The sequence below is a fragment of the Equus przewalskii genome, chromosome 6, assembly GCF_037783145.1.
Source record: "Equus przewalskii isolate Varuska chromosome 6, EquPr2, whole genome shotgun sequence".
NCBI lineage: Eukaryota > Metazoa > Chordata > Mammalia > Perissodactyla > Equidae > Equus > Equus przewalskii.
This window is the reverse complement of record NC_091836.1, coordinates 74,244,569-74,305,516: the sequence shown is the minus strand read 5'-3', so window position 1 is coordinate 74,305,516 and position 60,948 is coordinate 74,244,569. Positions and strand designations below refer to the sequence as shown.

Here is a 60,948-nt window from a genome sequence, read left to right as displayed (position 1 = left end):
GCAAACAGAATCCCACTGGCAAAGAAATCATTCCCAGTTTCTTTTAGAATTAGCCTTGGCCTTCTCTAACTCTCCTCCTCCTCTTGCCCTTGCCCCGGGGAACCACCAGTGACATTTTGTTTTGGAGCAGGCACTGACTCTGCTGGTGGCCCCCTCAGCCATCCATCTGAGATCTAGTTCTAACGATGGCCTTCACAAATGGTCATCTCGCCCAGCCTCCCCTGAGGTAGAATCCTCCATCTCCAGATCAGGCAGGTCTTTGCAGCCAGAATTGCCAGGATGATTTCCTCATTTTCAGCTGCTCAGTTGCTCCTGTGTTCTGAATTATCACCAAATCCTCGAAAGGCTAGCTGCATAAGACTCTCATCTTATGGCAGTGTCCTTGTTCATGTTCTATTCTAAAAGCTCATGAGGAGGATCTGTTACCTAGTCTGGTTGCAAGAGGAAATGCTCATGAATTTCCCCCAAATCAGCAATCTAGATTCATTTAGGTGTGGAAACATCATCCTTGTCATTGCTTTTGTACACTTTGTGTCATTTAAGATCTCTCGTTCCCAAAACATAGAGTTGATGGTTAAGCAACTACACTGGGATGAGGAAGTCTTTTGGTGAAGTTGAATAAAGACTGATTACATGCTTGGCACTCAGGTTTTCCAACAAACCGTTTAGAGGTAAGATTTCCTGTTCCTCCTCCATAGCTACCTCAGCTTGCACTCTGAGAAGAGCTCCATTCTACTTTCCCTGAAATTAACCAGAGATTAAGTGATCTCTGTTCACTAACAGCTTATTTGTGGGGATCACTTTTTCTGTTCCAGCTACAGCTTAGAGTCAGTCCTATCAGGAGTCTATCCTCCTACTTTATGTAAACATAACAATCTGTCAAACAAGAATTAGAACATCTGTTTTACAAATGGGAATCAAGAGAGGATAAATGTGTCATGGATGAAAGACTGGATTAGGAGATGCAGCAAAGATATTTCATAAAAACAATTTATTTTAACTTATTTCATTTCTCTGGCTGCTTTCCCATCATCATACTTCAGGGGCCTGGATGGAGGGGGCCATTGTTATTTCTATGTTTTTAACAATTCTTATTTAACTGGCAGCTCTTAGAAATCAAGTTGTTCTGTGCTTTATGGGCACTTTCTCCTTGAATTCTCACTATATCTTTATAAAGGATATACCATTTATTCCTGCTTTTGTGGATGAGGAACTTGGCTCTTAGGATAAATTAATTTAAAACCATGCTAACTCATTCTTACAATGGTAATCAGAATCACAAGTAAACTATTAATTTATTGTTATTGCATTAATTACACTTTGATATAAAAACCTGTGGCAATTCACAGTATTGAATTATGTTATTCTGGTCTCACTCTGAATCAATTTCTATCAACTTTTTTTCTTAAGTATAGGTAACGTGTACGTACTTCTTTGCATGTCTTCTAATTTTTTTCGTTGAGACTGAACATTTTAGATAAGAAATTGCAGCATTCTGGATTTTAATTTTTTTCTTGAATGCTGTTATTGTTAGTTTTTGTTTCTTTTTATAATAACTTGCCTGGACTAAAACTAAGGGATTTTCCTCCCTTATGGTATGTGGCTGGTGATGCCTCTGCTCACATTTTATATTCTTATTTTGATTTTTTCAGCCTATCTGTCTAGGGTGTCACCCCTGTGTCTGCATAGTTTATATGTTGTTTTCAAACACCTTTTCTCAGTAAGGTTTCCATCCTTGTCAATGGATTTGTGTATGAGCTGGGGAATGCATCCAAAGATCAAGCAGTTCTCAAAGCTGACTTTTACTTTCTGCTAGGCCTCCTGGGTCTCTCCTGCACGTGCTCATAGTTCCCCAGTCAGCCATGAAGGTGTGGAGAGTAGGCTCCTGGCTCTCTCAATTCCAGAATCTCTATGTAAAATTTCTCCGTGGTTCACTGCTTGCCCCATCCTGGACCACAGTTTGGGGCTAGTAGATCTCTGGGATTTCCCTGTTAATTTATCACCAGTTTTGCCACTTTTACGGATAATGCTGCTGCATTTTCACCCTCTACCCCAAATCATCTTCGCTCTTCAACAGCAAGATGTCAAAGCCCCATTCTGGAGAAATTACAGTTCTCACCAACCACAGGGAGTGGTTGGAAAGTAGAAGCAGACCCAGACAAGAATGTCATAGGCTTGCACTAATCCTACTAAATGTTCTAGCAGTTTTCTGTGACTAAATAGTCCTCAACTTGTTATTTGTGTTTGGTCAATTTTCAGAGTCCTGAAATGGTTGCTTTTGACAATTTTTTTTTCAGTTTTATTCCTGTGTTTGGGGAAAAGATTTGCTGAATTCTTTACATTGCTATAATTGGAAGTCTCCCATCTGTGGCTAGAATTTAAATGTAGTTATAGTAATAATGAAAACAGTTTGAAATGCATACTACTTATTACACATTTAACTTTTTTTTTCATTTATAGCATGAATGAATTCATATTTTGACCATTTACAAAATATTCATGACATCAGCACAGTCATAGATTATTTTTCCTTCTCATTTTGGACAAATTTCTTAACGTTGTTTGAACTCTAATAGTGAGAAATCCCATTCATTCAAATGTCATTTATCATATATTTAAGGCATTGTTAGATATTAAAAGATTAGTAGAGTAATGTCTAAAAAATTATATGAACATTTAAGATTCAGAAAAATGGAACAATTTCTGTCTTTTAAGATTAGTGTTACTGCCTGGTCTTGGGAAATCTGAATTCTTTTTCAATAATGGGTAAAAACTGGGTCATAAGTGAGTAAGTTATAGATGAAAAAGTATTAATAGTTTTAGAGAACAGATAGTTGACCAGATAAATAACCAGGGGCTTAATTTATTTCATGTTTAACTACAGAAATTAAGAGGATGAACAGAACTCAAGGAAAGTTTAGACCCAATTCAGATGCAATATACATTTACCACTAGTCCAAGTTCACTTTAAAATAACACTACACCACTTCATGGGGAGTGTGAGTACCTTATCATGACAAAATGGTCCTAATTCCTTCCTCCCATCCCTTGTATCATTGCTGTTGTTCATTTGACTTCTATATAAGCATACATAAGCATATATATATTATTTATACATAAGCATACATAACTGAATACTTTATTGCTATTATTTTCAACAAAAACCTCTAATCTATTAGATAATTTAAGAACAAGAAAAATAAAAGCTTTTATTTTAGCTTCATTTATTCCTTCTACAGCACTCTTCATTTCTTTATGTAGATCTGAGTTTCCAACCTATATCATTTTCTTTCTCTCTAAGAACTTCTTTTAACACTTCTTGCAAAGCAGATCTTTGGCAACAAATTCCCTCCATTTTTATTTATCTGAGAAAGACTTTACTTCTTCACTTGTGAAGGATGATTTCACAGGGTATAAAGTTCTAGACTGATGGTATTTTTTCTCTCTCAACACTATATATATCACTTTGTTCTCTTCTTGCCTGCATGGTTTCTGAGGAGAAGTTGGATGTAATTCTTAGCTTTCTTCTTCTATATATAAGATGTTTTTATCCTCTTTATTTTTTTTTTAGGATTTTTAATCTTATCTTTGATCTTATGCAGTTGGAAAATAATATGCTTAGGTATAAATTTTTGGCATTCATCTTGCTTGGTGTTCGCTGACCTGCTTACATCTGTGGTTTTGTGTCTGACATTAGTTTTGGGAAATTCTGTCATTATTGTTTCATATGTTTCTTCTGTTCCTTTCTCTATTTCTTTTTCTTCTGGTATTATCATTACACATGTGTTACAACTTTTGTAGTTGTCCACAGTCCTTGGATATTCTGTTTTGTTTTTTTTTAGTCTTTGTTCTCTTTGCTTTTCAGTTTTTAAGGATGGTATTGAATATCCTCAAGCTCAGAGATTCTTTCCTCAGCCATGTCCAGTATAGTGACAAGCCTATCAAAGGCATTCTTCATTTCCATTCCAGTGTTTTTGATCTCCTCGTTTCTTTTTGCTTCTTTCTCATAATTTCCATATTTCTGCTTACATTGTCCATTTGTTCTTACATGCTGTACTTTATTCCCTACAGCCCTTCCCAATCTGACAATTCCAATGTCTCCGTCACATCTGGTTCTGATGCTTGTTCTGTTTTTCCAAATTGTGTTTTTTGCCTTTTGCTATCCCTTGTAGTATTTTATGGATAGTTGGATGTGATGTAAAATACCCTCCTCAGGAAAAAGAGGAGGATTGGCAGCAGATGTTAGCTCAGGGCTAATCTTCCTCAAAAAAAAAAAAATTAATTTAGAAATAAATTCCTCAAGAAAGACTTTTGTTGACTCCTACATGATTTCAGATCTCACTATTATAGTTCCATTTGTGCCCCATTATTCTATTGAAGTCCTTAGAAAAATGGGTCATGATTGCTTGATTTGTGTCTGCTGTGCTGAGGGTAAAAGGAACAGCTGTAAACAGACTTTAGTGATATGATGGTGAGATGTGGTGGAGGGGAAGCATTCAATAGTCCTACGATTAGGTGTCAATGTTTTAGTGAGTTTGGGCTCCTGGACAGTGAACCTTAGAAGTGTTTCTCAGGTTTTTTTTCTCTCTCCTTAGGTGGCATGGTATGGTTAGAGTGGGTTGAAGTTGGGTATTTCCCTTCCTCCAGGTCAGTTAGGCTCTGATAACAGCCCAGTAGATTAGGCCCTGGTTAATTAGTTTCCCTTGAGGGCAGGCCTTGTTAAAAGACAGTGCTCTGACTTATTTGAATATACTTCCTTTTCTCCTCTCCCTGCTGAAAGGCCTAAGGCATTTTTCTCAGATATTTACTGAAGGACGCTGATAGAGCTTCTCGCAGTAGCTGGCAAATAATAGTCATTCAATACATTTTTATTGAATGAATAATCTGGTCTGCTCCAAAAGGGAAAATAGTTTCAGGTGTGTGTTATTATTTTGTTCTCCTGGTGTGTAAAAGGGAGCTGTTTGTCATTAGAAAGCTCTTCTCTTCAAGAGCAAGCCATGTTGAGTCGCCATTTCCAAGGACTGTTTTTCATGGTTCAACTTACTCATTTCCATGCGAGGTGTAAAACATTGATGAGTGACAGTGTTCTGAAGATCACTTTCATGCATGGCTCAATATCTTGGCGTATTTTCTATAGATATGCTGATCAACAAGTGGAACTCAGATTCAATTCTACTTTATGGACCCAATCCTGTGCTAAGCATGAATGAATAATAATGGAAAATAACATGGTGGTACCTGCCCTCATGTAGCTAATTATCTAGTGAGCACAGCAGACACAAATCAAGCAATCATGACCTATTTTGCTAAGGACTTCAATAGAATAATGGGGCACAAAAGAAACTATAATAGTGAAATCTAAAGTCATGTAGGAGTCAACAAAAGTCTTTCTTGAGGAATCCATTTCTAAGTTAATCTTTTTTTTTTGTTTTTGAGGAAGGTTAGCCCTGAGCTAACATCTGCTGCCAATCCTCCTCTTTTTGCTGAGGAAAACTGGCCCTGAGCTAACATCCATGCCCATCTTCCTCTACTTTATATGTGGGATGCCTACCACAGCATGGCTTGACCAGTGGTGTGTAGGTCTGCACCCAGGATCTGAACCAGCAAAACCATGGTGGCCACCAAAGCAGAACACGGGAACTTAACAGCTGCACCGCCAGGCTGGCCTCTTAAGTTAAATTTTAAGGCCTTTTTCCCTAGAGTTATTATCTAGAGTTTCCTGTTTATCATTCTCAACATCGTTTTTAATATTTTTCATATATATTTTGTATCATCAGACTGCTTCATGTTCACTAATTTTATTGGTGAAATATGATATCTCTTTGTTATTTATTTTGTGCTTTCCAAATTTGTAGTGAAGATAAACATGTTTTCAGAAATTTATTTGCACATTACTTTTTCTCTTCTGGGCATTGCTTATATCTTTGCTCAATTTCTTATTGGATTCCTTGTCTTTATTTTTTTATTGATTTATAGATGTTCTTTATATATCCTGGACACTATATCTCGATTTGCTCACCTAGACATGAGTTGTAGATATCATCTCTTAGGCCTGTTTGTATTGTCTCTTTGTTTTGGTGTCTTCTATTTTACTATATTTTAATACCTATCAACCTACCTTCCTACCTACCTACCAACCTACCTACCTATCTATTCCCCAGTATTTTCTTTTAAACATTTATGCCTTTAAATGAATGTTTTTTTCACATGTACTGTAAGGTAAAGATCAAATTCTATCTTCCTTATTAATAAAAAATAGGCTAGCACTGTTTATGGAATAATCCCACATTTTCCAACTGTTTTTAATATTATCCCTTTCAAGTACCATTGTATCTGGAGATCTTCTTCTGGAATGTTGTTACCACTATCTCTTCAACACTACCTGCTACCAACATCTCTCCTTTCATTTAGACCAGGCAAACAGAACAAAAGCCAAGATCTGAATCAGAAACCAGTCTAGCAGTTATCAACCATCTGTATACCACTCTAAGGAATTCTCTCAGATTATGCATTGGCTAAAGAAAAAATGAAGAGACATGGGAGGCTGGGATATGGGGACAGGAAAAGTGGCCTTGAGTGGAGGCAGCAGTGAGGTAATTCCTGCCCTAGGAACCTCTAAACTCTGAAGTACATAGTGAGAAAGAGAGAATTTAGTTTATTAAAGAGATTCAGCAGGTTTTCCTTTGGGCCCAGATCAGGCGGAAGGAGTGGTGGACTATATACAAGATTTCCCATGCCCTAGACCTGTGAAGAACAACTCTCGGGAATCACTTCCTGGTCTTAGTCATTTTAACCCGTGGCAGAGGAAGCAGAGCGTCCAGAGGGCCTGATTAAAGCAGGACCAGGAAAATGATGGGGAGCACCCCTTCAGATGCCATCAGAAAGGAGTCATCTTGGGCTTCCTGGAAGTGAAGAGGGAAAGCTTCCTTAGAGAGGTTCTGTCTCTTAGCTTTAGATCCCAATTTATGCATTTATGTATCCAGAAATTCGTTTAGTACCTATTTATGGAGTATCTATTATGTGCCAGTCATTGTATTTATACAGTTTTACTGGTGAAGGAGACATGTATAACTCCTCCAAGGAGCTTAATTTAGTAATCTATTCTGGAAGACCAAAAAAAAAAAAAAAAAAAAGAGAGCAAACAAAACTAAAACACAAAGCAGTACATTACTATGTGACAAATGTTACAGTGGTAAATACAGGGTTGTGAGGGGACAGATGGAGCATCTGCTCTGGTGTTAGAGAGAAGGCCTGTCAGTGAAAATGTCAATGAGGAAGCAACCTCAATGCTGAGACTCTAACATGAATTTCATTTAGTCATTGACGGGCAAACTTCTCTGCTGATTTTAGGTTTTAGGTTCACTACCTCCTGAGCAATGGGATTATGATTTAGACATGCTTGTAGTAGTTTCTTTCATGGAAACTTTGTCACATTTCATGTCTTTGTGCAAGATCTCACAACGAACGTGCCTAGAGGCAAACGCTGACTTCACCATACTGTCAGACCTGAGGTTTGGGACTCATGGGCCCATAGGAAAGGTAAAATCAGAGATCAGGAGTCAGAGGTAGTGTCAAAGGCTTCTACTTGATGGAAAAGGCCAGAAGGGAGCATATCTTCAGATACATTTGGAGGGGTTCTGCCTGAATCAGCCATTAGGGGAGTTCTGATACTACCCTCAAGATTGTGACTCAAGGAATCAAAGGATAGTGCTTAGCCAGGATAGAAACCAAAGAGAAGCACCCTGGCCAGGAAGAGAAGAGGCAAGCAGTCCCAAGGAGCCGCAGGAGGAAGTACATTTCCTGAGGTGAATTATAACAACTGACGTTTATCTGTTCTCTGCCAAGATCTGTTCTGGGTAATTTTTATTGTTTATTTACTTTTAGCTTTTGTTTAGTTTCATTTTAGTTTTAGTTTTTGCACATTGATGATGACCCTTTAACAGAGTTTTTCTATGGGCAGTTTTTGTTGCTACCAAAATAGCTAGATCTTGTATATAGGCAGAGGCATTATAATTCGAGCAACAGAAGGTCAGCATCCCTAACCCATAACTCAGGAAAGATACTCACTACATTTTATTTACAGCAGTGGAAAAAATCTTGGGGAACATGAAGTGTAATAATTGGTACTCAATGCAGTAAATCCTTGGCCTGATTTTGGGTCTTCTTCTAAAAATACCCAGTGGAATTTTTAGCCCCAGGACTTAGCATTTGCCTTTCTAAGACCCAGGAGCTTGCTTATGGCATGGCGGATGTCCTTGGTCTTAATACTGTATATGATTGGATTAAGCATGGGAGGCACAAAGAGGTAAATGTTGGCCATAAGAAGGTGGACAGCAGGTGGAGCATCCTTCCCAAAGCGGTGCACCAGGGACAATCTCATCATGGGCACAAAGAACACCAGCACAGCACAGAGGTGTGAAGTACATGTTTGGAAGACTCGAAGCCGCTCCTCTTGAGAAGTGAGTCTTGCCACTGTGTACAGGATGACACCATAGGACATAGCAATGAGCACCAGATCCAGCATCACAGTGAATACCACCAGAGCCAACCCATACAAGTTGTTGAACGTGGTGTCTGCACAGGCCAAGTGTATCACCTCCTGGTGTAGGCAAAAAGAATGGGAGAGGACTCGAGGCCCACAGTAAGGAAAAGCCTTCAGGAGGAGGACAATGGGAACAAGGGCCACAGGTCCCCGGAGGATGACAACCAGGCCTGCCCTGACCACTCGCTGGCCAGTGATAATGACAGAGTACCTCAGGGGGTGGCAGATTGCCACAAAGCGGTCAAAGGACATGACAAGGAGCACTGAGGACTCCATGAAGGAAAATGAGTGGATGCAGAACATCTGGATTTGACAGGCTTCAAAGTAGATACTATGGGAATTGAACCAGAAGATTCCCATAGTAGTGGGCAAGGTGGACATTGAGAGTCCCAGGTCAGTGAGGGCCAGAAAGGACAGTAGATAGTACATAGGTGTGTGCAGACGAGAGTTTGTCTTAACAATTATCAGAATGAAACAATTGCCCGAGATGGCCACCAGGTACATAAGGAAAAAGAGGATAAAAATCCAGTGTTCAATGGCTTCTAATCCAGGAAAGCCAGTGAGGTAGAGCATGGGGCTAAACTGAGTGATGTTGGGCAAGGTCATAAGCTGAAGACTGGGGGGATATTGGGCCAGCATTCCTCAGGGACTGAGCTGAAAATAAATGGATATTTTTGGTTATTAATTCTTCAGTTTCACTAACATTCACACCATTATTAGTAGAATCATGGCCTTCATCATCTTTGGTATCATCTACTTCACTGCTTTCAATTCAATCATCCTCACTACCTGATTGAAACTTTCTTTGATAGTACCACTTTCCCCAGCCTCACCTACAATTTCCATTATTTCTATTTCTTCCCAGTCTCCTTTGGGGCTTCTTTTCACTGCTCATCCCCGAAATATAGCAGTTCTCATCCTTGGCAATTTTCTGGCAATACTTTACTTTTCCTCCCCAGGCAATATCATCACTCTTATGACCTCATTTACCATGCATATGTTGATAAATATCAAATCTATACTCCATAACTTCTCTTCTTTGTTTGATTTCCAGGCTCATATCTAATAGTATGCTGAGCATCTGTATCTAAACGTTTCATACTTATCTCAAAAGCGTGTGAAAAATATAACTTATAATCACTTCCTCCAAAAGAATTTTCATTTATTGGTTTTCATTAACTCAGTAGTAAAAGTATGGACTTCTGAAATAAGTTGAGGAAGAGATATTAATTTGAGAAATATTAGTATACAGGTAGAATGAGGAAATCTGAGAAGTGAACATAGAAAGTTTCCAGTATTGAGCCCTGAGCAAATCTGAAATTTAGAGGTGGAGAAGAGAAGACTCCACTAGAAGAAACTGAGGGGGAAAATGACAGTTAGATAAAAAGAAAACCAAGAGAGTGTGGCCTTAGATACATTTCAAGAGGGATTAATGTTACTGAGAGGTCAAGGTAATAAGAGCTAAGTGACCAAAAGCTTTAGCAATGTGGAAGTCACAGCTGCTCTTGAGAAGAGCAGTTTCAGTGGAGTGGGTGCATATAAAATATCCCTGCGCACCCCCAAAAAGGCTACGTTCAAGATTTTTGATGCCCTGGGGCCGGCCCATGGCGCAGCTGTTAAGTGCGCACCTTCCTCTTCGGCAGCCAGGGGTTTGCCAGTTCGGATCCCGGGTGTGGACATGGCACCGCTTGGCAAGCCATGCTATGGTAGGCGTCCCACATATAAAGTAGAGGAAGATGGGCACAGATGTTAGCTCAGGACCAGTCTTCATCAGCAAAAAGAGGAGGATTGGCAGCAGTTAGCTCAGGGCTAATCTTCCTCAAAAAAAAAAAAAAAAGATTTCTGATTCCCCCTGCTGGGATCATGGCCGCTCCTGGGCCAGAACAGCCACAGTTCCCAGATATTTTCTGCAGGACAACTTGAGTGGACAACCACGCCCAGCCTTGAAGTACTAATAAATCAGTTATATGAAAAAAAAAAAAAGAGTGTTCCTGAGAGGACTGGAAGAGTGAGAGAACAGGTGGTCTAGGGCAATGTACTAGGATTCCAGGCAGTGATGAAGGTCCCCTTGCTGTTCAGAAATTCACAGTGGAAGCAGTCAGCGTTTAGTGTGTTGTTAATCACTACATTTACCTGCTCAAATGCAGGAGAGAAGTTTGCAGAGAGTTGAATTTAACCAAATCATAGTTAGGATAGGACAGCATGACTAAAGTTAAGGGTACAGGCAAAGGAGTGATTATGATGATGTACTGTGAACACTAAACTGGATAAAAAGAAAAGTTAAAACACGAGAGAGTGAGGGAGAGTAAAAAGGGATCATGGTTCTGGAGTATGTGATGGGATTGAATTGTTGATTTAAGGTAAAGGACAAAATCTTTGATGAGAGAAGATCAAGGAGCAGAGAGTCAGGCTGCTGACCGAATCAAAGGAGGGACTATTGAAGTCACTGAGAATTATGCCTGGATCAGTAACGGAAAGAGAAAAGTGCATCAGTGCAAAAATCTTCGGTGAATAAAGTGATGACTGGAAAGGTGGTTGGTGCATGCAACGTGGAGGAATAGCAGTGAGAATGCATGCTAGCATGAACAGAAAAGATTGAGGGAAGAGGTAGCATGAAGAAAACATGTTCAGGAAGACCAGAGCCAGCCCTTCATCACTTGACAAGAGGGTGAAAACTCTCCACACTTACACTCTCCATTTCTTCACCCATCAATTCCCTACTCAACCAACCACCCAATGATTTCTTGTTTTTAAACCACTTCTCTAAAGCAATGTTCTGTAAATTCACCAGTGACCTCTAGCGGCAAAATTCAATGGACTCTTAATCATACCTGATTTCTTTGCAAAGATTTTGTTTATGGCTGTGCCTTCCTTTTTAAAACTTTCTCTTGAATTTTTTATGCCAATACTTGCTGATTGTCTTTTGTTATGACAGTTCACATTCAGTCCCTTTCATCCATTGCTCAAATGTTTGTGTTACTCAGTCTCCTGAACTTGGACACTTTCTCGCTCATTGCATTTTCCATTCTTCTTATTGTTATTATTAATGGTAGTAGTAGTAGTAAACTGATGATGCCTAAATGTTATCTTTAGTCCAGACAATTCTGCTATGCTTCGCGTCCGAATTTTTGCTTTCCTACTAGATGTCTCCAAATGGATGCCAATTAAATCCAACATGTCTAATATTGAGCCCATCATCTACCCTCTCCACATGTGATTCTCCTTTTTATGCATTTTTTTATAATATCATTCACCACTTTCCAGTCATACAAGAAAACATTTTGGATCTTGTGCTTTACTTGACACTCTCTCTCTTCCCGTATCTAATTTTTAGCCAGGTTAAGTATTTTCTACCTCCTAAATATCCCTGTAATCTATTCCTTTGTCTCCACCCCTGTGCTCACTGTCATATTTCTTAGTTTTTCTCTACCTGCTTAACTGACTGTATGTCACTTAACTTGCAAGTCCTGACAGCCCCTCTCCTTGATCCATTCCCCACTGCAGTCATGGGGGTTATCCAGAGAATGCTAACTCTGTCAGTCACTGCACTGTACTCAGTCCTTCAATAGCTCCCCTTTCCCCGGGTTAAAGTTCAAACTTGTAGCAGCATAATGGTGTATATGTCTCATAACCATGAAGCGTTTTACCCCCACTTCACAGAGGAGGAAACTACAGCAAATGTGAAGAACTTTCCCAAGTCCTCACAGTGAGCTCCTGTCAGAGATGGGATGTGAGCCCATGCGTGCCTAATTCCAAAGTGTCTGGTCCATATCCAATGTAATGCTCTATCTTTAGTCAGGCCCTTCCTGCTTTGGCACTTATCCAAACTCATCTTTTTTCTACCACAGTCAACAAAACCATATCTTCTTTTTACAATTCCCCATATTCACTTTTCCTGCTTGTATTCCTTATATGGCTTTATATTTTGCTTTCCTAATATTAACCACCCTTGTTTTTCTGACCAGTGAACATTTGCTGGTCCTTTAAGACAGCACAAATATTTACTCTGACAAATCTCTCTTGACATCCTTGTGTAGAGTTAGGCAAATCCTTCTCTGTACTCACGTAGTACCTTTGCTGTAGCGCTAATAAAGTGTAAATGTACACACATATGTATTTTATATTTTGTATATACATAAATATATGTACTTATTTATATTTATATATAGTATCTACTAATATGTTATATATAAGTACAAATATGTATGAGTATAAATAACATTTATAACTGGATTTTCTTATATATACTTTATATAAAATATACTTTTATATACCTTTATATACTATATAGATTTTCTTTATATATAAGTATAAAAAGTATAAGTATATACAGGTAAAAATATATACTCAAACATGTCCTTATACTTGTATATTCATATATATATTTATCTTCTATACAGTATATATAATATATGTTGTTTGTATATTATATATAGTCCTGATATGAGTGTGTGTGTGAGTTTATGACTTATGATTTAACTCACATTTTGTACCAACTGAAGCTATTCTCTAAGACCCCTGGAGCCCTGAGCAGTGTCTAACACATGGTAGGCACCATTGTATATTTTTGCACAAAAAACTAAATGAGTGAGTGAGTGAATCAAGTGCTTACCTCTTGTCCTGATTAGTGCTTGGAGTTCGATGATGAGTCCTGTTTTCAGTGACTTCAGAATAAGAAGGACAGGGAGAGGAATATGAGGGGAATGAAAAGTCTATGCAGAGAGCATGACAGGGCTAGGATTATTCCTCCTGGAAAAAAGTTCTGGTGAATTTCTCTGAAAATGAAAGACAATTATCTGTATTAAGGGAGTGAGAGATGTTTCTCCATTTCTACTGAAAAACAGGAGTCCACTCATCAGCACACAGTCACATCTAATGGCAACGTAGTTACAATATTCACAGCAGCGGAGGGACAGGTGAGACCTGAAGAGGAAATTCCTGAAAAGGAATGTTCCCTATGCAATGAGCAATTAGATGGTGACCTTACCCATGTATTCCAAATATTCTTATGTTCAATTTGATATTTTCTGTTTTTTAAAACAAATGAGCAATGGAGGCCACTGTTTCTTATGAATAGGAGAATATGCAAATAGAGCCATCCCTAAGCATATGGATTTGGACCAGATTCCTCATTCTTGACCCAGGGAGAACATTCCCACAATGTTTAAACACATCTGTAAGCATGCCTCTTGTGACTGGAGTGACAGAGGATTTTGCAAGAGGGGAGGGCATAACCTGGACACTGGGGGGGTCAGAGGGGCTGTCTGTATTAATATGAGCACATTGAGGGCAGGACCTTCTCTGCCATGTTCACTGGTCTGGCACATAAAATGCTCTGAATATATGTATCGAATGAATGAATAGCTGTTTGGTTGATAAGAGGAAAAGTGAAAGCTGAGTGTACCAGACAGCTTGACAAGGAGGAGTCTATGAAGACCAGATGGTTTATGACACCCTGATGCCAGTGGGAGGCTGATTTCCTGAGCAAGAAGGGTCTGGCTAGGCCATGTAGTCCCTGGTCAGTGAGAGCTAGGCAGTGCCTCCTCATGGCCTTAGTAACAGAATACTGTAGATGCTCTCTCCTCTTCCCCACAGAAAGCAGGCCCTGATCATGTCTCTGGCTCTGATTCTGTGCACAGACTTGGAGAGTATCAGAAATGGAGGAGATTCTGTGGGATCCTGGATTCCAAGACATAATTTTGCAAAGGAAAAAACTAAGTACGGCTCGGTGTGGGGAGTACACTTGCCTAAGGTCATTCAAGCATTTTGAGGAGGAGCCAGAATTATACTCAGACCACCTCCTTCCAAGATCACTACTTTCCTAGACACCTGTACATGCCCATCTTCCTGCATTTTCTCTCTTTCCTTTCATATTATCCCCTAATATCCACCCCTGGAAACTGGCACAAGACAGCAGTGGAAGACTCACCAGCAGTTGCTAATCTAGGAAGTGAAGCCGAGGTGATCTGTACTGAACAAGGAAGAGGGTAGGTGAGATGACACCAGAGTCAGGGAGAGGCATCAGGCTGTGGATGTCAAGGAAGGATTTATCCTCCTTCTCACTCTGTGCGTGTGAAACACCTTGGCTCCAGCTGGGAGAAGGTGAGGACAAACAAAAAGTCCCCAGGGCTGGGAGCTCTGTGGAGAGGAGCCGTCATTATTCTCCTCTTCTTGCCCTTCATCCCTCTCTCCTTCCACGGCTTCACCTGAGGCTGAAGAGCCCTAATTTTATAGAGTTCGATCTCAAGGCTTTGGCTGCTAACAGATGTCTGCTGCAGGAAAGGTGGTACTGCCTCCCCCGTTTTGTCTGCTTTATGAAGAAACCCATCCCTGTCACCTGTCACTTCATTCACTCTGTCCCTCTGCTCATTAGAATGCATCCATAGTTTTCCAAGGAGCTTGATATGGTGTATGAAGATTATCCAAACAACTTCCTCATCAGCTCTCAATTGCTCATCTTCCCTGAAGCGCCACAGCTATAACTGCCCCGAGCACCTCTCACTCTTGCACTCATTGTCATGCATGTTTCTGTATTTAATTGTACAAGATCATTCTTCTGCCCTTTGCCTCTGCCAGTCACTTATCTTTGAGCCTGGAGTTCAGTCAGGTTAAAACCCTCTGCATATACTGCCATCCCACACACATGCCCTGGCCAGCACCTCAGGCTTTTCCACTCAACTCTGAATGTGTGGGACAATCCTGAAACAAGCCCTAACACAAGCAGTCTCCTCCAACATTTCCTCCTTTCTCGCCTTCTTCATTCTTCTGGTGGCAAATACCAGCATCTTTTAGAAAGATCATTTGTATTTCTTCCTCAGTTTATGTTATAGAACCTGAATTGATGTGGTCAAGTCACATGCATACTTCTCTCCCTTTTCAACATACACACACACACACACACACACACACACACACACATTGGAGACTGGCATGAGCAAGGTGTTATATGATTATAGCTTTCAAACTGAGTGTGGTTGATCAGAATTGGGTGAGGGTGAAACCCAAAATGGGGCATATAGATCCAAAATGAGGACAGATGCCCATGAAACTTATAACATGCCACTGTGTTCAAAACACACTTAAACAGAAGTGGTACCTCCTTAGACAAGGTAAATAACTGTTAATTATGGCCAGAGTGTAGGCAGGCAGAGTCAAGGTGACAGGACAGAATTTAGACAGAATGACATCTTACCAAACTGTATTTGATGCAGAGAGTTCTTGCTCAGTGCAAAGGGAGGGAGCTGACCATTCCCATTTAGATTTGCAAGAGAGGAAATTGTACCAGGAAAATCTGAGAAAATTATGCCTTTATTAAGAACATAATTTTGTCCTTGTCTTAGGATGTATATCCTAAGGATTCTTAGGATATACAGTCATTTTAAGGATAGTATAGCAGCAACAGTGCTGTTACTGTTACCATCAACAACAACTATTGATAGTAGTTAAGGTTATCTATCACATATAAGATGATGAAGCAATCATCATAAGTTCAACCAGAGAGATGAACAAAGCAGTTACGTGAGTTTGGTTGGGTGGTCACCCGCCCGCTTGGGAGGCCCAAGGAAGGTACGCAAACTGACCTAGGAAGACTAAGTAAGAATTAACAAAGAAAGGGGTCTTTATAAAAACAGATTTCTGGGAAGAAGGAGTAGCATGAGCTAGGGCAAAGAGGTGAAGAAATTTTTCTGAGAACTATACAATTTTTCAATACTCAAATATAAAATTTAAGAGAGGTAATGTCTTGGAATGAGACAGTGAGGTAGGCAGGCTCAAGACTCTGGAAGGGTCTATATGATGTGTCACAGACTGTATACATTTTGACGACTGGGTTTCAGAAAGCAGAGAATGACCTTATCATATGTTTTGTAGAGTATATTGTTAGCAATATGTAGAAAGGATTCAAAGTCTGCACTGGACACAGACATTATTTGGTGTAAGGAGCTCGGTGAGGATATTTAACTGATAGCTTTTCACATAGCTAAGCAAGACTGTTTAATGGATAACCTGCCACTTATCTAGAGACTTGTAATATTTGCCTTATTATATGTTTTACTATCATCTATATGTCAGATTTCTACTCTGCTTTTCTGAATTATGTAATAATCGAAGGACTGGTGCTTAAGAAATAGTTATCTAAAAACAATACAAAACATTCTTAGATCTTTTTGTTTTTTTATTCCTCTAAATGATCTTTAGATTTATTTTATTACATCACGAAACAGTCCTCTTTGAATGAAGACTGAAATTTGATCAAATAACTTTATCAATTTTTATTCACTGTGTGGCTAAGTGCCCACTCTTAAAAACCCTGAGAAGGACCTCGCAGATGCACAGGTAAAGATGACATAGTCTTGCCTTTATGAAGCTCCCATCTAGTAATGAAAATAGATTGCTAAACAGAATTCTCCCAACAGTGTGCCTATCCCAGGCTGGGGAAGCAGAATAGGTTTCTGAAGGCTGGTGGCAGGGGTGACAAAGGAACAGTCCTTTGCCCCAGTTCTGCCCCCTTAGGAAACATTGGAATCTTTTGAATGTGAAGTGAAGTGAATGTTAGTATGTGATGGTCCAGGAGGGCGAGTATCTATATGTTGATGTGAGTCATTCAACTCTGAATGCATTAGAATCCTTTACTAAAGTATCTAAATCCATCGCTAAAAGTATCAACGCAAGACTGTGCCTATTTGTATATGTGCTAGTGGTTTTTAGTGTGTAATACTATTTTCAATCTGTTTGTCTGTGTGTGTGTGTGAAAGAGAGAGTGTGAGAGGCAGAGATATATCTCTTTGCCTCTGGCTCAGTGTGTTTGTGAGAACATGACTGTCTTAGCTCATCTCCTTGTCCACAAGGAGCTCAGCTGAGCCTATTCTGTATCAGAGCATGAGAAAGGCTGTGGGAGAGAAAGTCAGGTGTATATTTGAGCTTGGTATTCTTTTCAGAGTCCCAGTATAAACCATATTTAAGGGACCCTCTACCCAGAATTAATACCTAGTTCACTGAGCCAATCTTGGGGGGGTACGAAATTGCTCCAGACCTGAAACAAGTGGTTAATACGCACCTGTAGTTTTCCAATGTAACCACCAGGGGGAGCCCTCGGCCCTAAAGATGGCCTTAAATTTAAACCCTTTACCCCGGTTTCCAACACGTGGAGAAAGTGGATCTTCTCTTCCAGCACCATTTTCCCAGATCCTGTGTACCTCCTACGCAGCTCCGAAAACTGCCAGCCCGCATATTCCTCCTCTAAAGATGATCCTGTCTCAATCTCTTGCATATGCAAAACAGGCATACTCACATCTACACAACCCCCCGTAAAATCCTGAAATTGATGGAGAAAGATGATAACCTCATAGGATGTAGACCTCTCTGTGTGGCCTTCGGTGCTAGTCATGTTGACCAGTCTTTGGATCCCCAGTCTGACGAGACACAGACCTAAATGAAACCCTTACTCAGGGTCCTCAGTCTCTCCAGATGCACAGACTCATTTTGGGGTCTCTATCACAGAAAATGACTATAGAGTCAGCTCACTCTTCCCCTTAGCCAAGGTCCAGGCCTGTTGAACGAGAGCTTCCCTGCATGAACTGCATTTTATGGTGAGGGATTAATGCGGAGCTTTCAGGCTGGAAAGACCCATAGAGCTGGAGTTTGCCAAACTGATCCTCTAGCCTGGTCCAGAGCCCTTCAGAGAGCTTCATGTTGGAGTGTATTTTGTCCATTCCTCTGCCCCCCTGGATGTGAGTACAAAGCTTGGAATGTTTCCTCAGAAGAAAGTTCCACATCTTCCCACAGCAATCCTTTCAGAAAGCTCTTTTTCCCTTATATCCTCTCTTTCCAGTCATTCTGAGAGGATCCAATTTTCATCCTCATTGCCAAAATTTTTCAGATGGTTCTTCTGCAAAACCAAGGGTCCACCATACCACCACCATAACCAACTTGGGCTAAGGCCTGCCTGTCATGTTTTATTTGTCTGTCTCTTCTCATGGCCCATCAAGCTCAGAAAACTCAAACACCTATCTCACCAACACAGGTCTGACATTATACAGAAATTTTCCTAAGTCACTCCATAGTCTCTTCCACAAATATTGTTAAAGAGAAGGCAAGTTCCCTAGGTTTGGTCTCTTTTTTATTCAATCAGTAGCCATGAGTCTGTTGTGAGCATATTTCAGGTCCGTACATTCCCTGTACTGTGTGTTATAGAAAGATAAAGAAGTGGATTTTGCCTACAATGAGTAGATCTTGCAACACGTTGGAAAAATGATGCTAAGAGTTTAGAAAGCCCTTAGAAAGCATTAAGGAGAACAATTGAAACAGACATCCATGTTAGGATGCTTGAAGAATGGAAAATATTTAGGAAATTCTTATGACAATTCCAATTAGAGAGGAACAAAGTCATAGAATATAGGCAAAGAGAGGAGACCAATGAGGCACATGTTAAAACAGAGCAATCTACACAACTTGCAGACTATCAAGTGTGAATAAAGTCTGATATACTGACATGTTGACACCTCCTCACATAGCAGTCTGGACCCATTCACTGAAGCCAAGTAAACATATCTTCAAATTATCTTATATCTGAGGTCTTGTTGTCAAGTTCTAGTTTACCTAACTACCTTGACTTTCCCAGTTCCTTTATAATAATCTGTATATTGAGCCTAGAGATAACTATTCCCTCCTAAGATCTTTTACTAACTTTCTAAGTATGCTTCATCAGGATTCTCATCTCATTTTGTTTTTTCCTCTCCATCAAAAGCATATTCTCACCTGAGCCATGATCAAGGAGGTAACGTTAGTTTAACAAGATCTCAGCATCAGTGTGAAATTCCCTGCAGAGAAATAATTTCTCATAAAATCTTGGTGAGAGGGAGCTGCTCTCCCCTCTTCACTCAAACAAAATGAGCATCATGGTCGGGCCAAGGATAAACAAGTCAGTCACCTAGAGAGCAAAATTTAAGGAGGTGCTCATTCTCATTGTTGTGCAGGTGCATGGTCAACAATTTCAAGACCCTGAGACTGAGTGCCTCCTTAAATTTGCTCCTCAGATGGCACCTTGCCTCATGTTAGTCCCATTGAGTTCCTCCTTCCATGAGCCCATGTACTTGCTCCTCCCTATGTTGGCCTTGACAGACCTAGGGCTTACCCTTACCACTCTGCCTACGGTCATGGGGATCTTCTGGTGCAGTGCCTCAGAGATCAGCTTTGAGGTGTTTTTTGCTCAGTTCTTCTTCCTCCATGGATTCTCCTTCATGGAGTCTTCTGTGTTGTTGGCCATGTCTTTTGACCACTATGTGGCCGTCTCTCACCCCCTCCATTATGACTCCATTCTCACCAACTAGGTGAGCAGCAGAATAGCTATAGCCATCATTTGCCGCTGTGCTGTGGCTGTTCTTTCCCCACTCTTCATGCTGAAATCACTTCCCTTTTGTGGCTCCAATCATCTCTCCCACTCCTACTGCCTCCCTCAAGACATGATTTGCCTGGTGTATGCTGACACCACTGTCGATAATTGGTATGGATTTGTTCTAGCTCTGCTCATTATTACACTGGACCCCCCGCTCATCGTGTTCTCCTATGCACTCATCCTGAAAAGTGTCCTGAGAATTGGCTCCCAGGTTGGAAGGCTCCAGGCACTCAATAACTGTCTGTCCCACATTTTGGCTGTTTTGGTCCTCTATGTGCCCATGGTGGGATAGTCCATGACTCACCGCTTTGTCAAGCATGCCCCTCCAATTGTACATGTCATTATGGCCAACATCTGGCTACTATCACCTCCTGTGATGAACCCCATTATCTACAGTGTTAAAACAAGATTCATCAAGGAATTTTTCACCTCTTCTCTCATAGACCATTGTAGTAGAGTGTGGAGAAGTGGGGTTTTGGTACTATCCCTTAAAAAGAGAATTTGGGAAACTTGGAAAGATATGGTTTGAGTGTCCAGTGATATATAAAGCAAAAAGCAGGAATAAGAGTTAAATATATTATCATGTTTCCTGAATCTGTAGTTTAAACTAAGCTGAATCACTGACACATCATGGAGCTTCTTCATTTACACGACATTTTTGCACACAAATTTCCTGTAAATGATAATTCCCAACTTTTTCTTTTTGGCTTGCATCTACTCATGAAATTTCTATTCTTAATTCTACTTGGTTATTGGTATTCTTATCTGTCACTTGTTGTTAGTTCATGGCATTCCTAATTGTACCCACAGCATCCTCTGTCAGGCATAGTTTTCACTTGCTTCTAGCTTTATCCTCCCCTGTCCTCTCTGGGTAAAAAGATGCATTATAATAAAATCTCATCTCCCTGTGTCTCATTGTTTGGGGAGTGACAGTACAATTAATACTCATGCTAGACTTTTTTAGGTTTTGGTGAAGTAGGATGAGTCAGATCCCACAGGTTAAAAGTTCAGTCCCACAAGACTGTCTTCCACTTCAGATGCCGGTTGCAAGCCCAGCTTGCTGCCTTTGCTTCTGACCCACCAGCTACAGATTGGAGATTCCAAGAACCCCTTCTATATCAGGATGCCAATCCCAAGTCCAGGTTGTTACCCGTATTTCTGACGAACTGAATACAAATCAGAGGTTCCCACGACCCCCCCCTTGAGTCAATTAATTTGCCAGAGAAGCTCACAGAACTCAGAGAAACATTTTATTACTAGATCACTAGCTTATTATAAAAGGATGCAATTCAGGAACAGCTAGATGGAAGTGATGCACAGGGCAAGGTATGGGGAAAGGGCGCAGAGCTTCCATGCTCTCCCCAGGCAAACTTGCCACTCTCTCAGCACTTCCACATGTTCACCAACACGGAAGCTCTCCGAACCCCTTCTTTCTGGGTTGTTTATGGAGCTTTCATTATATAGCAATGATTGATTAAATCTTTGGCTATTGGCAACTGATTCAACCTCAGCCCCCTCTCCTCCCCAGAGGTCAAGGAGATAAGCCTGACAGTTCCAGGCCTTTAAACACAAGGTTGGTTCTTCTGGCAACCAGCCCTCATTCTTAGATGGGCATTCAAAATCACCTCATTAGTATAACAAAGACACCTTTATGCTCTTATCACTTGAGAAATTCCAAGTATTTGTAGCTCTGTGCCAAAAAAGATAACAAAGATTGAATACATATCTTACTGTAAATCCCAGTATCACAGCGACCTAAAGGGTATAGCCACTGTGGCCTCAATCATAAATGAATTATAGAGAAGGATGCAAATTAAGACATTTAATATATACCTGAACCTGTATCTTTTGAACAAGCCGACTCATTCATGAACTTTAAGGCTTTTATCTAAAATAAATCAAATTTGGATTCCCTAATTGTTTATTATCTGTTGTGTTATTTCAACTCTTAACATTAATGTCAGGCTTTGGAAATAATGAGATATAGTTTTTTTCTCTATCTCTTTAGCTATTGTCATCACTATCTCTTGGGGGCACCTCCGCTTCTGGTTACTCTGTTAATTCTCTGTGATGAAATTGTGTATCTCTAGGCTACAACTCAGATTTTCACAGTTTGGTCAATTTCTCTGCTGAATTTTTATGGACCACAGAAAGTGAGAATCATATTTTCTTTTGAATGTTTGTGTTTGATTAAAGAAAAAAAAGGTTAGTATGAAAGACCCTGGATCCTGGCAAAGGTCTGTGAGGACTAGTGTATAAACGTCAGAATGTGGTGTGGACTTTATAGTCATGTCCCAGTGCCCTTGTATGTGCTAGAAATGTAGGGCACTATGTCTAGAACAAAGTTCTTCCTTCAATATCCATCACTAAGGCCAGCAGAAGGGAGGGTTCAATCACTATTCTGATCACTCAGACTATGTGCCCTCAGGAAAAGGCAGTCCCTCTGGGTAGCCCTAAGAATTTTGCAGAGTCTCTTCTCTGAAATACGGTCCTATGACTTTTTTCCCTTTCAGTTCATTGAACTGGAACACCAGGACCAATAGTAATACGGCAAAGCTTTTTCTACCTCTGCCTTTGTCAGGTCACCCTTTAACTATTACCAGCTGTGAGAGCCCTCCTTTGTCACACTAGCTTATGCAAGTCTTTCTTTGTTATTCTCTGTTGCATCAAACTTTTTGTTTCTTCCATATTAGTTATATAAAGTTGTAATTATTTTTGTTGTTTTTTAAAATTATTTGTCTCCCCTATTAAACTATAGCAGCATAGAGGCAGAGAATATAAGTACCGATATATCCTTAGAACCTAGTAATTAGGAAAATATAGCAGCTTCTCATTAAATAAATAAAGTGATTATCCTTAACTAAGTAAATTAAAAAAGTTGATTAGATATTCCTTTCATTAGATTTCAATGCTCAGTTGACAGGACAGTAACATATCAAGAAATGTGCCCTTCTAGGGATTTGAATTTAACTTTATCTATAAATCACTCTGATCTGAGAATCTGGCCACTTTAGTTTATTCTAAGTGGATAATACACGTAAAATTTCTGTGTCACTTTACTGTAGTGGCTCCACTTGGCCAGTCAGTATAAGAGAGAGATCTTCTTCATGTGTTTAATGTCACATAGCATTGGTAATCCAAACTCTGAACTTAGGATTCACTATAAAAGACTGAGACTGTCAGTGATAAGAATAATAAATGATAACTACATTAGCGATTACTGTTATCATTATTACTTTTTAACTCACTATTTGGTGGGCTCTAGCATTTGATTTTCTCATTTCCTTTCTTTCTCCAGGAGCAGCCTGTAGATGCTACAGAAGACACAAGATGGCTGGAGTGGTTCAAGGAAAAACTGACTCCTGGGGTCATCCAGAGGGAACTTTGAAGAAAGAACTTGGTGACACCATACAAGGAGGGTTAGGGACAGGAAACTAAGGTCTCTTTCCACAATTCTTTTTCCTGAATGGAGACGCCAAGACAATGTCTTCTCTTTTTCTCTCTATTGTTGACAGTAAAGCCAACGAAGTCATCACTGAAAAACCATTGTCTTATTTGGAGTCTTAGTCTACATTCACTCTCACCCAAGAATGCACACAACTAGCGCTGCTCTTAGTGTAGCACCATGGAAATAGCAGCGCCACCCACAGCCTCTGCCACCGACTAATAAGAATATATATTTGAATATTTTCGTATGTGTGTATGTAAATGTGTAGAAAAAGGTGCAGAGGAATACATGGTGGATTATAACGAGGGATTGTCTCTAAGGAAGACAGGAAGGTAAGGGTGAGGGGTCTTTTCACTTTACATTTAATATATATGAAGTATATCTAATATTTTATATTTATATTATAGGAAAATTTAAGATATTTCATGGAAATTTTGTAAAACAATTATTTACTCGTTATGTAGTCTTGAAAATTTTCTCAAATTCAGATTTTATTTTTTATCAGTAAAAATAAGATGTAAAACATTCTGTTTTATAGAGCTTTACTGAGGTATGATAAATTTAAATCTCCTAATAGTTCTGCACTTGGCATATAGTGGCTGCTAAAATACTATTGCTAATAGATTTTGACTAACTATTAGTAATAATTTCAATTAATATTTGCTAGACCATCATTTTGTGCCTATGATCCCACACACATACACACACATATCATCTTCCATCATGTTCGCCTCATGCAGTACTAGATAACAAACAGGTGCTCAGGTTATATTTGTGAATGTTTGAATGAATACCTACTTTTAAAGACTTCATCCTCCTTATATGTCTAATCTGAGATTCTGGTCATATGGCCATATATATTTTGATAACTCAAACACTTTAACATAGATTCTGCTTCAAGGGCACTCAATAAATGTTGATGAATGATTGTTCAATCTCAGAAGGAGTCCAAAAAGCATCTGGTCTACATGGCTGACCCATAGTTTAGCCTTCTTGTAGTCTGTACCTGATTTGTGAGGGCCATGAGGAAAGGAAAAGATTCTAAGTAAAGGCTTCCAGCATCCTCTGGAATTCCTCTGAATCCTCATGACAATGTTCAAATTCAGTGTTCTACTTCCAGGAACACTGTGGCTTACAGAAGAATGCCACCACCAGCTCTACACATTTGCTTCTTCTAGTTTCTAAACTCAACACCTAAAGTCACTCAGCCTCTCGGAATCTCAAAATCTTCTTTTGACGAATAGAACTAATACCTTCATCATGTCTAGCTATCTCAGAGTCCTTGTGAAAACAGAATGCAAGTCTTTACTTTAGGACATTTTGCACACTGTCAAGCATTGTGCTTGTGAGCAAGTTGTTACTAAGTTCTCACTTTCTTTGGCAGACTAAACCTTTCTCAACTCGAATGTCAAATGATCCTATTTCCATAAAATGTCCAATAATACTAATAACTAAAACTTCTATAGTATTTACTATGGGCCAGGAACTATTAAGAGCATTATATATATATATATATTAATACATTTAAACATTAACACAATCCAATAATGTAGATACTATTGGCATCCCCATTTAAAGTTGAGCAGGTCATCGCACAGAAAGATGAAATGGTCTGCCAAAGTGTACGCAGCCAATAAAGGGAAGCTGACATTTTAAATCAGATTGTTAGACTTCAAAACTACTGTACTGGTTTGTGTATAGTGAAATGTGAAATAATGGGTTTTTAGACAGCGAGAGAGGTCATAGCTGTATTAACCATGCTGGGTCATAATTAAGTAATTGATTAAAGATGCAGCAAACGTGAGTGAGCTGGATGCTCCATAGGGACCAAAGGGCCGATTGAAGTTTGGATTACTTGTAAGGTGTAATAAAGTGGTAGTTCTGCCTTGGTTGGTAAAACTTTGAAGAATTCTTGACTCCTTACTAACTCCTGACTAACTTTGAGTAATGACCAGTACATTCTTAGTCTTGGTCAAGATTTAGAGGTGAGGCACTAGATAATGAAAATAGATAAATGGAGAATGCATAAGTAAAGGAATTCATTTGAATGCACATAATGTGCCAGTGTGTCTTGTATGACATACCAGCACATCAGAAGCAGCATTTTCTTTTGTTTTACCTTCAAAAACTTCTAAATATGGTTTTATTCCAGTTAACGAATTGACTAAAACTCAGTGGTTAAATGACTTTGCAAGGTTGCACGCCTGTAGTGTCAGAGCTTATCTTCTATCTGAACCATATTGAGACTGGAGATACTGTCCTCCACCCCATTCCTACAGTCCTTTATCCTGGTTCATTCACTGTAGGAGGAGGTGGCAGTATTTGCTCAGCTTGGGAGGGGGATGGTGGGAGACCATAAGGCATGTGCCCAAGAGATAAGACTACAAGTCCTGGGAGGGGCTAAAAGTTTGGGCCTGTTGTCTCAAGGGTCAGATAGAAGCCCCACCTCAACACTTTCAACCCTGCCTGCTCAGGAACTCCTGCTTCAGGATGGATAGGTGCTAGTGACTGATGATGAATTATTCTTCTGAATTTAAAATTCTATTGCAGAGACTTTGGGTGCCAGTGGAACACCCAGATTTCCCTCCTGCCTGTAACATCCCACCCATGCAGAGAGCTTCCCTTAGGCTCCTTTTCTGATCCTTCTTTCTGTCTCCCTGGCCTTCTCTCCTCTGCCTTTTACACTACCTTCTCTCATTTTCCTTCCTTTCCGTTCTACTGACATTTAGCTTCCCACCTGAGGCTGGTTCTGTCCTCTTTACTCGCTGTTTCTTATCTTGCCTGCTTGGGCTAAGTCACCTAATCTTTAGCACAAAGCTGGACAAACAATGGATGTCCTTTAGAAGCTGGTTTGTTACCAGCTGGCCCACAAACTTGCTAGTGGCCTGGCTTCTCCCCGGGGTGGTTGGTTGATTCTAAGTCCCTCTCTAACTAGCACCAAGCAGTGCTTTGACTTATGCGAGTCCCACTACTGGTGATGATGTTGGGCTCCCCTCTCCAGCTTACATTCATGCCTCTCTGACCACAGCCAGAACCCTCAGGTCCCCAGAGAGGGCAGAGGTCCTCTGAAAATGGTTAGGGATGTAAACTTCATCCTAACATCAAGCCACATCTATGATGTGATAGAGAATGTTGATTTAAGTGTAGGTGATGCCTGGATCATAATTCCTGACCTCCAACATTATATCTAATTTTTTTTAATTAGTGTATAATTTAAATGTATCAGGTTGTGTTGAATACAATCAGGTGTGTTTTATTGAAATGTTAATTCTCACTAGGGGCTCAATACACCTGGAATGGTCTGAAGTCAGAGTTACACCCAGAACCTTGTCAGGGCAACAAGATGACATGTGTATGTCGCTAATGTTTTAATATACGAATATGATTTATGGAAGGACTTCTTCAGGGTAGTAAAAGCTTATCAACTCCCATGGGTAGAGAAGAAGATTGCTGCTGACTGGTAAGTCCAAATACGTTGGGCTGTTCTTCTGTTTCTATCTAAATGCATCTCTTCACAATATTTTCTACCACATGCTTTATCTTATATAAATTATTATATATTAAATATATATTTAATATGTATTAAAATGCTTATATATTAAAATGTTTTATAAAATAAGGAGGGATAAGATAACTTTGACGACTTATTGCCAGGCTGGAACAAGCCTAACGTTGTTTTGTCTTTGGCATCACTATATGCTCTAATCCCATGGTTTCCAGAGCTGGCAAACACCAAAGGCGCTAAAATGACACTGGTTTCAAGGCACTAAACCTGTTGCTGAGTGACTTCTGGTCCCTCACTTTCACTAGATACCTCCACGGATTATTGGTGTAATAAACACTTTATTTTAAGGTCTAGGCAATTACTGGCTCTAGTGGTCTAAATGTCTACAGAATACCTCATCAGACATAAAAGAAATGTTATTTGTCAGCTGCAATAAACCACCCTTTGAATTGAAGGTTATTACAAGCATTATTATCAATATAATTGGTTTTATTGAAGGTCTCTTATTTGCCCCACACTGAGAAGACTGCTGTGGCAAAGAGGAGAAGAAGCAGCAATAGCCTGGGAAACTGCCTTATAGTCTCCTGTTCTCTATTGTTTTTTCTCTCTTTTTTCCCCTGTGTGTATCCAGCAGCTCTTAGGAAAACCCAGAGATCACAATGACTGAAAATCATTCACTAAAAAATCAACATTTCATATAATCATATTAAAATGAGAATTCTCCAATGGAAACTTAAGACAGTTGGAAAAGATGTCCTGTTAGGTTGGCTTCAGTATACCCAGATTACCTGCTTAAGAAGGGATGGGCAGACCCTGTGCACATGAGACTTTGGTCATTTACTTTTTGGAGTCTCCTGTCACATAGTGGATGGGCAAACAGTTTAGAAGGATGTCCCAGAGTGTACAGAGACATCAGAGATATACATGAAGATGCAGGAATGATAAAAATAGGGAGACACAGGAACATCATTTGTAAACATTATAGTTTATTATTTCATTTCATAAAAGAACATTTGATTAAGCTCCTACTCTATTCAAAAAAGTGTGCTTGGAGCTGGAGTACAGTGTGTTTCATAATCCAGTAAGGGAGAGGGAGAGATAGACATGAAAGAGGAAAGTTCAAGTGTGGTAGGTGTTTCTAAACAGAAAGATGTGCCAATCTCATGGGCCTATCACACACATGATGCGTTACAGAGCTTGTAAACTACACCAGAGCATTCACCATGGTCACACATTTGACGTTTGGCTTGCCCCCATATTATCCCATGTTCCAGTGATTCAGCGAAGTTCTCTTGCTTTGAGGATCAAGGGCAAGGGAATGTACAGAAGTCAGAAGTTCCTCTATGTCTAGACAGAACCAAGGGCCCTGATTTCGTCATTTTTTAGGGAAATAATTTCCCTCTAAGTGGCCTGCTCAGGGCTTGTTGAACTCTGGTAATTTTACTCTTTCTCCTTCCTATACTGAATCTATAACCACCCTTACTGCCACCACAGAGAGTAGGATCTTATCTGGCCCAGAGATCCTCCTCCGCTGATATGTGCATGGAACCTATCCCTACAGCCAGGACACCTTTCTCTCCAGCCCAGGCCTTCTTCTACCCCTAGCACAAGTGTCTCCTCCTTTTTCTTTCTTTCCCACTTAACTGTACACGCAAAGCCTACCATTTATTATATTACCTCTGTGTTTTGCACACATGGGGAATATACACCAAGTTCCATGCATGTCTAGTTCCAATCTGAATTAAATTCCTCTTCAGGCTCTGATTATTCATAATTTCTGATTAGCACTCTGTCCCCAAGATTCAAAAGAGGACTTTTTCCTCTGTACCAGAAACTGGTTTACTTCTTCATTTTAATACACTCACTATGTAAACATTAAACGTTGATATTTTAGATGTACAATTGTCTTATGTTTATATAGTGTTCAATAGTAATCAATTATAAATCAGCTCAGACTTTCTGCTTCAGGATGACAATGTTCTGGAAAAGGCAACTAGCTTTCCACAAGGGACAAAAAAAGTCAAGGTCAATCGTTGCAGGGATGCCCAGTCCATATGAGAAAAAACAGCCACCAATAGAATTTGTCTTAAATTTGTTGGACTATGTCACTGAACTCAGAGTCACATCAGAGCTGCTACTCATAGAATGAGAGTATTTGAGCGCAAAATGGATATCAGTTGAATGCATGATAAGCACCTTGCTCTGTGTTTAGTGCTTTATATGGCTTGTTGTATTTCATCCTCCTGGAAAAAAAGGAGTGGCAAAAGAAACAGTTATATCTGAAATATATTTTTTCCTGATATCTGTCCATTTATTTTAAAGTGTTTATTAGAATCTTATGCCAGTCCAGTTATAATTATGTTTATAATTTCTTAGTCCTTTCTCAGACAAGAAATAGTAAGCGTCAGGTTCTTCATGCAGGCAGAGAGTATAACTGGAGTGTACTACTGTGAATCAGCCTAGTGTTAATGCTATAGATGACAGAATTCAAAAGAAGGCAAAAGGAAATAAATGTAGCTCATTGTGATGTGTACTAGGTGAGGAACATTCCCCCCAAATTGGTGAATGAATGTGACATAGAAGACCAAGATGCAGCAGATGTGGGGGACACAAGTGTTGAGGGCCTTAGACCTCTCCTCTCTAGAAGCACTGCTCAAGACCATCTTGAGAATCAAAATATAGGAGCACAAGAGTATCATGCAGTCTAGTAGTACCATATAAAACATTGCCACAATAGGGTACAGGCAATTGAAGGTAATGTCAGCACAAGCTAGTTTGATAAGGTCTTGGTAGAGGCAGAATGGATGAGAAAGGCCATGGTATCTGCAACCAGGAAACCAATAGAGATGCAATATCAGGGGCAAGATGAGAACAAATCCTCTAATAAAATTTCCCACTCCAATTCTTATCTCTTGAGTATTGGGCAGAATGGACGTATATCTCAGTGAGTTGCAAATGGCAATGAACTGTTCATAGGCAATGGCAAGCAAAATTCCAGACTCTACCAGAGACAGACTGTGGATGAAGTAGGCTTGGAGAAAGCAGGCACTGTGGCTGATTTCCCTGTGATTCATCAACATAACACACAGCACTGTAGGCATGGTAATCAGGGTCATCCCAATGTCTGTAGTAAACAGCATGGCTAAGAAATAGTGCATGGGATCATGGAGGTTATGGTCATCCCTAATAGGAAATATGAGAATGCCATTGCCAAGAAGTATGGAGATGTAGACAACAGATAATGGAGTGTAGACCCAGTGGTGTGCTTTTTCCACGCCCACAAAGCCAATCATAAGAAAAGATGTGGCACTGGTGTTGAGTTCCATGATGAGTATTATAATAGGATAAATCTTCTCTTAAGGACATGTTATGTATAGGTCTGTAGGTCTTTGGAAATTCTCCTTTAGTGGCTTCCACTATTTTACTTAGTGTAGATCTTCCCTGAACTGCAGTGACTCCAAAGAAACAGAGCATATATTCTTAGAAGAATCTTAAAGATTGAAAAAAAAAAATACAGCATGAACAACAACTACAAATTCAGTGCCTGATAAATGTTCCAGGCGATGTACCAGGCAAGTATATACAGTAGTGAGTACATAACACAGATTTGGTTTTTGTTCTTCTAGAACTTAAAACTTGAAATAGATTCAGGGAAAAGAACAAAGAATAATAGTTACATAAAAAAATTATGATGGAGGATTTACAGGATTCTATGGGAGCATTTTACATCACCTGCTTTATTAAATCTGGCGAGGTTTGGGCACAGTCAAGGAAAGCTTCCCAGAGTATGTAGTATCTGACAGACGTATGGGAATCAGTCAGGTAAAAAGCAGGGAACTTCGTTCTGAGGGAAGAGAATAGAAGAAACTCCTAAGGCAAGAATGAACTTGAAGAAATAATGATACTCAACATAGTTAGAGAAATCAAGATGAGAGAGACAAATGAATAGATTGTAGAGGTTTTATTGGTTCTAAAACATCATACAAGAGGGCTAGCATGGTAGTCCTCTTACAACAGGTAAGACTGAAAAACACTTAAACAGGGGCTGGCCTGGTGGCACAGCAGTTAAGTTTGCACGTTCTGCTTCTCAGCAGCCCGGGGTTAGCTGGTTCGGATCCCAGGTGAGGACATGACGCCGCTTGGCAAAAGCCATGCTGTGGTAGGCATCCCACGTATAAAGCAGAGGAAGATGGGCATGGATGTTAGCTCAGGGCCAGTCTTCCTCAGCAAAAAGAGGAGGGTTGGCAGCAGTTAGCTCAGGACTAATCTTCCTCAAAAAAAAAAAAAAGAAAACACACACAACACTTAAACATCTATGCTTTGTAAATACTTCTATCAGTGTTGGGCTAAGCTAGGACATGAAGAAATGCCAATATATCACCATGGGCATTAAGAAGAATATTCTAGAGTAAGGTCATTACTCATATGTATAAACCCTCCAAGACCTCTTGACTTTCACTTTTAGACAACTTCATAGTTGAAGTTCCATCTTCTCCAATTTTTAACCAGGTAATTTTGGACAAATTCCTTTGACTCTCACAACCTACGATCCTCATCTGAAAATGAATGTGGCTAGTTAACTTTGCCTTGCCTTGTGAGCCCTAAATCCATTAGTATTTTGGAGAGCACTTTGTAAGTGGTGAGATACTATGTATATGCATGAGTTTTTTGTTACATTTTTTGTAAAGGGTCATTCTGATTCTGTTTGGCAGAGGCAGGCTGTGATCACTCACACTCAGATACATTGAATGATTCCATTTGCTCAAAATATTTTGAGAAAAGGTTTAGGATAATGGGGATTTAAGAAGGCATGGGATGGCAGTGGCTGAAATGAATAGCGAGGCTTAGTGAAAGGTTACTGGTGTCTGTGGTGGAGTAGGGGGAGAAGGAGGAAATGAGAAAAAGGGAGGAGCCCTTTGGTAAGTGCCAACAGGATCCACTGAAGCCTGAAGCATTGGCTTCCTGTGGTGGTAGGAGCGGGCAAACTTTGCCTTGGTAGAGGTCAGTAAGAGAAGAGCATAATGTAAAAGTCAAAACAAGAAAAATAAACTTTGTTTTGATAGAGATGGGTCTGAGTGGCCTATTTTCACAAGTCTAGTCATTGCTATTTCCTATGCCATGCTGAGTCAGGAGGACCACAGAGAAAAGACAGAGATGGAGCTAGAGAGCACAAATGCTTTCTATTATACACAAACACAGTCTGCATGTGTTGCATATGCTTCCTGTTTTTAAATAGAATGTACACAAACCTACTCTCCCATTTTTTAACAACTGATACTGAAAATGATTAAAACCCCCTCACAAGTTTAAAATTCAAGAAGATAGCAGATTTATCCTTTTCCTGCACCATATTAGAGGAGGGGAATTCCAGAATTGTGATCTTCTCAGTAGTATCTCTGAGAAAAACCAGACTTAATATAATATATCCTCTTTCTGTGTTCACACTCAAAGACTGCATATCTGTGCTTGGTTCAAAGTAATGGGTCTATTTTGTGGAGCTTAGTGCTGATGATATGTGAGTGTGAGTGTGTATGTGTGTGTGTGTGTGTGTGTTAAGAAGTTAGGGAGTTGGAGGAAGAATTGCTTATTAATTAAGGTCATGTGCTCAATGACATAGTTGGGTGCTACTGAAATAAATTCATAGGCCCAAGATAGAGTTGCTCTGGCATGAGGTGTCATGTCAGCAACTTAAACAGCTTTCATGTCCCTGTAAATGTTCCTCTTGACCGTAACTGTAGTATATCCAGTCAGCCAGTCCCCAAAGGCCAAGCCAATGCTGGGTCTTCTCACCTCAAGCGAAGTTGCCTATGTAGCCCCAGCCAATCAGATATTTTCAATTTTTCCCTTTCTTATTCTTTATTCTTTATCCTATAAAACCTTCCTGCCTGCTGCTCCATTTGGCAGTTGCCAAGTAGAGACAGTCCACTTCACATGAAGTGTTAAACAAAGCTTGTTTGTGTCACCTAATTAGTCTTCTTTCATTATCTTTTAATATTACAAAGACCCATAATTCTAAGACTGTTGTTTCATGAGCTTGATAAGTAGATCCATCAACTCACGGTGGGAGGGTCCATCCCTGGGGAGACCTTGAGATCTTATGGTGATGAAATCTATTTCCTCAAAGTAACCATTCTGTTCCAGAAACTTGGAGGCTTTAAGAAGACTCTCTGTGTCTCTCTGCTCTTAAGTGTCTTCTCATGGAGGAACATCACCCAGACATTTATGTAACAAATTTTACATTTACTTTTTCTTGCAATTTCTTTTTCCTCTTGTTTCCAACCTTCATTTCCCCAAACTCTGTCTTGTACCCTTTCTTCTTATCTTCTGTATTTCTGACCTCTTCTCTGCTGTCTTTCTAGGTAATTTATAACTAACAATACTATCTATTCTAATACACGGTATCTAATAGAGTTGATTTAATTACCAAATTCCCATTACAAGACTCAGTACATAATGTTTATACTTTTCCAAAGCCAGGAATTGATCATCTGATCTATGGACACACTAAATTCCTGACCTTCTTGCCAGTGAATACTAGCTCTGTCTGGCCTTGTCACCATTTAATTTTAAACATTACATACCAGTCGGAAAGAAAATGTGGGAAAGATGGCCTTTTTGCTCCAGCTTTTTTGAGAAATCCCAGGACTTGGCCTCTACATTGGAGCATGTGTAAATATAAGGCTCAGAGCAGGATGTGAAATTGATCTCTCAGGAAAAGCTCCTCACTCTACCTCCTTTGACCTGACTGTTGAGATACTCAGCTGGTCCCATGATCCCATGATGCCAGAGCTCTGCTCTGTTTCCTAGAATTGAGCTCTATCAAAAACTACCTGAAGTTCCCAGTCCTTTATTTCTTATAAGCTCTTTCTCTGACCTCTCCATCCTATCTGTGAAAGATAAGGAAAGACATAAAGGAAATAAAGAAACTTTTGAGTGTGCCAATAAAATGTAGCCATTTGAAGACTCTGTAAAAGATATTGTTACTCTAATATCCTTTATATTAGTCTGCTATGACAGGCCCCAGGATCACGGGGCCTAGAAAGAAAGTCAAGAAAGATTTCCTCTGTTGTAGCTTAGATCCCTCCAAATTCATTTTCAAGAGCACAAGGAAACAACAAATTCTGACTGAATGAGCTGTGATTTTATGTTTTTGAGGGTGTTAGACAAGAATACAGCTTAGGATGCCTAAATATTTGAATGCAGTGCAAGGCACAATAGCAGAGATATTCAGGGGACATGCATATCCAGAGACCAATCAGATGAACCAATAGACATAGATATACAGAGATCCATGGGTCACTTTTATTCATTTTAGTAAAAATTTGTATTTTACTAAAAATTATCCATGTTTCTGTAATACAAAAGGGAATAAGACCTATGATATCATTATCTTCGTGGAGCACACAGTCTAGAAGCTATGAAAGGAGAAACACAAATGTCACACATAATTACAGACATACAGCTGAGTTGAGTAAAAATAAATAAATAAATGAATGAGTAAACAAACAAATAGTCCCTTGAGCTGATATAGTAAAGATCATTTAGTAGCCTGGAAGATGCTCTAAAGATCTGGTTTCACATTTGCTTTCTCCTACTTACTCATAAATCCCAGGAGATCTGGGAGATTCTCACCTTTCTGTGACCAACAGCAGGTGCAGGAGTCAGAGACCACTTTGAATGCCTGTATGACAGAGCCCAGAGACAGAGTATACATGAAAGGAAATGACTAGTCACTGGGGAGCCCCTTTGTAATCCTAATGTTTCATAGTCTATCTTCTGTTCATAATGTCTTTTTGATTTACTTTAAAATGTGTCATTTGAGTCATTGGTACTGGCTCTTCAGCTGGCCATAGGATCATGAACTCCTTCTCTTCATGCCTTCACTGCGAACAAAATTAACTCTGATAGATATGTGGAGCCAGAAGAGACCATTTTTTTCTTCTAGTCATAAGAATTACCTCCATCCTTTCCCTTCCTCCCCTTTCACACATATGACCAACTTTTTCTCAACTCTGTTATTTTGCACATTCCAGGAACACCCATCTAGCCTCATCTATAATGTACTTCCAATCTGGAACTTAGTAACAATTTGCTACCTGAAAGTGTATATCTCTGTTCAGCAGTATCTAGGACTAACTCACCAAGACAATGGTGAGCTGGATTAGAAATTATATCTCTGTTAATTATTATATATTTATATCTCTGTACTACATTATTTACATATACTTATACATATATTATTAACAACAATAATAATGTTAAATAGATGTTTATCAAAAACTTAACTGAACAGACTTAGATATAACTAGATATACTTTACTTAGAGGTGCCATATTGAATTGAGGACAGGGTAAGATTTGTTGCTTCACTTTGTGTAATTTTCTAGAAATAGAAACTAGTTCCATATAAGCAAAAAACTAGATGAATGTTTGAGGTCAAGAGTGCCATTGCTAGGTATACCAGAGCCAATACATGCAGAACATGTGGAAAAACTATGGGCTTTGACTCAAACACTGGTGACCCATACCATAGATCCAACAGTCATATATTAGGTGCAATAGGCTCACCAAATAGGATGCGTTACCTAAGAAAACAGTCAACTAGTTGGACATTTGAGGAACACGCTTAGTGTTGTACATATCTTATGTCATATAGAACTCAGCAATAAATGGGCAGGATGAGATGATATTCTAAATAGCAGAGAGGTTGGTTTCTACTAACATGCCTGTCTCCAGTTGCTGCTAACAACAAAGGTGTCAATTTGTCTAGGTTCCCTGAGCTATTGCCTGGAGAGCAGTAAGTCAAAGTTATACTCTAGAATGAGGCAGGGAAAATAAGTGAATGATATTACTCTGGATCTGCTTTGTTTTAATGCTATAGATGACAGGGTTCAGAAAAGAGAGGAAAGGAAGTAGATGTAGCTCATTTTGGTGTGGACCACACGAGGAACACTTCTTTTTCATACATATGGATAAATGTCAGACCAACTGTAGTGACATAGAAGACCAGAATGCAGCAGATGTGCGAGACACAGGTATTGAGGGCCTTGGCCCTTTCTTCTCCAGAAGAAATACCCATGACAGCCTTGAGGATCAAAATGTAGGAGAAAAAGAAGGTGATAAAGTCCAATAAGACAGTTACAAATACGACCACAACTGGATAGAGATGATTGGAAGTGATGTCCACACAGGCTAACTTGATGACATCTTGGTGTAGATGGAAAGCGTGAGAGAGTACATGGGATCAACAACAGGGAACCAGTGAAGGTCAATAATTATTGGCATAATTGACAGACAGGCCCTTATGAATACCCCCATTGCAATCTTCATTACCCTGGTGTTGGTAAGGATGGAAGTGTATCTCGAGGGATTGCAGATGGCAATGGAACAAAGGCCATGGCAAGCAAAACACCAGCTCTACAATAGAAAGAGTAGGATAAAATAGGCCTGAGAGAAGCAGGCCCCACAGACAATCTCTCTGTGATTCAACCAAAGGATGCCCAGAACTGTGGGCATTGCAGTCAATGTCACTCTAAGGTCTGTGGCTGTCAACACAGCTAAGAAATAGTACATGGGCTCATGGAGGTTATGATCATCTCTGATGAGGAAGAGAAGGATGCCATTGCCCAGAAGTATGGAGATGTAGACCACCAATACTGGGATGGAGATCCAGTGATGTGACTCCTCCATGTCTGGGAAGCCAGTAAGTAGAAAGAGTTAAGCAGTGGTGTTGAGCCACATTACAGGCCTTGCAAAGAGGAAAATATTCCCTTCAGGTGATGCAATAGAAGTGATAGTTCTGTAGAAGTCTCCTTGAGTATGCTGCCTGTTCATATGCTGTTTATCAGTCTTGACTTCCACTGGTAGCAAGGATGGTAATTTAGTACTATCCTGGAGATTCCTAGGTATAGTGGAATAGAATGTATAAAAAACAATTCTACTTATTTTTCAGGGTTGACTATAAATAAGTTTATAGGACCATATGCCAGGGATACAGCAATGTATCCAGAATAAACCTGGTTGATGTGCTTATAAATTATACAACCAAGAAAATAAAAACAAAATGAAAGAAGAAATCACTCTACTTAAACAGTGCCCTGATGGTGTTGGAACTTAGTGGGCGTTTTCATGGTGCTCCTTTTCTTGACTGGTGATATTGAGGATAGATGTAAAGTTTTCCCAGAAAATATGAAACCTAAAGGATCAGTAGAAAATTGATTCTAAGCAGTGTTGGAAGAGCAAGTATAAACATTCTATGGCAAAACAGGTAATAAACAAATAAGCAAATAAAATAAAATAAAATAGACTTAGTTGATTTGAGGGAATGCCTAATATTCAATATTTCTGGAGGGAAAATCCAGTTGATGAAGTTCTGGAGACTTTTGGGAGAATACAAAATGATATGAATTAATTATATGTGTTCATCTCCAAAACACATAAATTTCAAGATCTATGTTGTCTGGAATCATAGTATCTTAGTTTTTGATGTGCTGTGTCTCATAGAATTCAAAATTTCATAATATAGATACAAAAATGAACAGTAAAGGGTGCACTTTATGCTAGATATTTGAGAGCACTATTTATTAACAGCAGAAGACAAATTACTGTTGTGTATCACCTATTGGAGATACAAAGATAGAAATTAGTTACTTAGGCAAGTTTAAGGAGATCATATATATACATACATATATATATATTTTTTGGTGAGGAAGATTTTCCCTGAGCTAACATCTATTGCCAATCTTCCTCTATCCTTTTTTTCTTTTTTCTATGTGGGTCGCCACCTCAGCATCACTGAGGAATGGCATAGGTCTAGGATGGGGATCTGAAGCTGTGATCCCATGACACTGAACTTAACCACTATGCCATGGGGCCAGACCCCTAAGGAGAATATTTTTAAAAAGCTATGGAGTCTGATGAGATTTAGCAAAAGTGAGAAGGCTCTGTGACACTCGAATTTTAAGGTATCATCTGGTACAAGCAGCCAATCTCTGGGAGTAAAGGAAGCATGCATTGGTGGCATCAGCCAGAGAAAAATGGGGCCACTTTCTGTTATGGTTTGTATGGGCTGTACATTTCACATGCTTTGAAAAGAACATCTTGCTATGAGTTTAATGCATAACTCCCAGGACCCCTTTTGGCCCATGAAAAAATGTCTGTAAAGGGCTGGCTTGATTGCTTAGTGGTTGAGTTTGCTCCCTCCGCTTCAGTGGCCTGGGGTTCACAGGTTTGGATCCCGGATGCAGACATACACACCACTTGTAAGGCTGTGGTGTGGTGGCATCCCACATACAAAATGGTGGAAGATTGCCAAGAGATGTTAGCTCAGGGCCAGTCTCCCTCCTCAAAAAGAAAAAAAAGTCTGGAAGATTACTGAGTTTTCACCATCAGAAGAATATGGGTGAAGTTCCAGCTCCACTATTTTGTAACAATAATGATGTTGGGAAAGTCACTTTATCTTGAGCTTTGGTTTCATTATCTTTAAATGGTCCTAGTAATTTCTGTCTTTCTCAGTCATACTTTTCACACAGGGTGTGAGAATGGAATGGAATTGCCAAAGGAGAAGTGCTTTGCAAGGAGTAAATTACTCTTTGCTTTTGAAGTTGTGTTACTATTACTGAGAAGAACACTTCGCTCTCTATCTGGTGGGTATGCATGAGGATCATTCATTCGCCCTATGTGTCAAATTTTCTTAAGAAGCTTGGGAAAGAGATAGAAGATGATGGGGTTTTGAGGAGCCTGGTTTTGACTGTAACTGAAAGTGTTAAACTGGAGTTCATCTGAGCAGTGGATAAAACATGAGTGGAAGGTGAAATGAAAGATGGAGAGTGGTGGGTGAGTGTGGGGACTTCTGATGGTAGCTAAGGACGAAAGAAAGCCTGGAGGTCTGGGACTAGATTGAAGGAAAAGGAGCTCTGCCTTCACAGGGGTGAGAAGAGAAGGAATAGCTGACTCCTGCCTGTAAGTGAAAGGCTCAGAAAATATTCAACTTATGGAGAGTTAAAGATGCAGGAGTTGGTGCACCAGACAGGGAAGATGGAGTGGAAAGGCAAATGCAGGAACAAATAATTGTTGAGTTTCCATTATGTATCAGGACTGTAGGATACTACATGTGCCTCATTCTTGTGTAAAATCCTCACAATAGCCTATTTCCCCCATTTTACAGAGTTGTATTGGCTACAAGTCCAAGGTGACACATTAAGCAAATGACACAGTGCTTTCCAGGCATGGTGGATTAGGAAGATTCCAGGAATTAGGAAGAAATCTTTGTAGTATTTAGGAGTCCAACCAAGCTTGCTGCCTTTCTTTTCTGTTTTCATACTGCAAAGCTGAGTGCTGTACTTGATTTACTCTGAGCTGTTTTTTTGATATGAGAGATTAGCTGTGAGTTCTAGAGGGGTTAAAAGCCCTAGACTTTTGCCTCATCCCTGCAGCCACCCATCATCCCCCAGAATCTCTGTCTTAAAGCGGACTTGGGTTTTCATTGATGAGAAACTAATTTCCAGTCTCCAACCCCACCACATGAGCTGTGGGCTCCATGCAGACACCCAGATATCCTGCTCAGACCTCTCACCTGTTCCCTCACCATCTCCTGGACTCTTTTCTTTCACTTTTCCTGACACTTTCTCCTCTATCTCAAATATATCATCTCTCTCTTCATTGTTTTTAAACCTCCTAAGCTTTGTCCTTAACATTCCTTTCTGGATAGTTCAAAATTTTAAGCTATTATTTTGATTATTCTATCTGTAGGGTTTCCCGTGGTTCCATTCTCAGTAGTTTAATCTTGGCACAATGCCTGACACATAGTGTGTGTTCTTTTTGAGTCATTGAAAGATCATTTTCCCTTCACATACAAATTGATTTTCTGACCATCTTACAGCCTGATTTTGATCAGGTTCTCAAATCATCAAAGTACATAGATGAAGTGATAGACCCTACCCAGTGGTTGATTGACTCTGAATAAGTTCTGGGGATCTAATGCATAGCATGGTTAGCACGATGACAAACAATAGTGTATTATGTTCTTAAAAGTTTCTAAGAGTAAATTTTAAATGTTCTCACCACAAAAAAAAATGGTAATTATGTGAGGTGATAGAGGTGTTTATTAACCTTATTGTGGTAATCATTTCACGATAGATATGTTATGAAATGATCACATTGTACACCTTAAACTTAATGCTGTATGTCAATTACATCTCAATAAAGCTGGGGAAATTTTTAAAAATAAAAGCTAAGAGAAAAATTCTAAAAAATCAATTGAGCATATCTATGGGGGTCTATTTCTGGGTTCTAGACTCTGTTCTATTGTTTCAAATGTCTCTCTCTCCATCAATACCATACAATCTTGATTACCATAGCTATACAATAAACCTTAACATTGAATAGAGTTATTCTTTGCATTTTATTCTTTTTCACAATTGTTTTAGCTCTTTAGATTCTTTGTCTTCCCACAGAAATTTTAGAATAAGCTTGTCTATGTCTCTAAAATGTTTTGCTTGGATTTTTACAGGAATTGCATTAAACTATAAATGAATTTGGGGAAAATTGGCATTTTTACTATATTGAGTATTGCAATCCATAAAAATGATATGTCTCTCCATTTGATGTTATTGACCAGTATTTTGTAATTTGTAGCATCCAGCACTGTACATTTTTTAAGTTTATACCTAAATATACATTGTGTTAAAGAGATTATGTAGTTTGTCCACATTTACATTGCTAGTGTACTAGTTACCTAGGGCTGCCACAACAAAGTATCACAGACTGAGTGGTTTAAACAACAGACTTTTGTTTTCTCATAGTTGTAGAAGCTAGAAGTCCAGGATAAGGGTAGTAGCAGGGCTGGTTTCTTTTGGAGCCTGTCTCCTTGGCTTGCAGACGGCCATCTTCTCCCTGAGCCATCATATGTTTTTTCCTCCATGCACACTGGTATCTCTGTGAGCTTAAATTTCCTCTTCTTATAAGAACACTGGTCAGACTAGATTAGGGCCCACTCAGTCTCATTTTAACTTAGTTACCTCCTTATAGGCCAGTGTCCAAATACAGTCACATTCTGAGGTACTGAGAGTTAGAACTTCAACATCTGAGTTTTTTTGGATTGACACAGTTCAGCCCATAACAGCTAGTAACCAGTTGATGATTCCAGCAGAAATCATCTGTGTCTCTGATTTGCATTACATGTTACTTTAATTCTAACAAAGCATGTAAAAATGAGACTTCTTCAGGGACAGAAAATTTATTTTTCTGATAATATATGTTTATTTACCGCTAAAACCAGTAACTGGCAGGATGGTTCCTATCAGAGTTGAAGGGGAAACCACAGATATTATCATTCCTGGGACTAAAGTGATGAGGTGTGCCTAGCTGGAGCACTGTGTTACAAGTATGTTCACTGCATTTCTAGGGTAAGAGAAAAATTCTGGCAAGATGAACTCAATAAAGGAATAGTAAGAACTGCAGATTGTGGGTTCATGTTGGGTATTAGGGGAGGCTGACTGACTTTTACCATATTGACTCTAGTCCATCTAACTGTCCACTCTCAAGCTAGCTTTGAGATAAATCAAGCAGAACATATAATTAGAATTCAAAGGACTCAGGCCAAGAAGACGCTTGTTTGCCCCTGAGAGCAACAGGGAGTGATTTGAACTTTGAAGTAGATGTGGAGGATAAACAGCCTCCTATAGGTGATGCCAGGGTCTGCTGGGGCCATAAAAACAAGAGCTCTGACTTCTCACACATAAAGCTGCCAAGTGAGACTCTATTAGCTCAGTACCTTATTTGTAGAAGCTGCTTTAAGACCTTGGGGAGATTAATTAATTGTTCCATCTCCTTCATAGGAGGAATTAAGATAGAGAAAATATTTCTTAAGATCCCAATTTACTGGAAAAGGAAAAACTCTGAAGACATGCTTTCTTCGTCAATAACCTCACTGACTGGCTCTCTTAGATGACTTTTAGAAGGAGCCATATGATCTGAGTCTTCAGGCCAGACCCAAGAACCTTGCTCCTCCTTCCTAAAAACCAAACTATGGTGCATGTGAGTATGGGAAAACATCCAGCAGGTGCAGAAAGAGGGTACAGGGAGACCCCTCTATAAGCTGTGTAAAGAGAGGACGGGTGGGGAAAAAAGGAGTGGATCTTTATAGCCTATGGCTCTTGGTGAGTCTGAAGTTGATAGCACTTGAAAAGAGAATTAGGCATGAGTACCTAAGACCTGTCATGTCCAGTAGTATGAATATGGTTAACCATCCCATGTGTCTTTTGTCCTTTCTAGAGGATGAACACAGAGGAATCTCTTATCCAACAAGAGATTTAAATGAGACAGAGAAGGGTTATGGCCATAAATGGCAGAAGGTTATCTGAATTTTGACATACTCAGCTATAGATTCTTCCTCTTGGTTCTTTCCTCAACCTTCATAACCTCTTTCATTCCCCATGGTCTTTCCTCAGCTTTTGCATCATCCCGCAAGCTCCCCCTCTACTCAGAAACCAAGAGAAGTTCCTAACTGAAGACATGCTAATTCCCCAATGCATGAAGTAAAGGTAGCTCTGCATGGAATTTCTGGGAATAGAGAAGAGGAACCTGAGTTGAAGGTTATTGGCAAAATAGAATTGCTTCCACTTTGGGTAGTGTTCTCTGTAGTGATTCACTACTTGTGTTATATAATCTTTTACAAGAGAGAATTCTTCACAAAATGCCTTAAGCAACTGGATTAAAGAACATTGCTGAAAAGTCAGAGAAGTAAAATGAATGAAGTTGTATTTAGAACACATAAGAAGAGGAGAGTGGGGTTATCTTCTCATCCAGTGATGGAAGAATAAATAACACATTATATTTTCAGTCAGCACTAAATTTTGGTTTATGTCTTTTTCCTGAGAATTGAGTATGGAGAATGAGAAGCATTTCCATCAGTTTTCTATCCATTAGGGTCAGGCCAAAAGGTCTGAATCATTGCCTCATGCCCAGTTTCCAGGCATCTCTTCACTGCTAAAAACTTCCAGGTAAATCTCATCTGTATAGAGACAAGGTAAGAGGATGGTTATCTCTGGAAGTATCTTAAAGGTGGTAGCTTTCACTGGCAAAATAACTTCCCAGAAGCACATATGAATGAGAAGATCATTTTAATTTGAAAAAAAAAAACCAGACTGAACAAACTGTTATGGCACGTGACAGGAAAAAATATTGGACATTCATTTCCTCCAGTTCAGACATATTTACTGATAACCCTTGATTTCCTCACAAGTAAATATGTATCTCCTTCAGACTCCCCGTTCTCAATAAATGACTTCTCCATCTTCCAATTGCTTAAGTCATAAATGAACAAAGAAATATTCATTCTCATTTTGTGTTTCCCTCATTCCCATTTAAAATACTATTAACACTTGGTACTACCTCAAAAAAAGTATTCTTATCTGTTTACATTTTCTTAATTTTCACTGCTCTCCAAGTCAAAGTCACCATCATTCTTCATCTGGATTGTTTTAATAGCTTTCCAACTACTCTCCTTTCTTTCATCTTACTTGATTATCTAATTCTTTAAATAGCAGTCCAACGATATTTTAAAAACTCAAATTTGAATACCTCACTGGCCCCTCCTCTACTGTGTTTTTTTTAAATGCTCCAATGTCTTATCATCACCTTTGTAGTAAAGACAAAGTTCCCATTGTTGTCTACAAGGCTCTATGAGACCTGGCCACTGCATAGATCTCTGACATGACCTATTGTCCCTCTCTTGTTTGTTCACAGGCTCCAGATAGGCTAATTTCCCCTCTCAAAGAAGCAATCTTCCTCTAGAACTTCATATGGGCAGCTATTCTTTGTTATTCAGGCCTCAGCTCAAATGACATATCCTCAAAGATGCACTCCCAGATCATGGAAACTATGATACTCAATACCATCCCAATCAATATCTATTAAATAGTGCTGTTTTATTGTAAAATTGCACTTATACGTATCTAAATTTTTCTTATTTATTTTCTAACTTACTTTGTGGCTTATAAGGCTAGAGACTTTCTCTTATTGCCATTTAATTCCAGTGCTTAAAATGTCATGTCTCTCACATAGTGGGCACTCACAACATATTGAGTGAATTAACGTATACATCTATAATTGCATACGTGGATACGTATGCGTGTATTTGTACATATGCACATATAGGTATATATGTACATGTATATATATATATTATATATATATATATATATATATATATATATAATTGATGTCTATATGTAACATATGAGTGTGTGTGCATACCGTATGTTAAGTGCTTTGCTAGGTGTTAGGCAAAGTGAATAAAACATGGTTTCTATATGCAAGAAGCCCACAATCTTGTGGCAGAAGAGATGTGAAAATCTTCTTAAACAGCATATCTCTTTCCTCCACTAGCAGAAAACTCGTTATTTAAGCAGCAATAGAGCTCTCATTTAGTACTGGGTAGGACAGTTTTGGAAGCCTATGCCTAGATATAAAAGGAAGGATGTCACAAAGATGGCTGTTTGAATACAACTGGAAAACTTGAAAGGAGAGAAATTCTGGGGAGTTGCTGTAGTGGGCCTACAGAAAAATAATGGGGAAAGAGAAATAAACTAAATGGAAATAAGAAAAGATAAATTTTTTCAAACTGAAGGATAAATTCTATCATGAGCCACATTGTTGGCTGACCTATGCGTTTATTCCAGCCTGAGTGTCTACAACCATCTAACTTCCGGACTATTGTAGTAAATAGTGAGTATTTATATAGTGTTCAGGCCGAGGCTAATAAGGTGAAAATTTTTGTTTTCTCAACACTCATCCATGAAATTTGGAAGCAAAGTGCCTCCTCCTCATATCCGTCGGCTCCTTAGCAGCAGTGGTAGTGGCACAGCTTCTTTTTACATACTTTTTTCTCTTTGATTCCTGACTTGTTGAGAATTCAGAGAAGTTGTAGATACATGGGGTAATGTCAGTTATGAATCACTACTGTGAAGGCAATTACAGCTTTGGATAGTAGATTAGAATAAGTTTAGGGCTGGGCTCCTTGAAATCTTTCAAGACTGGATTCTTCTGTGAAATCTGATTGATGCGTGGGTGATAGAAATGGTTTCTAAGCTGTAGTGTGCATCACACATTTCCTGGGGGTCTTGTTAAAATGTGGGTGACCATATGAAACTCCAAGGATTTTATTATGTAAGTAAAGGGTCATCCATGGAATATGTATTTAAGAACACAAAAGATACAGGTTGTCTTAAAAATATGTTTTTAGAAGCAATGGCTTATATTGATTTCATTATTACCCTTAAGAAAGAATTCTGAAACAACTTACTTGGAGCAATACCCTGAAAGAAGAGTTGCATTTCTGTGGTAATAACTGACAAAAAGGACGTTCCTTCTGGCAAACCCAACATGTGGCCCAACAGCAGCTTCAATTCCTTCCTGTTGACAGGTTTTCCAGGATTGGAGGCAGCTCACCACTGGATTTCCATACCCTTCTTTTTAATCTACATTTCTGTCATTTTTGGCAATGGCATCCTCCTATTTCTCATTAAGGAAGATCACAATCTTCATGAGCCTATGTACTATTTCCTGGCCATGCTGGCAGCCACAGACCTTGCAGTGACCTTGACCACAATGCCCACGGTGCTGGGAGTCCTCTGGCTGGATCACAGGGAGGTTGGAAATGTAGCCTGTTTTTCTCAATCCTACTTTATACACTCACTTTCCTTTGTAGAGTCTGGTGTTTTGCTTGCCATGGCCTATGACCGTTTTATTGCCATTTGCAACCCCCTAAGGTATACTTCTATACTCACTGATACTCAAGTGGTGAAAATTGGGTTTGGAGTTATGATGAGAGGATTTGTATCTGTTGTCCCCCCAATCCTACCCCTCTATTTTTTCCCTTATTGCCACTCCCACGTCCTTTCCCATGCATTCTGCCTTCACCAGGATGTCATCAAACTGGCCTGTGCAGACACCACATTCAATCGACTGTATCCAATTGTGCTTGTAGTCCTTATATTTGTGCTAGATTCTGTGATCATCCTTATCTCCTATGTGTTGATACTCAAGAGTGTTCTGAGGATCACCTCCAGAGAAGAGAAGGCCAAGACCCTCAACACCTGTGTCTCCCATATCTGCTGTGTCCTGGTTTTCTACATCACAGTGATAGGATTGTCTCTGATTCATCGGTTTGGGAAGCAGGTTCCACATATTGTCCACCTCATTATGAGCTATGTGTATTTTCTGTTCCCTCCACTAATGAATCCTGTAATCTACAGTGCCAAAACCAAGCAGATCCAGAGTGGCATTCTTTATCTTTTCACCACCCATAGAGTTGGAGCCTGATCTCTAACCATCACAGTCCCTTACACAGAATGTGAGATCTCTGGTTTTTGGCAGGGGAGCAAAGAAGTCTCATGTTAGTCACCCATGATCTTGATAAAATAATTGTTAAAAGAGTTACAACTTGCAGTAAAGTATCTCTTTAAGCCCACGTCTTGTGCAATATTTTTTAAAAACCTCTGTATACTGACTCTCTTTCTCTCTGTTTGCCATTCAAGTCTTGTGATAACAATGCCTGGAGTGTTTATAGCTTTGTCTATAATATATCTAACATATATTTCTTTGGGATTAGAAAACTGGCAGACAGAAACAGTTATAAGGATATAAAATTATGAGTCAGTTTGGATGAAATGGAGAAAAGTTTGGTCTATTTATATCCAATTCAATTTCTGGCTCCCATGAATTCTCCCAGAGATATGCACACAAATTGTGAGGCCCTATATGTTTGATCACTGAAGCTCAAGAATTTTCCCTTAATGAAGGATGTATTCTTCCTTGATTAGTGCTGTAATCACTTATTATCCCAACTATCTCATTGATTCCTCCCTTCTCCATCAAATGATCATGAATTTATTTCATGAATGATATATTTATTCCCCTAGGCAGTACCTACTTATAAAAAATTGTGATAAGAGGAACCATGGATAAATAAGATGAAATAGACATAGTTAGCTCCTCCTTCTCTCTTTACCCTCATTCTTATGCTACTACCCAAATATTTAGCTCTAATGTTGCTGCCATCTCCCGAGCATCTATCAGTGGCTAACTAGTATTTCTGAGAGCAGGAGATAGTTCCTTCTCCCTATTTTTACTATGAGCAAGGCCTGCGGGACTGAAAGAATAGGTTTCCATATTTTTTGAATAGTGTATTTTTGTATATACATCCTGACTCCCTTTTACAAGTATGACTATCTCAAGAAATAAAGTAACACTTTTCTTATTTGACTGAAGTATTCTGATGAGTTAGGAAAGGACTTGAAACTCAAGTTAAAGCAATCTCAAAGGGTGGAAGCTGTGTCTTCACTACATCTCAATCAGAGCAGAGAAGGAACTAGGTGAGCCAAGAGAAGGAACTTTATATAACATGTTATTGGTGTCATTGGTGCTTCGTCTGTATCTGTTAGGAACTATGCACCTACTCTTTGTCCCTGTGAGTGTTGGTTGCTCAAAGCTCACATTTACTGCTTTCTTCAGGTTATTGTTCTCAACTCAACTAGAATTGCCTCACCAAGACTACAGCCCCTGGTCCCCAGGAAGCAGGTCATGGACATATACCAACCCTCTTAACTTCTGACATTAAACTCTATGTCTTTGCTTATCTCCTTCCCTGGTCTACCCTGCTTTTCCTCACCACCAGTGTCCTGAGAGCATTCATTAATAAATGACATACATGTGAATCTCTGTCTCTGGCTTTGTTTGTAGGGAGTTCAACATAAGAAAGCTTCAGACCTCATTTCATTCCTATTTTATCAGGAAATTTAATTTGGAAGGATTGAGCTTATAAAAAGAGAGTAATTTTATGTTTTACTAATTTCTTTCATTCTTTCATCTTCTGTGACATCCAAGTAGCATGATCTGAATACTAAATTGTTAGTGTGAGTGTGAGTATGTGTGTGATGGTAAGTTATGTCCTGTTTTCAATTGTCCACGAAACCAAACATGTGTCTGTCAACTGTTCCTCAACTTTTCCTACTCTACCCACCATATCCACCACTTATTTTATTCATAATAATATAATGAGGTAGTTTTTTTAATCACTAATTTATAAATGAGGAATCTGAGGTGGGAAAAGTTAAATATCTCATCCAAGGACGTAAAGTTTATAAGCAGTATAGCTGTGATTCAAATTCATACCTAATTCTAAGGCCAGTATCAATTGTACTCCACTGAAATAGTCTCTCTTGAGTCGACTCTCATTTCTGCCTTGTACTCTACCATGCTTTTAGAATTCTGAGATTTCTCCTCCTTCTACTCCACAAACATGCTTCCATATAGGAGTTCGTACCAAGAGACAGATAAAAAGCTTACTGTTTGAAAGAATTTATCAACAGTTACATCCCTGTGTGAAAAAACTATTACTTTAAGAATGCATGTGTCAAGTACTATAATGAGTGATCTCATTTGAAACCGAGGAAAAGTAAGTGTCAGGGAATCATCAAACTTTGTCTGTTTAGTGAGGTTATCTGCTCCAGGATTCAGGAATGACAAAGTCAAACACATTTTTGATGGCATCTTCTCTTTTGAGGGTAAATCAGAAAGGACAAAGTTGATTTGTCAGCTCGACTTCCATCTACTAGATGAAGCTATATTTCTGCTTTCTGTCTGCAATAAAAATATGGGGTTATAGGATACAGCTCAGGGGACCCACCTCCTTCGCAGAGGAGGCCAGGAAAAACTATCCCAGGAGCCTAATTATCTGCAGACAGATGGATCCTGGCGAACCATTTTACTATTCAAATAACTTCACCAATTAATCCTCTTAGGAGTCTTCAAAGATAACATTTGTACCAGGTTCTACATCAAGATGTGGCGATTACCCCTCTCCTTAACTCCTGGTGCCCCAGGTAAAGCTCTGGTGACCATGCAAGAATGAGATAGAGATAATAGAGCGGAAAAGAAAAAATGACTGCTCTTCTTGGACTACTCTTCCTTCACATAGGTGATGCGAGACGGTAAACAGAGAACTGAGGAAAGCTGTCTGACTCCACGGATTCTGTCCACTGTAACAGATTGCAACATGAAAGTTCAACTCCTTGGAAAATACCGAGACCTCAGAGATAAGCAGTGATTTTATTTCTGTCATGGGTGTTTATATGAATAATCAAGAGATCCAGGTTGCTACCTAGACTTTCTTGATAGCTCAGGGCTACCAAGAATATTTTTTCTATAACAGGAATATTCTTTGGAAGAAGCAGGGAAGGGATGAGAGACTGATGCTGGGAGTGAATGTGCAGCGCGGGGTCATCATGACACATGTAGGTCTCTATGTTAGATCTTCTCCTCTTGATGCTGTTCTCTATGTTCGGTTTACCTTCTCTCACATCTCCTTGTTACCATTCTGCCCTCTCTTTCCTCTTCTTTGTGCCTTTAGCCTTCATTGATTTGGCTAATTCTCAGTTATAGGAAAACTACGTGTGTGTTCTTACCTCAATGACTTCCTTTAAGAGTTGCTGTTCCCTTAAGTCTTGGAAATGATCATTGTATAAGAACTACATTGTGGGTAAGACACAGTCACAACTGATCAGTCATGTCCACCATTGGGGAAAAACTGGACTCTGGAGGGCCTGATGGTTACCGCATATGCAGGTAGTTGGTGAGTTATGGGTGATTCTTAACTGGACATTTGTTTGGGAAAAGGCAGTGCTTGGATCAATCAGCTTATAAATTAGTTAGAGTATCAGTAAGCATTATCCAGAAGTCAATGTCATGATATAAATCACTTTAACCATCAGCATACTAGCCAGCCAATGCATCAATATGTTATTAATAAGATGACTAAAATTTCATTAATAACTTGACAATCAGTATGTTAAAATCCGTCATTGCTTCCAGGAGGATTGATGTGTTAATAAAGCAATGAGTAAGGTAAGCACTGCTAGTAATTGATTAGTAGTATATCTATGTTTTAATGAGAATCAGTCCTCTCCCTTGGTCTGAGAGATTGGTAATAGAATGTAAAAGACAAATTTTTTTTGTTAAATTTTATGCTGAAGCCTAGGTGATGCAGAAAAGATATCTAGAACTTAGCTAGAAGGAGAGGACAAAGTGAGGGATAAGATTATAATAAACCCAAGAAAAGTGTAATGAATCTAATAAGGAAGGGACAGAAAAATGACAGTATGATTGAGAATCGTTATGTACGTCAGTGGGATACAGATAGCCACGTATCGATCAAAGGTCAGGGCAAGAATCATCAAGGACTCCATTGTATAGATTGAATGGACACAAAACATCTGGGCCAGGCATCCACCAAAGGAAATCTCACCAGCCTGCAGCCACAAAATGGCCAGCATTTGGGGCCAGTGGTGGAGCTGAGAGCCAGGTTGGTGAGTGAGTGAAGGCAAAGGAAGAGGCACATGATTGCATGAAGAGCCCCGTCTGTCACAATGACCAGGATGAAGGTAGCCTTCCTGGCCAGTGCTACCAGATAGATACATGGGACAAAAGGGGATGGCAATCCAGGTGTGGGCCCACTGCAGCCCTGGGATCCCCGTCAGGAAGAGAGTGGCTGGGGGCCTATGGTCACTGATGTTGGTAACTGACATTCTGCTTGGTAAACAAAGGGTTCTAACCAAGGAGTGACAGTGCACCTGTCCTTAACATCAGGTATTTGGTTCACTCATATAAAATGATAACCTTCCTGTGAAGTAATCTTTTTTAGACCAAGAAAAATATTTATTGCTATTAACTTGTTATTGCATCTTAAAAGATTCCATCACCTATAACTCATTTTTTCCCTCCGACATATTCTATAGTCAAAAATTCATGGTTTGAATTCTATGTTCCAAGTACTAAGCTAGAAATTTAAGCATTTGCCCTTCTAACCTTTCCTGACTTCTCTCTCAATACATCCTGCACATCTTTCACTTGTCTTTTTTGAGTTGTATTTTAGTCTATACCACTCCGCTTTCCCAAGAAACCTTTTCTTTTTATTTTCTATCTCTCTAGTTTTTAAACATCAAGGCAAGTATCTCTGCTTCACAAAAGACTTACTTCTCTAGTTCTTGATCATCTTTATATTTTTCATCCATCTACTACTTTGCAAATCCTATTAAGCTGGGACTACATTTTTATACAATTGCAACCTCCACACAATATGACTGTTTCTACCTAAAATTTTTTATCAATATTCACTAAAAGACTAAATTCTGGTAATTCCTAGTAAAATACCATTGACTTCTTGACTTAGTGCCATATGTTTTATTCATTTAATCAGAGTTTGTAACATATCTGCCCAGATACACACAAAATGTTTTCTTTTTATATCTCGCTGGAAGTGCCTATAGAGAGGCTAGACAACCTCAGTATGCTCAAATGTCTCATGATCAATTATCTACAGTGATTTTAGAACACATGTGGGTACAATAGAAGAAAGCAAGAGATTTATCAGACATGCTAGCTGGGGATACAGCACTCCCAGCTATGCAAAAGCCAGGTCAAAGTCCTATATTCTCACCAGTGTAATGACTGAATGTGATGGCCAGATAAGATATCACATGCTGAGAGAGGCAGACTGAAGGACTGAGTGGAATGTCTTGGAGTTCACCTTCTGTAGACATTCCGGAAGAGTAAATTGATTTTTGCTGTAGAGAGCTAGTATTATATACATCCTCCCCCATTAACATTGTACAACTAAAAGAATCCTTTGTAGGATGACTGAAATCGCCAACTTTAGTCCTGATTCTGTCACAAGAACGTTGTATGACCTTGAGAAAATCTTTTCCCTTTTCTGGGCAGTCTTAGTTTACAAAGAACAAGGACTCTGGAATCCTAGTCTCAATTTTTCTACCTATTCACTATTTAGCCTTCGATAAGTCCCACGATCTTTTTGAGATTCAATTTCCTCATTTACTGCTTGGAAATGACAAAAGCACTTGGGTTACTTATCTCACAGTTTTTGTAGTTGAGAAGGAGTAAAGTATCTGGAATTAAAAAGTTTGGATACCAAAAAAAATTCCCTCCCCATTTTTATAAGCTCTTTGTCCCATAGGTTCATGTTGGTGTGGTACAGAGTATAATAACCATTCTGACTTCTGTCTTACTAGGGAAAGTCCAAATTCAGAGAAGTGAACTGATGTAATCCAGATCACAAAGCATGTTACTGTCAGAACTGAAATAAGAACTCCAGTCTCCTAATTCAAAGTTTGAAGTTTTAACCTCACTTAACTATTCATTTATTTGGCCAATACTTGAATTCTCTTATCTGTATTGCAAGGCATTCTAATATCAATATCTAATACTGCAATCACTTTAATCATTTGGATTCCAAAGAAACAAATATAAGTGGAGCACTCCTCTTATTTGCCTGGGAACTTTCACTGACGGCTGCAGCCACTAGAAGCAAGAAGTTTGCATAGGAGAGAGTGGAGAGTTGGAGTCACTATCATCTTCTCTTCCCCTCTTTTCCCAGCTTATTATTGCCAGCAAAGGAAGATTTCAAATGATTATTGTAAGGAAGCTGCTACTCTCTGAGCATCTTTTGACATGATACCAGAAATACTAGGTAGAAGCAAAGTTGTTTTCCAGGGAAAACAATGGGAAAAAGACACTGAGCTGGAGCAACACTCTCAGGGGAATGAGAGAACATCCTCCCAGATTTGTCCCACTCAGCCTTGTTTCTGGGTTGCTATGATGGCTAAGTATTTGAAGTCTCCCTCTTAGACCTAGATTTCGATAATTGAACATGATTTCTTTCTTTGAATGTAAATTTTTGCGGAATCTGACTTCAAGAACATACCTTTGTCACTGATATGCATTCACAAGTTGGGCACGCTGAGATTGGAACACTGTAACAGGTGTCATATGTGAGTGTGAGACTGTGTGGGAGAGTGATGGAGCAAAAGCTAGTGCAGGTGATGCATATATACTTGAATGAGATGGTTTGTTTAGGGACATGAAAAGAGTGTTTTTGTGCAGGTTGTATGGGTGTGATTTGGAGGATAATGGGGTCTGAGTGTGTAATCTGTGTTGAAATGTCTGATCCATCCTCAGCTGTGTGAGCTCAGTGAGTGTCTTCAGCTTAGTTCAGGGTTCCAGCCTCCTCTGGTCAAGGGACTTGGTAAGGGACGTTATTTATTGAGTCTCGGTGACACTCAGGTATGAAAACCCGGGGGGATTGCTCTTAGGATTTAATCCATAATGCTCATTCTTAAGGAAAGAACGAGGAGGGGGTGGAAAGGGGAGAAAGAATTGAGGAAGATTTTCCATAGGGAATTTTCAAGAAAAGTGAAAATAAAATCTACCAATTTTTATTTCTGTTTTCTTCTTTTACTTTCTCTCTTCTTTCTTTTTCTCTGCTTTCCTCCTGAATTTTGTGTATCTCACTGAAATTCTATACATCATGGGCCCATTGTGTTCCACGTCACTAATGCTATATGCAAATAGAGTGGCAAGAAATGGCTCTGGACATTCCCATGCTCCATTGTCCCATAGCCTTCATATTACAAACAAAAGTTCAAAAATTATTATGAATTTCAAGAACATGGCCGCAAGATGTTGAATTACAGAACCCTTCTGAGCACGGACGTTATGCTACTGCCCAGGTTTCATGCCAATGAAGCTAGCCCTGGGAGTGAACATCAGGCCTCTAGCCAGATCTGCTCAAATCCTTTGACATTAGCCATCCATCAAGCCTTTGCACCAGGGTTTCCTTCCATCGAAGCCCCCAGAGCACTGCATTCTTTTCCCTTGTCCACACATATCTCCTCTCACACGAATATAAACCAGTGGTATTCAAAATTTTTGTCTAGGTACTTTCTAAAAGAATTTTGAAGTAGTATACACTTCCTCAAAAACATTAAGTTGGCATCTAATACTTGTCATTTAATATTTAAACAGCAGAAAAAGATATAATGTTCAGTATATTGTGAATAGTGACATTTTAAAATAAAACTGTCCCATCAGTCTTTTAAGTGTATCCTATGGAATCTGAATATCTAGAAATTTTCTTCCCCCGTTATCCATTTTAAAAATACATGAACAAGGTTTTCTCAATTGTCAAAAATTCAACATTATTGCTTTGTCTCCTTGAAGTTGGTCCATTTTCCCGTATATCAATTTTTATGATTAAAATCGTGTGATGATGACTCCTACATCATTGTTTGCATTGAAAATATATATGCAAATTGGAATTATTTACTTTTTTCTTTACTCAATAGGCTCCAAGTGTTAAAATGTTCTATAATTACCATTGCTTTAATTACACATTAATATAATCAATATAAAAACTTTAATTCCATATTGCTAAATGTAAACCTATTTTTTTAAATACAGTCTTGAATAAGATAGATGGAGTTTTTCTTATTTCTTATTTTCCCTTCAATTAGATTATATGTTAAAAGATCAATATTGATGGGATGAAACAAAACTCACCCACAGTTATTCTTTCTTTTTTTAAGATATGCTTTTTTTGAGTGTATGTGAGGAAAATTGGACCTGAGCTAACATCTGTGGCAATCTTCCTCTTTTTATTTCTCCCTAAATCCCCAGTACATAGTTGCGTATCCTAGTTGTAAGTCATTCTAGTTCTTCTGTGGGGGATGCCACCACAGCATGGCTTGATGAGCAGTATGTAGGTCTGCCAGAATCTGACCCAGTGAACCCTGAGCAGCCGAAGTGGAGCAGCAGAACTTAACCACTCCTCCACGGGGCCGACCCCACACCCACAGTTATTCTTAATTTAATTTCTATAAAACTATTCTCTGAGAACCTTTGTTCTCATAGAAATAACTCAGCTGAGAGTGGAAGGAGTTTGCATTGCAGGGAACGTTGCTCTAACAGAATTGGTAACTGCTGGAATCAACTTCTGCTCTAAGAAACTAGATTCTGGTTATCAGAAACTCAAAAGAGAATGCCCACAGAGCTGGGACCCAAACTTGTAGGGATGGGCCACAGAGAGCTGATGCAGGTGTAGCTGAGCAATGTGATGAGGCTGTTTTGAGGTAAGGGTAAGAGAAATGCACCACAAACTGGAATCAACTGCTTCTATTAGAATCCACTGCTGTTGCCAAGGATAAAACAGTTGCTTGTGTGACAATGACAAGAATAGAAAACTAATAGGAAAAACAAATCTCTTATCCTTCTTCCAGCTTTTCAGTCTGCATCTAATGCCTCCTATTTGCAGAGCACAACGTTTCTAATTTCAGAACTTCCAAATCCTGCCAAAATACTCTGCTCTAAAGCCACATATTATTCTTAAAATAAACATGTATAGACAAGGAAGCAAGCCCTGAAATTGGTTGTTAGGATTGAAAGAGACAGTGCCCATAAAGTTCTTGATGAAGTTCAGAGAATATTGTAAACATTAAATCTCATCAATGATTATTATATTTCTATCACCTATGACTCTAACCAGCACTACATTCTGGCATCTGAACAGTCCCCTAAGAAGAGGGTCCTGGAGTGGGCACTTGGCTTGGGAAAATGAAACCCTGGAGCTGAAGGTCAAAATGAATGAGTTATATTCTTTGTTTACCATTTACTAGCCCTGGACCCCTTGGCACTCTTACTCCTCGTCTGCCAGGGGGTCCTTAGGATCCAACCGTGAGAGGATCTCAGAAGGCAAGAGAACATGGTGTGGGGCAGGTAAGCCCTGCTCACCTGGGAGGAGAGCAGATGTTGCTTTGGCCTTTGCAGACAGCTCTGAATCACCCATGAGAATAGACAGCACGAAGTATCCACTGGGATACACTGTGAGGAGCATATTCCCAACAGGGTTTGTCTGGGGGATATTATAGCTTACAGCTCCTTCACTGCTCGGAGCCTGAGAGGCAGCTCCTGTGAAATGTGGTGTGTGTAGGGTCTCTACAGCCTTGGCCTAACAAGGGAAAACACAGCCCATTCCTCCTGGAGCACTTGGAGCAGGCTGGGACTTTGCCTTGTGGATGTTCTCGGTCTCCTTATTTGTCTTCTGTTCTTTCTCCCATTCCATGTTCAATGTTCTAGTCACCATATCCCTAAAATTCCTTCTCTAGCCTTTCATTTACTTCGCTCACCTGACCCTCCCTATTTCCATATCATTTACCCTAGATTCTTTATCCCTTTTTCTCCATCTCCTTCTCACGTCTCTCTTCATCCTCTGCTCCTGCTTTTTGCTTGGCATGAACATGGAGAAAATATATCAAGGAATAGAGATGAACACTCAGCTGAACTTTATCGTCTCTAATTAGAAAGAGGTACTAAAACTGGCCTTATTCTGCAGCAGCAGGTTTGTAGTGAAGACAATTTTACACTTCCTTATAGCAGAACATATGACATGACCGAATGAAATCCAGGTCAAGGTGCTTAAGAAGTGGGTGACCCATGCATTTCCTTGAGACCATCTTCTCTAAAATCCTCAGAGTCAGTCTCTTTGTGTGGGACTAATGGGAGCTCATTAGCCTGTACAGGTTTCCTGGAGCTTACCTAGGTCACCTTCCCAATCTCTTCAAATCCAATGCTGCTGCTCAGCATCCCCATCCTTCAGCAGTAGTGCCCTGAAACTTTGTCTCAGACCCATATCCCTGTGGTGGGGAATTTCTCCCTGATTTCTAGTCTGATTGTTCATTGATGCAATACTGAGCTTAAACCAGAGTAAAGGAAATTTTCCCCCAAATGTTCGTATTAAATGATAAGTTACTCAGTGTTGGCAGTTACACTCATGTGTTAGGAATTACGTATGAGAGGTAGAGGGGAATGAACACCTAAGTTCTAAAACTAGTAGGCGAAGCCACTTATCTACAGGGGATGAAAGGGTTTTTTGACATGCCATACAAATATTATTAAATATTCTTAAATGTAGCTTCTTCCACAGATGGTTGTTCTGAAGTTCTGAAGCGAGTGAGCAAAGATGTAAAATACATTGAGTTACTTCTTTATCATCTCGTCTCACAACCCGTTTTGGGCTGGGCTAAGGCAATGTTTCTCATGTTCTACTCCTATCCGAGTTTGAAAGTCTGTGAAAGGGAAAACAAAGGTCTATTACAGAAGTGGAATAGTGCCATTCATTAACAACTCGTAGGAAAAATAAGGTAGTAGGATGTTTCAATTTAAAATTTTCTGTCTTAATTTTTCTTAAACTTTTGCAATTTACTATTGTTTTTCTGTACCGTAATCTATTATGTGATGATATATCGTGTAAAAATACATCAAGTTCAACATAAATATATTTCATGACTTTTGTCAAAGAAAGCACAATGTACAATTTATTTTCCATCTAAATTGCTTTTAAATAATAACGGTAACAGCAGTGCTTCTATAATGCTTACTCTGTGCAGGACCTGTTCCAAGTCAAAGTTCTCTCTCTCGCTGTCTCTCTGTTTCTCTCTCTTTCTGTCTTACATACGCATGTATGCAGATACATTGGGCAACTCTATTTTACCCGTAGCTTGAAAGTAAAGGAACTACAGGAGAGAGTTTAAGAAATTTGCCTGTCACAGCTATTAAGTGGCAACACTGGATCTCAAATCCAGCATGTTCTGGCTCCATGCTCTTAACTAGTATCATACAATGCCTACTGATTTTCCAGGACTCTTCCAGTGTGAAATGTGGGGCTCTGGACCATACAAGCACCTAAGGATGGGAGTTGGATTACTGAATTCAAGTTCTAGCCATGTAACTGCTGCCCAAGACAACCCAGAGTAATTCCCTTTCTTTGCATGGGCATTTGGTTCTTCACTTGTCTGACTGGGTCTAAGTGTGAACATCTCTCAGGGATTAGCTAATATCATGACTATGAAATTTAAGGCAGTTGAAAGAGAGTTGTGATAATGACCATACAGAGGGCGTCCAGAGGGCTACCAATGAGACTGAGTGAGCTAGATAAACATCCTGAAGAGTCCTAGTCTACATATTTTTCTGAAAGGTGTCTAAGAAAGAAGGCTTTCTGTCAGCTAACGTATCATGACCTGCTGATCATTCTTCCAGAGTATTTTAGGAATAAATTCTATATATAATTACTATTTATAAACATAAATGTTGCTATTTCTCCCTAGGAAGAGTAGTAATCTTAGACGCATGGAGTAATTTATCCACTAAGTCGTGCTGGCTGATGAGAAATGTTCCCAGCCTCTCATGGGCAACTTCAAGATCAATACCTCTGATGCTCCTATCTTTATCTTGACGGGCTTCCCAGGAATGGAGGCCATGGAGGCGTGGCTATCTGTCCCTCTGCTTCTGCTCTATGCCATCTCTATTGTGGGCAACACCCTGATCATCCTCATTGTTAAGCAGGAGCAGAGTTTGCACCAACCCATGTACTGCTTCTTGTCTCTACTCTCAGTCAATGACTTGGGGGTGTCCTTTTCCACATTACCGACTGTGCTGTCTGCCCTCTGCTTCCATGCCCAGGTGATTGCCTTTAATGCCTGCTTGGCTCAAATGTTTTTCATCCACTTCTTTTCTTGGACAGAGTCTGGCATCCTTCTGGCTATGAGCTTCGATCGTTATGTGGCCATCTGCAACCCACTGCGCTATGCTACAATTCTCACTAATGCCCATATTATGGCAATGTGCCTATGTACTGTCGTCCGAAGCTTTGCCTTCATTCTGGTCTTCCCATTGCTGCTGCACAGACTGTCCTTCTGCCACAGCAAGAACATCCTCTCCCATGCCTACTGCCTTCATGTGGATATGATCAAGCTGGCGTGTACTGATGTCTCTCTTAATAGCTACTATGGGCTGTCCATTGTACTGTTCACCTTTGGCCTGGACTCTGTACTCATTTTCATTTCCTACATACTTATCCTGAGATCAGTGCTAGCCATTTCCTCCCAAGAGGAGCGCCTCAAGGCACTCAACACATGTGTGTCCCACATCTTAGCTGTGCTCATCTTCTATGTGCCCATGGTGAGTGTGTCCATTGTGCATCGCTTTGGTGCTGGCCTGCCCCATGCTGTCCATATCCTCATGTCTATTCTTTACCTCTTTGTGCCTCCCATGCTCAATCCTATCATCTACTCCATTAAGACAAAGGAGATCCGCCACAGGCTTCTCAAGATGTTCTTCAGGAGTAAGTTCTGACTCTTTGGTAGATCTAGAAGTCCTGGAGATTTGGTGTTGGGGGCATAGTCAACCATAGACCAGAGGAGGAAATGATCCATCTGAAGGATCTTAGTGATGCACCGTTAAGTCCTGGGATCAATGAGGTCAATCATTTAGTCTAGTATATTGAGCCTGTACCTGCCAGTAAAACCTTGGGATATATCAAGAACTCAACTTGTCTATGTTCTCCAGAGACAGAAAAATGTCTCCTTTCAACAATAACCAGGAGAATGCCAAGCATCCCTCCAGGGTGGCATTATTCTCTGGAGGAGGGAGGGACTGACTTGAGGACACATGGTAACATTGCTGGGATTTCTGGTTATGGGACTGCACAACTCCGAAAAAGGCAGAGACACAGATGGGGAAATTATGGTCTGAGTATCATCTGCACATAATTACTGATATGCAAATTTAGCTTAGGTGGTAGATTTCTAATGCTGCAAGAAGCCAGAGCTCTTCCAGTCATGCTGTTTGAAAAGTTGTTAGGTTCTGGAGTTTGACAGCCGTGATGATTAATTTTATGTGTCAGTGTGACTTGGCCATGAGGTGTCTAGACATTTGGTTAAACATTATTTTGGATATTTCTGTGAGGGTGTTTCCGGATGAGATTAACATTTGAATCACTAAACTGAGTGAAGCATACAGCCCTCCCTGGTGTGTGAGGGCCTCATCTAATCCATTGAATGCCTGACAAAGAATAAATGTCTGAGTACTTAAGAAAGAAATCTCTTTGATTGTTTTTGAGTAGGGACACTAGTCTTCTCCTCCTTTAGACTCAGGCTTGGACCTAAACTTACACCATTGGCCCTCCTGGTTCTTAAGTCTTCAAACTGGAACTATACTATCCATTCTCCTGGGTCTGGACTTCTCAGTCTCCAAAATTGTGAGAGCCAATTCCTTACAATTCATAAATAATAATGAATAAATAAGAGAAGGAAATCATGAGTGAACAAATTAATGAATGAACATATGGATTAATAATGAATTTCCTTAAATCATAATCACATATCAGGAAACATTCCCTCTCTCTCTGTACCTCACAACTTTCCCTATAGAGAGAATTGTAAATTAGAGGTGGCATCCTTCTTTTTTTCTTTATTCTTTTTATTCCCCCAGATTTACTGAGATTTAGTTGACATATAACCATATAACATTGTATAAGTTTCATGTATACTATGTGATGATTGGCAGCACATATATATTTCAAAATGATTATCACAATAAGGTTGCTTAACCCATCCAAAAAGGTGACATCTTGAGTAAGTGGTCTGAACTTCTGAGTCTGAATTTCCTCATCTCTAAAATAGGACACCAATCTTTGATTTACCTACCTCATATGTTTGTTCTGAAGAGTGAATAAAATAAACTGGTCTAAAAATTAAATAATGATACATATAGATAATTTACTCATCTTGTTTTTATTCAGCGTGAATAAATGCAAAATTCAATGTTTAGCTTCTAAATATCATGTGCATAAGCCATAGGCTAAAGAACTATTTAGTGTAAGATTTTCTTGAACATGAAGTAGAACTGTTCACTGCCCACTGTACTCGGCACATATTTTAATCCTATCAGTTGGTTTGGGTAGTTTGTTTCCTCCGCTAGACTACAGGGACTATAAGAACTCATGGGCAGGAATCTTGTCTCATTTACACTTACACTCTTCAGTCTTTAACATAAGGCCTAAAATATACCAGACATATAGACACACAAATAGTTGGGGAATGAATTAATATATGATTATATTTGCACATATTTGTATACCAGCTATCTCTGTATACTTCAATCAATTACTGTATCCTATAATGTTTTACTCTAAAATAGATAATTTTACTAACAATTTTATATGAATATCTTGATATTGATCATAGTCTAATACTATGTGCATTATGGATATAACCAGAGTGAATAAAAATTAATTGTACCTGAAATTTTAAAGCACGTCACAAAAGTACCTTGCATATTTGTATTGCTCAGACCTTATATACCATAAAGAGAGTGTAC

General features: G+C 39.4%; 4 protein-coding genes and 2 pseudogenes across 4 annotated transcripts; 3 read left to right on the top strand and 3 right to left on the bottom strand.

Annotated features, from left to right (window-relative positions):
- Positions 1-8,188: 8,188 nt before the first annotated feature.
- Positions 8,189-9,181, bottom strand: LOC103553438 (olfactory receptor 51M1). The gene has a single exon (XM_008524011.2). It carries the CDS (start codon positions 9,179-9,181, stop codon positions 8,189-8,191), a length of 993 nt encoding a protein of 330 aa, XP_008522233.2.
- A 10,394-nt stretch (positions 9,182-19,575) lies between these two features.
- On the top strand, positions 19,576-20,387 carry LOC103554331 (olfactory receptor 51Q1-like; annotated as a pseudogene).
- An 8,971-nt stretch (positions 20,388-29,358) lies between these two features.
- On the bottom strand, positions 29,359-30,213 carry LOC103554326 (olfactory receptor 51B6-like). Its single transcript, XM_008525332.2, has one exon. It carries the CDS (start codon positions 30,211-30,213, stop codon positions 29,359-29,361), a length of 855 nt encoding a protein of 284 aa, XP_008523554.2.
- A 5,481-nt stretch (positions 30,214-35,694) lies between these two features.
- On the bottom strand, positions 35,695-36,720 carry LOC103554319 (olfactory receptor 51B6-like; annotated as a pseudogene).
- An 8,550-nt stretch (positions 36,721-45,270) lies between these two features.
- Positions 45,271-46,209, top strand: LOC103554310 (olfactory receptor 51B5-like). The gene has a single exon (XM_008525307.2). The coding sequence runs from the start codon at positions 45,271-45,273 to the stop codon at positions 46,207-46,209; it is 939 nt and encodes a 312-aa protein (XP_008523529.2).
- Positions 46,210-57,975: 11,766 nt separating this feature from the next.
- Positions 57,976-58,923, top strand: LOC103554304 (olfactory receptor 51I2-like). Its single transcript, XM_008525299.2, has one exon. It carries the CDS (start codon positions 57,976-57,978, stop codon positions 58,921-58,923), a length of 948 nt encoding a protein of 315 aa, XP_008523521.1.
- Positions 58,924-60,948: the final 2,025 nt, after the last annotated feature.

Excerpts from the sequence above, each read along its gene's own strand:
- LOC103553438 (XM_008524011.2), bottom strand. The coding sequence starts at position 9,181 with ATGCTGGCCCAATATCCCCCCAGTCTTCAGCTTATGACCTTGCCCAAC.
- LOC103554326 (XM_008525332.2), bottom strand. The coding sequence starts at position 30,213 with ATGGAACTCAACACCAGTGCCACATCTTTTCTTATGATTGGCTTTGTG.
- LOC103554310 (XM_008525307.2), top strand. The coding sequence starts at position 45,271 with ATGTGGCCCAACAGCAGCTTCAATTCCTTCCTGTTGACAGGTTTTCCA.
- LOC103554304 (XM_008525299.2), top strand. The coding sequence starts at position 57,976 with ATGGGCAACTTCAAGATCAATACCTCTGATGCTCCTATCTTTATCTTG.